The sequence below is a fragment of the Helianthus annuus genome, chromosome 16, assembly GCF_002127325.2.
Source record: "Helianthus annuus cultivar XRQ/B chromosome 16, HanXRQr2.0-SUNRISE, whole genome shotgun sequence".
In the NCBI taxonomy this organism is placed as follows: domain Eukaryota; kingdom Viridiplantae; phylum Streptophyta; class Magnoliopsida; order Asterales; family Asteraceae; genus Helianthus; species Helianthus annuus.
In genome coordinates this window covers 115,487,934-115,560,022 of record NC_035448.2, presented here as the reverse complement: position 1 = coordinate 115,560,022, position 72,089 = coordinate 115,487,934, and the positions used below count along the sequence as shown (strand labels likewise).

Below are 72,089 nucleotides of genomic sequence, written 5' to 3'. Positions count from 1 at the left end.
TCTCAACTAGGTGTTTTTATGGCGTTTTAACTAGGTATTTTCATGGCGTTTTTCCGAACTGAGTGTTTTATGGCGTTTTAAACTGAGTTTTTTCATGGCATTTTTCTAAACTAGGTGTTTTATGGCGTTTTTAACTGGGTATTTTCATAGCGTTTTTCTAAATTGGGTGTTTTATGGCATTTTATTTGAATACCCACTTCATGTGAGTGGGTATTTTAACAATATTACCCCTTAGTGTAATTTATTATCAATGCCACATGTCACCACCAAAATTGTTCTAACTGTTCTCATACTTTTCACTGTTCTATCTAAATCCTGACCCTATATATATATATATATATATATATATATATATATATATATATATATAGCACCCAAAAGTGTAAAAACGAAAAAGGGGGTAATGTATAATCACGGTTTGCGTAGAGATTTCCACGTAAATGAGTTGGAAGAGTTCTTGAGTTTGGAACACCAAAGTTACCCTAAGAGGAAAACGAAGGTGTGTGCGTTTAACGGTTTTGTTTACCAAGTTTTAAAAATTGGGAAAACCCATAAACCACACACTTCCGGAAAGTGTACCAGTCGTAAGTAGTAATAGAAATAAGTCCGAGTATCGAACCATGGACACAATCTAGCGACTCTTAATATTAAACCTCTATTGAGCCCTAGCCTAATAATTTGGTTTTTGAGAGAATGGTTTTTAAACTAAATACTAAATTAAGCAAATAAATTAACTCAAATAAAACAGAGCAGAGAACTCAGGGAACTAGAGAGGAACTCCTGGAGAAAACAACTACCTAGGTCTCGTATCCTACCTGTAACTCACAACCCTCTAAATTGGACAATGGAATGGCTACCGGGTTCCTAAAAATACGCCTAACTCAAGACAATCCCAAAGACTACTAGATCACCTCTCGGTCTCACTAACACCTCTCGGACAATCCTAAGGTGGACGTGTAAATCACCAGTTACTAGTTCGGATCACCTCCCGGTCTCACCTCACCAGGGAATGCTAAGGTACCCAAATGACTCGCTCACCTCTCGGTCTAGCTAATCACAACATACCCTAAAGTATGAAGGAGTTATATAAGGTTGTTGATAATAACCCGAGTTTGCTAGGAAAACTAAGGCAACTAAGCAAGGATCTCCTCCCGGTCTCACCTTTACCCAAAACTTAAGAACTAGATAACCCGACACTCTATCTCCTCCCGATCTCAAGAGTGACAAAACACTAATTTCAATGACTCACAAGGTTGCCTATAGGGTTATCTAAGACAAGATACCTCAAGATTATACCACTAACACAAAGTCAATGAAAGATCACGTGAAACCCTAAATTTGAAACTACAAAAGTAACAAACTTAGAGAAAACTCAAAGCGAAAATCATGCAAACTAATTACTAAAAGCATTCATAAGCATCATCATTAGCAACACAAAGATATTTTACCAAAACTTGAGCCAAAACTTATATTTTCCAAATTATCCAAAAACCGAAAATTATAAGTCACAAAAAATTCATTAAAACGACCCAGGTAGCATAAGAATTTGGCCAATAATCATGTTTATAAAAACTAAAACAATATCAATTCAGTTCATGGCATGAGACTATATTAAAAACGAATTAAAGAGTTAATCCTAAACAATTGACGTGATGAAATGTGAACCAAATCCACCTTTTTTTCTACTTCTCGATCACAGCCAATTGCTTTCTTTTTTTCTTGCATGCGATCTCCCAAATTCTTCCGTCACCACCTCTTTTTTTGTGCTTCTGATATCCCTCGAATGATTCTTTTTTTTAACGTCCAACATAAGAATCGCCAGGTACTCCGTACGCGGCACCCATTGGCTGAAAGGTAGCCCGCGGCAGCCCAACCTGCACGCACGGAGACCTTAGCCCACCATGCCACCAGTTCCGGGGAAAACCCGACCCTGCACCCGCCCGAGGGCATGACAATGCAAAGCCGGTAAAACCTGGGCGGATCAGGAATCGAACTCGAGACCTTTCAGTCAGGAGTCTTCCTTCATTTCCATAACCATAACCACTGAGCCAAAGCCCAGGGTTTCCCTCGAATGATACTATAGTTGGTATCCAATATCATCGTTTCATGACCTGGGCCTACTAGGAGTAGCGTTAAAATCATGTGGGCCTGCCATGCGATTCATCTAGAGCTGTTCATCTGCCGAGCCGAGCTAGGGCAAGCTCGGGCTCGGCTCGATTATAAACCGAGCTGGCTCGGCTTGGCTCGGATTTGAAACCGAGTTGAAAATCTAAGCTTGGGCTTGGCTTGGTTTGACTCGATTTTAAGATTAAAAATTAATACATAGCTCTCAAAATTCAGTATTCTAAAATATCATTCAATACTTCAAAAGAACATATTCAAAATAAGTTCAGCCTAATACATTACAAGCCAAAATCACATTCAACAACACAAAATAAGTTTTATATTTCAAGTAAATATAATATTTGTTCATTAGCACGACGATCAACCTTTAAATATGTCCTAGATATCAAAATACAAGCCTAAATACATGTAAATAATAATCACGTTTTTGTAATATATTATATATATATATATATAATATTATAAATAAAATAATCGAGCTAAGCCGAGTCGAGCTACCAAGCGAGACAAACCGAGCCAATTTGGCTTGTCATGAGCCGATACGAGCTAGGCTCACTTTCTAACCGAGCCGAGCCGTCTCGGCTCACTTTCAAACCGAGCCATATCGAGCGAGCTTTTTCCGAGCTAAATTCGAGCGAGCTTTAAGAGAGCTCCGAGCCACGAGCTTTTTGGACAGCCCTAGATTTATCCAGAAGCCCAAATAAAACTTTTGCGGTCAACACAAAATAAACTCGGTCAACAGAAGAACCGAAGTGGTGCATGTGCCTCATCGTGTGGGACCCAACTTCATTTCTTTTTTTCTTTTTTTTTTTTGAAAGGTAAAATTTTATAAACAAACCAAACCGTCCCGGAACAAAAAACACCCGGAACCAAACCCTTGATTACAGCATATACATCGGACTTTTACACCATTTACTCCAATCTAAGTTACAATGAGAGGACCTGTTTTTGAGCCAAAAAAACCGAGGGACCTAACCTCCCTGAATATGTCCTGGAAATTCCCTCTCCCGTTCGAGAAAATCATGTCGTTCCTTGCCTTCCAAATACACCAGCACGCAACATAGACGAGCCCCCGAATAATCTCTTTATATCTCTTATCACCTGGGAAACCTTTATGGCATTCCAACAAATCACCAAAAGAAAAAGCAAAGATGTGCGGAGTGTTCGCCCAAGCACTTAACTGGTTCCACATCTTAATGGCGGCCTCACATGCTGTAAACAAGTGCTCAACCGATTCAACCGCTTCCCCATAGAAAACGCACATGTCCGAATCGATCCGAATATTTCTCCTAACTATCGCTTGTCTAGACGGAATTCGGTCGAGCAACAATCTCCAAATGAAAATATTACACTTTGCGGGCACCCAAGCACACTTACGGAACGGAGCCGCACCATCGACAACTAGGTCTTTCACTGCCGCCTTCTTAACCGATCCTGTGGTGAATTTCCCCGAAGCCTCCTGCGTCCACAACCAGCTGTCCCTGACTTCTGAAACCGTGACATTTGAAAGAAGACTAGCCGCTTCTTCTAACTCAGCCAAAGCTTCATTACCAAACGGTTGAACAGCCCACATCCAATGCAGGGAGACGGAACCGTTCTCCACCCGAATCCTATCGCAAATCCGACAGTCTTTCTACACTTCAAAAGCAAAAAGAGAAGGCCATTTCGACATTAACAGAGTTTCCCCATACCAACTCGATCCAAAAACGAATGCACCTCCCATTTCCCAAAACGCCCTTAATATAACTATGAATTCTTTTGCCGTTAACTAAGAATTTAGCTTCCATACTTGCAATATTCTTCCAAACTCCCGTGATGATACCTTTGGTCGGCAAAATCAACCACCTTCTATTGTTACCATGGCAGGCTAAAATAACTCTTCTCCATAGACCCTCCTCTTCCGTCCTATACCTCCAAACCCACTTAGATAAAAGCGCTTCATTTACCAACTTTAGCTTCCAAATACCAAGCCCTCCAAAATTTTTTGGAAGATACACTTTATCCCAAGCCACCCAATGCATTTTTTTAACCTCATCCGAACCCCCCAAAGAAAGTTCCTCATCATAGCTTCCAACTTCTTCACCACTTTACCTGACACTTTAAAAATTGAAAAAAAGTAGATAGGGAGGCTTTCAAGAACGGCTTTAATGAGCACCACCCGACCACCAATAGCCAAAGATTTCGACTTCCAAGAAGCCAACCTATTCTGGAATAAGGATACCACCGGATCCCAACTAGTGACTCTATTCATATTCGCCCCTAACGGAATTCCCAAATATCTGGAAGGCGCGGTACCTCTACGACACCCCAACAAAGAAGCCATATTGTCAATCTCTTCCTGCTCAACTCCCACACCAACTAAATTGGATTTATGGAAATTTATTTTTAGCCCCGAGCACCGGTAGAACACCCGAAGAATCCTTGCAACCACCTTGATGTTATCTTCAGACCACTCACCCACAATTAGAGCGTCGTCCGCGTAAAGCAGATGAGATATAACCGGGCCCCATGGAAATTTCTTTTTTTCTGTTTTCCTTTTGTAATGTATCAGCCCATCGTTGTAACTTCTATTCCTGTATTGACAAAAATCCACCACCATTGAATTAGTTGGATTATTAATGACAATTAGAATCCTTTTACATTGACCATAACTTTTTGTCATGTTGAACTTGACATCTCTAAGTCACGTTGAATTAAAAGAATTCATTTAAGACTTACTAAATTTTGCAATTAATGTCATTTTCATCATTGTTTATTAGAAGTATTAAAAGGTGTTGATTATTATTAAAATTAATGTTCTTTTAAGACTAATACATCGTTTTAAGCTCCATTTTTAACTGTTTTAAACTCTGTTAGCATACTTAGGGCTGTAAACGAACTGAACGTTCAACGAACAGTTTGTGAACCGTTCGGCGGGAAGTTCCTTTATGTTCGTTCGATTAGCGTAACGAACGAACACGAACAAAAAAATTTGTTCGGTTAGCTTAGCGAACGAACACGAACACAGGTCTCGTTCATTCGACTGCATTCGTGAACGTTCGGTAATATGTTCGGTTACGTTAGTTCATGTTCGTCCGTTTACGTTAGTTTGATTATATTAAAAAATAATAAGTAATAAACCTTTTATCTAAACATGTTGAAAACTTGAAACTCTATCTTTTCTAAGTTAGCTAAAATTTGGACATTCTAAGACATTTTTTTTGGATAATTATGTCTAAGTTAGTTAAACTTGATTCATCGTTTGGTGGTTGTAGTAGACTTCTTGTGTTTTGTTTATCATTTGATGGTTGTATTTAACTACTTATTTCCAATGTTTAAGGATAACAATGTTTTTATTTATTATTTTCAATTAAATGTTTGTTTATGTTCGTTTTTATTTGTTTGTGTTCGTTTGTGTTTGAGACCGATGTTCACGAACTGTTCGTGAACAATTGAATTTTCTTAACGAACGAACACGAACATACACTTATGTTCGGTATGCGTTTGTGAACAGTTCACAAACATTTTAATTTCCTTAACGAACGAACACGAACATGGCCTTGTTCGTGTTCGTTCGGTTCGTTTACAGCCCTAAGCATACTTCTACCTAGAAAACACAACTTAATAAAATACAAGCCTATCAGGGCCGGCTCTGGGCCCGGCAAACCCGTGCTGACGCCCGAGGCCCAAAATTTCAAAGGGCCCGAAAAGTCTTTATAAGCTTGTATATATTTATTAAATTATATATTTAGCATATTTATCCGTTTATTATGCAAGAAAGTATTAGTGGTGTAGTGGCAAAAACCATATCAAGGTAATGTAAAGGTCTCAAGTTCGAGTCTTTACTCCATCACTAAGTTTTTATTTTTGTAATTCATTTACCCTTAACCATAAATTTGGGCCCAATTGTTTTTGTCGCCCGAGGCTGATGTGTGTAAAATGCAACATATAAATGACATCAATTAAGGCATAAAACTAACCCTTTTTAAGTACTAATGTTGGAAAAAGAGTGTTTTTGTCTTCCTTTTGTATTTTCAGGATGAAATGAGCTCAAATTCACAAAAGAAGCAAAAAGACAGCTAATTCTAACATAAATACAAGAAAAGGAATAAAAGTAGACTGCCCGAACCCTCAACGGCATCTCCCCAAGCAAATAAGAGAAAACAGAAGCCTGAACACGCCCCGTGCTCAGCCAGCACAGGGCCGTGCCCAAGAAGCAGCAGAAAAGACAAACCTGTAGAAGCTTCTATTGCCCACCACGGGGCCGTGTCCAGTGAGCACGGGGGCGTGGTGAAAGTACAGCAGGCGCATTAATTGTAATTGCGAATTACAATTAATGAAGAAAAATAGTGTCAGACGGGCACGGGGGCGTGTCCAGCGGACACGGGGCCGTGCCCAGCCTTCTGTTCAGCCTATAAATAGGAGTGCTTGGTTTCATTCCAACTCATCCCTTGGCACACCACCTCTCTCACACTTCATCCACCACCCACCACCACCATAACACCATCATCCACCACCATCATCCATTGTCCATCGTAGAGTGTGTGAGTCGTCTCGGGATCCAAGATTGATCGTAAGAGTTCTTGACAATCAAGGCCATGTTTGCCTAAGTCTCTTACATCACTTGGTGAAGACAAGTGTTTAGTATAATACTTTTTATTTTTAATCTTTTGCACTTTTTATTTGGTTTTGTATTAATGACTTTAATAACTAGTTGCTTATGTTGAAGGTGATCTTTCCTTATCGTTTGTCCGTGGTGTCTTGGCATTATTTTACTGTCTATATAAAATAAAAGATTTTCACCATTCATATCTCCACGGTCTATATGGAGGTATGTTGGCTACCTGGTCGGGGGTTAAGGGAACGGTTTGGTAAGGGTCTTGCCCTTGTTCAGCGTTTAGAGGTCCTGCAAGGGACCTGGGTCAAATTTAGTAGTATCTCCTTCAATGCCCATAGGTATTGGATGGCGGGGATCCAAACTCTTTGACCCCCTCATAAGTTAACTACTATTAATACTATAACCCGGCTATTTAGGACTGTATCCCTGCTGACTCAGACTACTTAGCCGAGGGTAACGTCACCGCCAAAAGCGGGGCCTACCATAATTTGCATTAATAACTTAATTCATTATCTTCCAATAATCCAACCCTTTAGGATTGTATCCTTGCTGACTCAAACTACTGGGTTGAGGGTAACGTCGCCTTCAAAAGAGGGGCCTACTATAATAACTAAGATAATCTCTTAAACAAGTGCAAAAGTGCGAAAATAATCAAAGGTTATACTAATACACGAGTCGGAACCAAGTGATTCATCTTGTCTATCTGTTTTTATTTTATTTTTATTTTTCAGCATTTACTTAGTTTTTATTTTCTTAGTTTAAAAAAACATTTTTCTAACTTTTTGATTTGATTAGACGTTGAGGATAAACCGGTACTAAAAGCTCTTGTGTTCTTGGACGACCTCGGTATCTTACCAACACTATACTACGTCCACGATGGGTGCACTTGCCCATATGTGTGTTTAGTGTTAGTGAATATCGTGTTTTATAAATTTAAAACTTGGCTAAAGGTGTAAAAAGGGCTTAATTATATATCTAAATTATATTACACTACACACGCATCAGAGGCCTAAATTTTTTCAAGAGTTTTCGAGGACGGCTCTGAAGCCTATAATGACTAAGAAACAAATCAAAATCTATCTAAAAAGTATACAAAATATATGGATAGATGATGGTATTTTGCAACACATTAAGCATGTATATTGGATTCGATTGTATGAATAAGGTATATGCATATAAGTGTTTGTGTGAGTTTTTATATGATATATATATATATATATATATATATATATATATATATATATATATATATATATAGGGGAAGGTTCGTTTGAGAAGAAATTTAATGTGAGAAGAAAAAGAAGAAAGGGCATATTAGTAAAATGTTATTTCATTTATAACTTATATCATTAATTTTTCTCTCTTTAATTAATTAGTTAACTAATCATTAATTATCCTACATATAATCTACAAAACCTACACATATCAAATTTTTCCTACATATACCCTACACATCATAGAATTTTATCCTACACAGTCGAAATTTATCTACTTACCTCGAAATATATCCTACACAACTCGTTATTTATCCTACACAACTAGTAATTTATTCTACACTTCGAATTAAGTTGTTTTTTTTATTTGGAAAAGGTATATATTTTGAAAAGGAGTTACAAACTTAATTAGCTAGTTATTAAAGGGGAAGAATACAAATTAATGATTTGTGTAAGTTTACCAATATACCCTTATATTAAAATTAAATAAAAATATTAAATGAAGCATTCTTATTGGTTGAAACTTCTTCTTTTTTCTTCTTACAAAAAATTATTCTCATTTGAACTCTCCACTATATATATATACATATATATATATATATATATATATATATATATATATATATATATAGGAGACGGATCCGTTAGGAACCACCCTTTATTGTGAGAACCGCGAGAACCAACGTGAACACAACCAAAAATACCTAAAAAAGCTAAAAAAAACCAAAAATATTTTTTTTTTGGGAAAAATCGCTATATTTCGTCAATAATAAAAAAAATAAAAAAAATCGAGTAACAGTTATCCATGTACATGTGCATATGTATCATTTATTTGACAAATTCCATAATTCATTACAAATATCAAACAATTGCATTTTCATTTACACTACCATTCATAATACACTACTTTTTACATTAACAATAATAGAAATGCACATGTGCATCTATATGTATGAACTTGTTATAATGTTAACAACACTAGAAATGCACATGTGCATCTATATATATGAACATGTTATAATGTGTTTTAGTACACCACTTTGAATACACAATCCCTTTCATCTATCATACCATCCATAATACACTACCATTACCTCCTACCATCCGTAATACAATACCATTGCTTTTTACCATCCATAATACAATACTATTACCAATATTTCACTTTATTATATGTACATCAACACCCTTTATACCATCCAAACAACATATTACATCATAAAGTGACAAATATAATCAGACCATCAACCACTAGATATAACTAACCAAAACACATGTATATGGGTCTACTTCATCATTTAAAATCACAAACTTTTTGTATCAAAACACCTTATTTCATGTTGATACATATAGATGCACATGTGTATTTCTAATATTGGTAATGTAAAAAGTAGTGTATGACATATGGTAGGGTAAATGAAAGTGCATTTTTCTACTGCTGGTAATATATTACGGAATTTGTCCAAGAAATGATACATATGCGCATGTGCATCCATAACCATTACTCGAAAAAAAGTTTTTTTTGGTAACGAAATATAGCGATTTTTATTAAAAAATATTAAAAAAAAATTTGTGGGTTTTTTGGATTTTTTAGGTATTTTTTTGTGTTCACATTGGTTCTCGTGGTTCTCAAATGAACCTTACCCTATATATATATATATATATATATATATATATATAGGGTCGGGATTTAGAGAAAACGGTAGAAAGTGTGAGAACGGTGAGAACGCTTATCAATCGTCCGATCGAAACAATTTATGGACTAGATTGGCGCGGTGGCATTTTCGTAAATAACATCAATTTTATTACGTGGACGCGCTTCAATAAGGGTAAAAGCGTCTTTTGACTACTTCAAACAAAACGCCATCTCATGAAAATAGAATGCCAAAACAAAAATCACACAGCATTCTGCTAAAAAGCCATTAGATATAAAACGCCAAACTTAATTATAGTAAAATCCGACTAATAAACGCCAGAAAACCCAAAAAAATCCTATATATAAAACAACTCATACCTTCAATTAAAAAACACAAACAAAAACCCCAAACGCCATATTTAATATATACCATTCGACTAATAAACGCCAGAAAACCCAAAAATCAAATATATTGTTGTCAATAAAGTGTAGTTGTATGGTGTAGACAACATTGTCAGTTATCTTTCTTAAATGAGGATTAACAATGTTATCCAACACCATACATCCACACTTTATTGATTTTAGCATGATCAAAATTTACAGTTTTAAGATGGTTTATTTTGAGCGTTCTTTTTCTCGGTAAAACGCCAAAAAAGATAACATTTTGGCTGAAAGGGTGTAAACTCAATAACATTTTGCTGCATGAGATGAACAAAAATTATAGAAAAAGAGGCTGATTTCATACGAAAGTCGAAACAGCCAGTGAAGATGCTTCAAAAGAAGAAAGAGATTGGTGACAGTGAAGATTTGAAGATCAATATTTTTTTGTTTAATTTTCTTTTTTAGTTGATTGTTATTTAATTAACAACGCCAAAAAGGCAAATGTCTTGCACATTTGGCGTTTATCAAACCATCATAAATTTACTTTGGACAAGTATTATAAAGAAACTTTTTTTATGTATTCTTCTTTTTTATTTTTCTTTTCAATGGATTGTTGTATAATAAAAACACCAAAACAACCAAAATGCTTGTTTAAACGATATCATCCCATTAAACTCCCCCCAAAACTCCAAAACTATAATAAAATTAGTTTGAAAAAGTATTATAAAAAACGTTAAAAAATAATAAAAAATAAAAAAATAAAAAACAAACTTTAAAATGTAACTAGAAACAGTAACTATAAACCAGAAAAACTGAAGATAGGGAAAATTTATTATATTAGAATCTAAAACGCCAAACTTGAAAGATGGGACGTGTTACAGACTTCAGATATAAAAGCCGGTCAAAAACAATAATTACAAACAGTAATTGAAAAGACGAATACTTTATTATAATAACACACCGCCTAACTTAGGCGCCAAAAAGAGATCCTATAAAATGATACATCTCAGCAACTTCCATTTGATTAAACCAAAAAAAAAAATAAATAAATAAAAAAAATAAACAAACGCCAATACTACTAAATACCACTCACTGTAAAACGCCAAAAAAAATCAAAGATGGCTAACATGCTTTCTTGGATATTCAGTATTGATATTCGTCAAGTTTCACTGAATGAATTGTTAGCGGAGGCGAGTAACTCAGAAAAATTTTGCTGCATGAGATGGACAAAAATCAAAGAAAAAGATACTAATGCCAGTCATATGGCATTTTGTATTTTTTGTTCTTGAAAAAGGCTTGGATGAGGAGAAGAGATCAATGACACTAAAGAGTGGGATGATGATAAAGATGAAGATCAACATGAAGAAAAAGCGAAAAACCCACCCACACGTCATAGATCTATGTCCCCAAACATCCACAAAAAAGCAACTTCAACAAACGAGCATGCAAAAAAATCAAACCGATGGGTTTGTTAAGTTTTATATGAAACGCCATATTTTGGTGTCAGTTCTTGTACTATTAAAGAACAAAGAGACTGATGACAGTAAATATAGTGAAGAGAGATCAGATTAGGATTTTTAATTTATTTTCTTTGCTTGTATTTTTTTTTTCTACTGTGGCTGGTATATAATCCAACAATTGTAAAACGCCAAGATAACCCAAACGCCAAAATGTTTATAAGAAATAATAGAACAATGGGCCACCTTATTTATAAAGCCTTGAAAAACGTCATTCAAATAGATTTCCTGATCCCTGGGTTACAATGGCAAATGATTTGAATAAACGCCATAAACACCAAAATGTTAATAAGATGAAACCATTAAACGCCATTAAATATTGAATTTGTTTAACGCCAAAAATCTTAAAAACTAACAATATTGGGAAAAGCGGAACTGGAAAAGTAGAAGATGAAAGGACAAAAAAGCCCCTCCACCCTTTTCTAAGCGGCGTGACATGTGTTAGGCCAGGAAGCGTTCTCACCGTTCTCACACTTTTGAGCTTTTCTCCTGATCCCGTTTCTATATATATATATATATAGGACAAAGATCCGTTAGGAACCACCCTTTATTGCGAGAACCGCGAGAACCAGTGTGAACACAAACAGTAATACCTAAAAAAATCTAAAAAACACCCAAAATTTTTTTTTATTTTTTTACTATTTTTTATATAAAAATCGCTACTTTTAGTATCCAAAAAAAAAAATTTTTTTTTAAAAAAAAAAAAAATGTTTTTTTTTGGCTACTAAAAGTAGCGATTTGAACATAAAAAATAGTAAAAAAATAAAAAAAAATTTTAGATTTTTTTTTAGATTTTTTTAGGTTTTTTGGGGGTTTAGTTTTTAGCATTTTAGCTTGGGGGGGGGGGGGTGGGGGGGTTTAGGTTTTTGGGGGGTGGGGGAGGGGGGTTTAGGTTTTTTTGGGGGGGGGGGGGGTGGGGTCGGGGGGGGTTAGGTTTTTTTTAGGTTTTTTGAGGGTTTTAGTTTTTAGCATTTAGCTTTGGGGGGGGGGGGGGTTAGGTTTTTTTTTGGGGGGGGGGGGGGGGGTGGGGGGGTTTAGGTTTTTGGGGGGTGGGGGTTAGGTTTTTTTAGCTATTTTAGCTTGTGTTCACATTGGTTCTCGCGGTTCTCGCAATAAAGGTGGTTCTCGCATGAACCTTACCCTATATATATATATATATATATATATATATATATATATATATATATATATATATATATATATATATATATATATATATATATATATATATATATATATATATATATATATATATAAATTGCACCCAAAAGTGTAAAAACGAAAAAGGGGGTCATGTATACTCACGGTTTGTGTAGAGATTTCCACGTAGTGAGTTGGAAGAGTTCTTGAGTTTGGAACACCAAAGTTACCCTATGTCACACCCCAACCAATGGCGGAAACATCGGGATGAGACGAAGTGTGAAGATTGTAAGAGACATCATAACACTATGTGACAATATAATTTAAATCCAATTTCATAAATGACTAAAATTTGAATTACATAGTTTCAAATAAGACAAATCGCGACAACATTGTTTATTATCGAACGAGTATCTAAGTCCATCCTAACTTGATTTCTTCATCGTCTGGTCTAACAACCTGCAACATGTATTAAAATAGAGTTTCAATGCAAAAGCAAAGAGTGAGTATACAAGTTTGATACATCCATAGTAAAAGATAAGTTTTAAACGATTCCTCATAGCAAGCATGTGATTCAAGATAAACATTTAAATATGGTATGTGTCTAACATATCAAACCAAGGAAACACAATATGCTCATGACATAACCGAGATAAAGGGGCGGGTCGTTAATCCTATAGCGCTACATATGTCACGGTTTGGCTCGTACGAAGTTAATGATAAATTCAACACATAAGATTAATCCAAGTTTAAAGCATCAAGCCATCACGTATACAAGCATGTCATAGGAATGTTCATGTGTTTAAGCAAAATGTTCATGTGTAAGTTTGTTGAAAGATAAACATGTTACACCCCAAAAGTGGTAAAAGTAAAAAGGGGGAAATACGAGTATACTCACATAATTGCCAAGTCTTCCGATTATCCAAGTGTTGACGAGTGTAAGAGATTAGGAGGATGGAACACCGAGGTAACTCTATATGGGCAAACGATGGTGCATGAATAAACGGAATTATGACGGAGGGTTTGAAGTGAAGTTTTAAAGTATAACTAGTTGATATAAATGTGTATATATTCATATATATTTTATATAGTTTATATAAAAATTATAAATCAAGTCTATCAAGAGTATTGCTGAAATGATGTCAGAATAAATATACGCTTATATCTATCTTATAAAACTTAATCGAATTTGATAGGTTTCGTTTTGTAAAATAAACACGTTTCGTTTTACGGGATTTTACGAAAAACGGGCAGAGTTTCCTCTGTTTTTGGAAGATCCCGACACCACAAGTTGTCGATATATTGTCAAAACTCAACCATTAGTCATAAAGCAAACAATATATATAAGTATTCTCGTTAAATACAAGAATTTACTAATCGTAACAATTCGATGTTTAAAGTAATGATTATGTACAAAATAAAGACAAAATTAGTGTTGTTTAAAATGTACCGAATCTCGAACGAGTCACTGACCTGTTAATTGACCGGTTAACTTGTGTTGGCTGAACCGAAACTGACTCGAACCATAACGAACTTGAACCACCCAAATCTGACTATGTGTGACGTTTGACCAGTTTGACCGGGTTTGACCTGGTGTTGACCCGAAACAAGATCTGAGATTTGACGCGAGCCCGAGCTAACCCAAACCGAGTTGACTCGTGCGAAGCCGAACCCGACCCAAGCACCACCACTGTTGAACAGAACCAAACTTGAATCTGAGAACGAAATCCAATCTGAATTAAAATGAATGAACATAACTCGCGCCAACCACGTCCGGCACCACCACTGTACCGAGTCTGTGCGAATAGAACAAAAAAGTGACTGAGTCGAAGTTAACCAGAAATTGAATCTAATAAATCAAAACAAAAGCTGAATCAACTAACCCGAATCTCAGGAACCGGAACCGAACATGGACTGAAAACAAACAAAGTCCGACTTGAGTCAAAACCCACACTGAACTGAATAAACGGAAAACGTTACCTGAATCGAGACTCGAAACGGAACCTGATGCCGGCGCTAGAGAAACGTGACCCAACTGAATCAAACCGCCGCCGCTCACGGCGGCGCTGCCGTTGCCGCCGTCAATGTTATGTTGCTGCCGCTGTTATGTCACCACCGCCACAGGGAGGTGGTTGGTCGATCTTTCTCTCCACCGCGCTCTCTCTCATCGCACCTTCTCTCTCTCTCTCTCCGTGTCGATCTCCGATGTTCGCCGCCATGTGTCGCCACCATAGGTGCATTTGGCCGTTCGTTTTGAGAGGGGGAGCAGGTGACTGAGGGTGCTTGTCGAGGGGAGGGGGTGTCTGGTCGGAGAAACAAGACAGCGGACAGCCGGAATCGGCACTGTCACCGGAATCCGGTGACCAGAGTTGCAGAGAGAGAACAGGGGAGCGGCTGCCTTCTTCTAATCTTTAGGGTTTGGTTCCATTTATACTTTCAAGTAATTACACCAATAGTCCCTTAACTTTAAAGAGTTAAATGAATAGTTAGATTAGCTTGGCTAACATTTCCTATAACTAACTAGGTTATCTACTAACTTTAAAAATCTAACGAGACTAACTAGGTTATTATAAAAAAATAAACTTTTAAATGGTGTAATTAATTAATTTAATTAATTTAAAATAATGAATAAATAACCATAATTATAATGAATTAAATTAAAGATAGCAGATTTTTTTTTGACGATTATAACGAAACGATGAATACAAGGATACAAAAGTTCTAAAAATGGGAGTACCCACTGAGGTTTATAAATATGGAAAGTTATGAAAAAATGCGGAGCGTTACAGTCTCCCCTCCTTTAGGAAATTTCGTCCCGAAATTTATTCAAAAGGAAGACTTGATAGGGTTTTGGCAAACAGAAGAGAATTGATTAAAATTTAGGCTTGCCTGAAGGGCAGTGGAGAATAACGGAGATATGTGGGTGAACGATCGATCTAATAGACGATTACAAGTGGCGTACGTATCGGATCGACAAAAGTAATATGTTAAGAATGAGTCTCGTCATGGATAATCGGATATAATGCGTTGTGAGTTGTTTAAAGTTTGCACAAGGTCCAAAAAGGTCTGTAAAACACTGAATTTCTCGTGGCACGTTTTATGAAAGTTCGGTAACATGGTGAAAACACTTATGTATAGGAAGTACCAGCGGCGTATCCACCATGTCTTGACCACATTACGTTCGTTTCATATTCGGTGTCATGTTACGTTATATGTTTTACCATACACAGTAGTACACTCTATTGTTCTCTGTAACACCTTGAAAATTTGTGTCCAATAAAGTATAAACACGTGTCATAAGCTCTGAACGTGAGAAAGAATACTTTGGAGGGACTAAAGTTGACAAACAGGGAAACTATGTGAATATAAGGGTCCAAAGTGTCAACAATGGATAAATATATTCTAAAATAGCCCTACATAATGTTTATACCATCCAACGAATAAATCATGGATCATACGAAGCGAAACATAAAGGAAAGTGAGAAATTACAAACTACAGGGGCTAAAAGTGTCAACATGTGCAAAGTATACCTCTGAGTGACCTTTTGGTAGACCCGAAGCTTTGTAATGATAAAATATACTCACTAGAATATGTGGTTAAAATTTCATAAAGTTTCGTTATCGTATGAGAAAGTTATGATCAAATTCGTGTTCGAGGGGTTAAAAGCATCAACATTGAATTATATGGCCTTATGAGTGGTTACAAGGTTAGTCAAGGACTTAACCAAGTTAGTAAATGTCCCAAGGCCCTTAAAAATCAAGTTTGGAGGCTGAAATGGCAATTTAGAAGCTCAAAACCACGTTACAAAGGACCAGGGACCAAAAGTGCAAACTTTGAAAATTTGTTGACTGATCAGACAGGTCAGGCGGCCCGCGTTAGAATTCCCTATATCCTCAGGCGGGCCGCGTCAGGGTGCCAGCGACAGAAAACACCTGCAGGTGTCTGTCCAGCCTGTTTAACCGACTTTGTGGCCTATGAAATGATACCAGGGGCTGTGCAAATTATTTTTCATGCACTAGGGACAGTTGTGATGATCAGGGAGCATGCATAGGGTCTTGTGGCATCATCTTGTAAGATCAAAGAGGCTATATAAAGGCCTCATGTTGTAACCATTTGAACACCCACTTCCAAGAAGTTCACAACTCTTTTCCTGGAGCTCTCTGGACAGCAAGCAAGCCTCTTAGTGGTCCCTAAGCATAATTAGGACTCTAGTAAGTGCCCTTAACCCTTCCTAATTCGTTTTAGCTTAGTTAATTAGCTAAAAGTCAAACCGTCGTAATTAAGGTTTGACTTCGTGATTAATTAAAATGTGCTCTGTCAAATCACGAATTAAAAGTACCTTTAAGTAGGTAATTATATGGGTAACAAACCCTTAAAAGGGTATTTCCAGTTTCCCACTCTAACTATGTTAATTGTCGAGTCAAAGCTTGTTATAAAAAGTCAACAGAAAGGTTAATTGCGAATTAATACATAATTAGCAATGTAGGATCCATGCAACCTGTTTAAACATTAAAATAACTTGGTAATTAATGTAAGAACATGTTCCAACATGTTCAACTCGACAATTTTCAGTTTAGGCTCGGTTTGGAACCGAAAGTCGCAAAGTTTGACTTCTGCTTTGACTTTCAGTTCTGACCCGTTTAAGCCAAGATTAGGATTTCCTTAGAGCTTCTTTTGAACCTATTTACATGTTAGTATAACTCTCTGAGATTATACAACTTGGTTCATTAGATATCCTATTCACATGCATGTTTCCGTTAATCGCTTATATGTTGACCATTATACCCATTTGACCTTAAAACGGGATTTTTGAAAATGTAAAAGGGTAAGAACCTTAGCTACTGATTTATAAACTTGCGCCCAAAATTTGAAGTCAGTTTGAGGTCTAGATTAAGAGTTATGCTCAATAGCGTAATTAAGGGCTTCTTTGATAATTAATTAGCGTAAATTATGTATAGCCCATCAAAACCCAAATTTTTATACCAAACTTTATACCTACTGTTATAAGATAATATTTTGGGATTTTTGAAAATTTTTATTTATTTTTAGGCTGAGCATAACTTAGTGTTCTAAGATTAATTCGGTTTATGCCGGTTTTGCCCTTTTTAGCCATAAATTGAGTTTTACAAATCCTTTTGACCTCAAACCAATTTTTACTGATTTGTTATGATAAATAAACTATTTTGAGCCTTCTGGAATATTAAAAATATCAGCTTTTTACAGAAAACCCGGAAATGGCTCCAAATCGCCTTTTTAGGCATTTTTAACACATAAGTGTGCACTAGAACCTTATTAAGCACAAAGGTTGATACCTACTGATATGTTTAGTAAATTTTTATACTTTAAACAGTAGGCAAATGTTTTGAACTCAGAATTCCAGAATTGACCTTTTAGGCACATGTGAAATTACCAAAATGCCCCTACGGTGCATAGTAAGGTTAAAGATAATAAATTTCATATAAATTTGATACCCTACTGTTATAACTTAGTAAAGTAAGTATATTTACTAATTTAATCAGACCTGTAACTCAGGTTATCATTTTAACCCTTTTTACACCTTATAAAATGACCAAAACGCCCTTATGAGGCATAGTTTTGGTTTATAATCATTTGGGGCATAATGGAAGGTATCATTCTGATATCACAACATATTTTAAGCATATTGACTTCAGAAACTTGTATTTGACTCTTATGGTTACTCGTTACGCATTATACGCGTTCGGATCGGCTTATGTGGCTAGTTTGGCCATTTTAGCCGAAACGGGTCAAACCATATCCTTTCGGTCTCAAAATTCAGAATGTGATTATATTACCCATATTAAACAAGTGTCCAAGCTTGTTGGGTCAAAACCACATTCTTAAACGGTCTTCGCCTTATTGTGCGTTTAAAACCGTAATCTTTATATAAAACTAACCGGTCTAAACTTAAGACCCGTTAGGATTCTAATAGGTTATTAAAACCTTAATTTCCAGATCTAGGAGCCCAGTAAAAGCTACTTACACTCGTTATATTTGGTCTGTACTTGCTCAGGTAAATACGTTTAACTTATTTTCCCTATACGGGCTTGGGGTACGGTATATAAAATACCGCTTGGTCGGGAAATTGACCATAACCGGTCTTGGTTATGTGTAGTCAAATGAACCCGTTTGAAAATGCTGTTTTGTTTGTTTAACGCCTTTGGGGGCTTAATGACCATGTCCCGGATATCCTTGGCATCATTCAAAGAATGGCCACGACCTTAGCACTCGGGTGTAGGCGTACACCCGTAGCGCTGTATAACATATATAATCGTCGGTACGAGAGAAGTCTCGCGGCGGAATTATATTAAGTGGTGTGTCTATTAATCCTTAACCCGGAACGAACCCGGGCTACTGAACGCAGAATGAACATGTAATTCTTTTACAAGATTATTAAGCAAATAATTATCCCAAGTTATAAAAAGTTTTATGCCACGTGCATTTAAATCAATTTTAAACGTTTTCAAAATGAGTCAGTTAAATTGTATTTACCAGTGTAAACTGACGTATTTTCCAAAAAGACTAAGTGCAGGTACTACGCGTAATAGGCTGGTCACTCCTTAAGCATCCATAGAAGTCTCGCAAGCTTAGGATGCATGGAGTCTGTTGAAATGAAGTTTCCTGTTTATTTGATTCTGCCTGTGGATCTTATTTCGACATTTTGTGATACTTGGATATTACAATAATTTTAAGTTGAAATAAATCTTTCTTTGCTTCCGCTGTGCATTATAATTTGTGTTGTTTGACTATGATGATATCAACTACGTCACGGCAATCCCCCACCGGGCCCACCGGTGACACGTGGAAAATAGGGGTGTGACATTCTCATGAGCCAATCACTATAATCCCGTGTGCACCCGCGATTATTTTGATCGTCGCATGATTTGCATAGCTTGTACTAGTTGTGTATGAATCAGGGTATACATAAAAAGAATGAGAATGTGTACGTATAAGAATATAGTATGTAAGCAATTCCATGCTTAAGTATGTATGGGACCCACGCAAGCGAATCCCTCGGATTACGCTCGCGTATAGGTACGAATGTATGAATCATGAGTATAAGCAAAATTATGAGCATAAGTATAAGTTTAAGTATGAATATACACGTAAGTATGGGTATCAAACATATGAGTAGTATGAGTATACATGTAAGCATGAAACGTATAAATATAATTATAAGCATAAAACGCATGAGTACAAGTATGAATACGATTATAAGTATAAGCATAAAATGTGTTGTTATGAATATGAGTGAGAGTGTGAGTACAAATACTAATGATTACGTATATAGTATTAATTGAAACATAACAAAGTTACGTATGTAAGAGTGCTCAAAAGGTTGAGCATGTAAATACGAACGATATAAGTGAAATTGTCGTGATGAAGCGACAAAAACGTGTATGATGATATGCATGTATAGTTGTTTAAACGAAACGTTGAGTTTATTGAATCAAATTTAGATTGAGCTTGGTTTAAAAGGTAGAATATAGTTTGCATATGTAAGAGGATATAAAGTACTTATTGGTCATGCATATCGTATTTTGTAATGAATGGAAATGCTATTTTTGTTTTGAAAGGGTTTACGTAATCCGAAGATGGTCGGTCCTCATGAAGTCTTCTTGCCCACGCGTTTTGTAAATTGGTGTAGGAAAAAGGTTTTTTTTATTTTTTTTTTATTTTTTTTATAAAAGTAGGTTCGTTTCATCAAACAAGAAATTATGAATTTAGGAGGTTCTTGTGAAAACGAGGATCTTTAGAAAGGAAATTTAGCAAAAGGGCGTAGTGATTGTTAAAAGTTTTATCAAATGATTCATTGATGTTGAAAAGAGTATTTAGTAAAACGACCATATAACATCTATGAGATCTTATGAGTAATTGGGGAAAAGGTTAGTTTGATTTCGATTAAGAGTGGAAGTCTCTAGTATGATGATATAATGTGTACGTGTTTTAGTGATTAAGTTGAACATGAAGTTCATGGGCAAGAGATCCATTTGACCGATTAAGTTGATAGGTAGCATTTCGTAAGGTTTGGAAATTTGTGTAGTAAAACGTTTAAGACATGATTAAGAATCTCGAGTATATGGTTTATGTGAAATATATAATTGAATAAGGTATACGTTTGATAAAATGATAAATTTTGAAAATCGCATAAGTGGTGATTTGGTTAATGATAAGCAATTTGGGTATAAAATATGATCGAGTTTACAAAATAAGACATTTTAAAAGAACGTTTTGGTAACGATCACCTAGGTAAGGGAATCACCCCTAACTCGTTGGTGAGGTCGTTTTAAGGAAAAGGGAGTGGAGTTAATCGTCAAGGTAAGGAAATCACTCCTATCTCGATGTTATGTCTCCACTTGTCGTTACAAGAATTATGAATTTAAATTATATGAAATCATGCATATATATAAATGTATGGAAAAGATTCAATATGTTGTGTGTGTAAAAAGAGAATATCGAAAGTAAACTCAAATTTGAAAGATTGCATCGTATAAAACAAATAGTAAAACACATGTTTGATTAAAATTTAGGATGGTTCCAAAACGGAACTTTGACTAACCAAAGTGGTCGAAAAGTCTTTCGAGTTTGAGGAGCATGCTTTGGCCTAATAGGTGAAATACTCTGGCCGATAAGTCGGTTAACGGTATTTACCCTTACGGTTACTACATGTCACAAATCGATCGAAATCTCGAGACTTGGCGGGATTTATTTAAAAAAAAAATCGAGGAGTGGATCTAGTCGACAAGGTGCGGGTTTCACCCCTAACTTGACGATTTCGTATCCTAAGTGTGGTTGGTACTCGTCGGGTCAAAATTTAATTTCAACACTATGACGAGGATCCACTAGAATTTGAAAATTGAATTTCTCCATCAAGGTGAGGATTTCACTCCTATCTTGATCGCGAATTTCATGTAAAAAAAAGAAATTTAGATGGATTGAGAGTTGTTCACCAAATTGTGGGTTTCACGCCTATTTTGGTGAAGCCGTCTCGTTTGTGTATTATGAGTGTTTTCGGATTTAGAAATATCGAGTAAAATGCGTGAGGGAAAGAGTATGTTAAAGGAATAAACAAACAAATATAAACACACAATGAAGCATATCAAGAATAACACATAACGAGTGGGACAATAAAACATGTATTAGCACATAATAAAGCAAGTATAACATGTTAAGTGTTAACACATAAGGGACATATATGCTTAAAAGATCAAGAGAGAACAAATAAAAGCAAATAAGGTAGCATGCAAGTAGTTTCAAGTAAAACATAAGAATAAAGCTCTAAAACTATAGACTAGGTTAAAGCATTCCTACTTTTCCTAATTCCCTATAGTTATGGCTCTGATACCAATCTGTCACACCCCAACCAATGGCGGAAACATCGGGATGAGACGAAGTGTGAAGATTGTAAGAGACATCATAACACTATGTGACAATATAATTTAAATCCAATTTCATAAATGACTAAAATTTGAATTACATAGTTTCAAATAAGACAAATTGCGACAACATTGTTTATTATCGAACGAGTATCTAAGTCCATCCTAACTTGATTTCTTCATCGTCTGGTCTAACAACCTGCAACATGTATTAAAATAGAGTTTCAATGCAAAAGTAAAGAGCGAGTATACAAGTTTGATACATCCATAGTAAAAGATAAGTTTTAAACGATTCCTCATAGCAAGCATGTGATTCAAGATAAACATTTAAATATGGTATGTGTCTAACATATCAAACCAAGGAAACACAATATGCTCATGACATAACCGAGATAAAGGGGCGGGTCGTTAATCCTATAGCGCTACATATGTCACGGTTTGGCTCGTACGAAGTTAATGATAAATTCAACACATAAGATTAATCCAAGTTTAAAGCATCAAGCCATCACGTATACAAGCATGTCATAGGAATGTTCATGTGTTTAAGCAAAATGTTCATGTGTAAGTTTGTTGAAAGATAAACATGTTACACCCCAAAAGTGGTAAAAGTAAAAAGGGGGAAATACGAGTATACTCACATAATTGCCAAGTCTTCCGATTATCCAAGTGTTGACGAGTGTAAGAGATTAGGAGGATGGAACACCGAGGTAACTCTATATGGGCAAACGATGGTGCATGAATAAACGGAATTATGACAGAGGGTTTGAAGTGAAGTTTTAAAGTATAACTAGTTGATATAAATGTGTATATATTCATATATATTTTATATAGTTTATATAAAAATTATAAATCAAGTCTATCAAGAGTATTGCTGAAATGATGTCAGAATAAATATACGCTTATATCTATCTTATAAAACTTAATCGAATTTGATAGGTTTCGTTTTGTAAAATAAACACGTTTCGTTTTACGGGATTTTACGAAAAACGGGCAGAGTTTCCTCTGTTTTTGGACGATCCCGACAACACAAGTTGTCGATATATTGTCAAAACTCAACCATTAGTCATAAAGCAAACAATATATATAAGTATTCTCGTTAAATACAAGAATTTACTAATCGTAACAATTCGATGTTTAAAGTAATGATTATGTACAAAATAAAGACAAAATTAGTGTTGTTTAAAATGTACCGAATCTCGAACGAGTCGCTGACCCGTTAATTGACCGGTTGACTTGTGTTGGCTGAACCGAAACTGACTCGAACCATAACGAACTTGAACCACCCAAATCTGACTACGTGTGACGTTTGACCAGTTTGACCGGGTTTGACCTGGTGTTGACCCGAAACAAGATCTGAGATTTGACGCGAGCCCGAGCTAACCCAAACCGAGTTGACTCGTGCGAAGCCGAACCCGACCCAAGCACCACTACTGTTGAACAGAACCAAACTTGAATCTGAGAACGAAATCCAATCTGAATTAAAATGAATGAACATAACTCGCGCCAACCACGTCCGGCACCACCACTGTACCGAGTCTGTGCGAATAGAACAAAAAAGTGACTGAGTCGAAGTTAACCAGAAATTGAATCTAATAAATCAAAACAAAAGCTGAATCAACTAACCTGAATCTCAGGAACCGGAACCGAACATGGACTGAAAACAAACAAAGTCCGACTTGAGTCAAAACCCACACTGAACTGAATAAACGGAAAATGTTACCTGAATCGAGACTCGAAACGGAACCTGATGCCGGCACTAGAGAAACGTGACCCAACTGAATCAAACCGCCGCCGCTCACGGCGGCGCTGCCGTTGCCGCCGTCAATGTTATGTTGCTGCCGCTGTTATGTCACCACCGCCACAGGGAGGTGGTTGGTCGATCTTTCTCTCCACCGCGCTCTCTCTCATCGCACCTTCTCTCTCTCTCTCCGTGTCGATCTCCGATGTTCGCCACCATGTGTCGCCACCATAGGTGCATTTGGCCGTTCGTTTTGAGAGGGGGAGCAGGTGACTGAGGGTGCTTGTCGAGGGGAGGGGGTGTCTGGTCGGAGAAACAAGACAGCGGACAGCCGGAATCGGCACTGTCACCGGAATCCGGTGACCGGAGTTGCAGAGAGAGAACAGGGGAGCGGCTGCCTTCTTCTAATCTTTAGGGTTTGGTTCCATTTATACTTTCAAGTAATTACACCAATAGTCCCTTAACTTTAAAGAGTTAAATGAATAGTTAGATTAGCTTGGCTAACATTTCCTATAACTAACTAGGTTATCTACTAACTTTAAAAATCTAACGAGACTAACTAGGTTATTATAAAAAAATAAACTTTTAAATGGTGTAATTAATTAATTCAATTAATTTAAAATAATGAATAAATAACCATAATTATAATGAATTAAATTAAAGATAACAGATTTTTTTTGACGATTATAACGAAACGATGAATACAAGGATACAAAATTTCTAAAAATGGGAGTACCCACTGAGGTTTATAAATATGGAAAGTTATGAAAAAATGCGGAGCGTTACACCCTAAGATGGAAACGAATGTGTGTGAGTTGCAGTTTTTATTTAACGGATAGGATTCAAAACTTAAAACTTAACGTAATAGGAATGTAAATTGGAGTATCATGAGAATGGTCATGCAAGGAGGTATGATTAATTTCATCTATTTAACATCATTATCTGATTCACCAAAGCACAAAATCATTAATTTTGTTGATGATTTCGGTTGGTCATGAATATGAACTAAAAAGGAAAATTACATAAACTACTAAATCTTTAAAACCAAGTGAGTAAGCTAGATGCGTGCATCTCAAACATAGAGAGTGTTTGGGGACGTGATATAGCCTTGTCCTTTTGTTGGAAATTGCTTTGAGATTTAATGTAGGAATCTAAGCTAAAGTTTTAAACAAGTGAAGTAGTGGAACAAGGTTTAGAGTGCCAAAGCTTCTATGGTTCACACATTCACCAAATCATAAGTCTTTCAACATTGAAGGTTGAAAGCTTGGATGCTTCCAACACTTTTAAAGTCACTTGTGACTTTTAGGGCATATTTTTATGAAGGTTTCGAGTCTTGTTTCTTGTGGAAATCAACCACAACACAAACGCACAACTATGAGCTTAGTTGGGAGCATGGTGGGTGATATGCACAAAATGCAACATATAAATCATATCAAATAATGTATAAAAAAAACCTTTTTTTAGTACTAATGTTGAAAAAAAGTGTGTTTCTTTGTTTACTTTTGATTTTCAGGATTAAAAGAGCTTAAACGAAAAAAGGAACAAATTAACGGCGAAAACCAACATAAATACGAAGGAAGGAAGTTGACACACCATACTGACCCTCCAAGCTTCACCCCAAAGACAAAAACAACAAACTAGAGGCCAAGCACGAGGCTGTTCCAGCCGGGCATGGGACCATGCCTCAGTCAAGATTCCCAGAAGATAAAGATAAACAGAAAACGACAAAGGACACGGGGCCGTGTCTCTTAAGCACGTGCCATGGTCAACTCTCAGATTTGCATATCTGGGTTCGTACAACAAGTACAGAAGACACGAGGTCGTGCCGTTGACACACGGGGTCGTGTGTGCAGATAGGCTGACAACAACATTAAATGAAGACCTGCGCTTCCGTCCTCCGCGCGACCCTTGGGGAGAACCCATGTAGCCGGTGCAAGGTCCAGGAAGTGAGAGCTTTTATCCAGGAAGCTAAGTGTGAAATCTGGTCTTGTCTTTGTTTGGACCTCGCGCGCGACCTAGGTTTCACCTGATTAGTCGGCGCGAGGTTGAGAAAGTTGCCAGATTAGTATAATAGGAGTATGGTCTCGCGCGCGACCTGATTGGTCGGCGTGGGTTTTTGGGACCATACCCCTTCAACAGCAGAAGAATATTAAAAGGGATATGGTCATGGCTCGTGGAAAAAAAGACGCCCATTATACATGGTCAGTGTTTCATCAAAAGGATGTGATGTTTCAGTTCTGAAGACAAACAAAGTCGAGTTCACAGAATGTCGAGGACATAAAAGGGTTTGTTTTGAATGAGAGAAACCTAGAGTCACAGGGAATATTTAGGATGAGCGAACTCAGAAGGTCATACCAGTTGGAGGAAATCATGACTACGGGAGTACAGGGTGTGTTTCAGTTATAATTCCAGTTCACCAGTGGGTTAAAAAGACCAATATTCCAGCTGGAAAAGTCTCTCCAGAGAATCTCTTGCTAGTATTGGAAAGCATGTGTTCTCATGATTTCTTAGAATCTGGCGGCAGTATGTTTATGTAGAAATCGTCAGGGACAAAGAACGAGTCACGGATTGACTGATTTGTTGAAGCTCAGTAGGAGCTTTAACGTGCCTTCAGGTTAACTGTCAAGAAGGTTGTTGCAACTAGTATAAAGGAAGATTACAAGATGTACAAATTTTGAAGACTATGAAGCATTGTTTGAGCCTCCAAGTGGGACATTTTTAAGAGATTTGGTGTGGAGGACCGACCAAGGGAGGGCAGTCGACCCTAGCCTTGGGTCAGCTCACACAGTTTATAATTAGTAGTAAATTAGTATGTTAATATAGGTGGCCCTAATGATCTCTATGCGGGCTTAGAGATTAAGTTTCCTAAACCCTAGATTACTGTCTATATAATGATAACATTGTACTTGTAATTTCTTGTAGCACCCAAATAATAAAAGAAATCTTAGTTGCAACACAATGGATGTAGGTCAACTGACCAAACCATCTTGAATCATCGTGTTCATTCATTGCTTTCGTCTGCATTTGTTCGGTTTCGTGTGTGTTCAACCCTGACAATTATTGCTTAAAAAATGTGATGAGAGAGATGAAGGAGAGATGAGACAAGGAAATAAAAAGTATTATGTTCATTTCTTTTCTTTTTATTTATATACATTATACTATATATTAATCTACATCATTATATTAGTTATAGTAAATAAAAAGTCATTACTTTTAGGTTTAATTACCAAAATGTCATTATAATATAATGTTCATTTACACCTTCTAATTTTTTAATAAGTTTATCATACAGCTTCTCTACTTTAGTAATAACATATTTAGGCCCTTGTATTATGAAAAGTGATTGTAGGTGGTTGAAAGTGGTTGTGAGCAGATGAGAGAGAAAATGTTATTGTTCATTTTTAAATTTAAGAGGACACTATTCATCTTCTATAATTTTTTAATATATTTTGAAAGTGGTTGTGTGTAGAGAAGAGAGAAAAAGTAATGATAAAAGTATAAAAAAATATTATTTAATTGAAAGGACTGAGAAAGTGTAGTTGTTTTTAGTGAAATTATAGAGTAAAAATAATGGAAGAGAAGTGAATGCTCTTACACTTTATTACAATCACTATTTAACCCCTAACTTTAGTTTTTCTCTTTACATTTTATTGTAATTACTATTTAGACCCTAAACTTTTAGTTTTTATCCTTTTACTTATTTATTGTTATTTCTTTTTAGTTTTTTCTCGAGGTAAAGTATTTCTAACTTTCTATGTACCGTCGTAAGTAGGTTATTTTATTCATGTTTTGGACCTGTCGCAAGTATTCTTTTTTATGGTTATAACGAATGTCGATACCATCACAAACTGAACCCATAACTTTTTGTGACATTCGAATACACTGTCGTGACGTGGTTTTTTACCTTTACGTAAAATGTCTATTCGCAATTGCTTTTTTTTATCTATAGTTTAAACACGCCGTGAAGCGGGTGGTAACCCACTAGTTATACACTATATTAAAAATGAGAATTATATTATATTATATTACATTACATTACATTATATTATATTATATTATAATATAATATATTATAATATATTATATTATATTATATTATATTATATTATATTATATTATATTATATTATATTATATTATATTATATTATATTATATTATATTATATTATATTATATTATATTATATTATATTATATTATATTATATTATATTATATTATATTATATTATATTATATTATATTATATTATATTATATTATATTATATTATATTATATTATATTATATTATATTATATTTATATTTATATTTATATTTATATTTATATTTTATATTTTATTAAATTAAAGGGAACTTGGATAGTAGACTATGTTTATTGGTTTATGTGGGTTCATTCTATTGGCCTACTTTTTTTTTTTTTAATATTTTGCATAAAAATACTACCAACTACAACACAATTACTAACCACTCGCTCACAAATTTATTTATTTATTTACATTTTAGTTTTTCTGTTTTATTTTTTATTAGATTTTATTTACATATTTTTGTATTGGTAATATAATTAACAAAATTAAATGGATTCAAAATAAATAGTTTTATAATTGGTTGCTCTATTAGTTTAGTTTTTTTACCTAACCAGACCAAGACTCTTGCGTTACCATCGTACGTTTTAGCACAACAAACGTTGCCAGCCTTACTAAGCATCTCTGCAATAACACCTTTTTGCAAAACAAACGCTGCCCACAGAGAAGCACGGGTTACTACAACTCTAGTTATATTAATAAAGGTACCAATGATAAAAGCTTTTTTGCATTAAATGTTCATTTGTTCTCGTAGAATTATTTTGTTTCAAGTTAAACATTCTAACACCATCTACAATATCAGGCTTCAAATCGACACCAAGTAACCATTTACCACTCTATCAAGCTTTGCCCTGCTTAAAGCCAAAATCGGCTCCAAAAAACACAACCTCTCTCTTTCCTTCACTCACAAGTCACAAACTCTATTCTAGGGCGTTTTTAAATAGAAATCTTTATTTTGTCTTCTTTATTCCATATCATGTTCTATCTCCTTAAAAACGTCACAAACACGACTATTGTGAATGCTCTAGCACACATGAAACCACTATAATTTATTAAAAAGATTAAAATTCTCAAACTAATAATGTTCAAGATTCCCTTAAATGGACTGTTAAGAGCAAAGAAGAGGTAATTAAGGTACTTTGTCTTTCTTGGTAAAATATGTAGAACAACCAAACATATTATATTTTAATAATAATAATAATAACAATAATAATGTTGAAAGTCAAAAAGACTTTCTTTCTTTCTACGCATGCGTGTGTGTAACTTCTTGCAATCTTCCTGGTAACAATCCATGCATCAGGTACGCGTTTATTCTCTCCTACACACTCTTCCTATACGCCAATTACCGTTTATTCTCCCTAGATTATATTTTTTTTTATGGCAAAACGATTGTCGTGTAATAGAGCTAGAAATTTGCACTTAATATACGCATTTTGTGTTTAATTTTGGTGATTGCTGTGGACTTACTTAATCTGTGATGGGATTATAGGATTAAATTGAAATGACATGTATGTATGTATGTATAATGGCTAAAGTTTTGGTACAAAACGGTGTGTATAATTCAGCATGACTTTCAGTAAATTGATGACAAGTCGTGTAACTGCTTAAAAAGTCTCGAAATTGGCTTGTTTCTAAATGAGCCGAGCTTGAGCCAAGGTAAGCTTGGCTCCTTGACTTTCTTCGTTTAGCTCCTTAAAATTTAAGCCCAAATTTTAATATATAAAACCGGAAAGTATAACAAAATATTAATACGTAAAATTATTAAGTCTTTTGTTTATTAGTCTGCAATTATGTGTATGTCACTATGTTGATAATATTTTTTTAACATAGATATTGATATGTGTAAATATATACAATTAATTTTTCTAAAATAAACGATCTAACTCGCGCTTTTTTACAAGCCGAGCTCCAGCCCAGTTTTTCGGCTCGTTTATAACCCTATCTCTGTAGAGACAGAGAGGACTTTTCTAAAACAGAAATAAGAAAAAGGTAGGAGTATAACGGTATTCTATTCGAACAACCCTTACGTTACTAATCAACCCCTTCTAGTGATGTGATTTGATGGAATACAAGCGTATAGGGTTTATTATATGTTAGCCTGCCCGTGGTGGGCGTTAACCATTTTCCACCTCATCAATTAAGAGGGGCCGCCAAACACCAAAACCTGGCCGCCAAAAGGGGGTGCCAAGGCTTTAACAGGTGTGAGGGCATAGAGTGTGAGAGTGATTTTATTAGCCAATCACATCAACTGACATCACCTATTTTTTTAATTAAACCACTACACCCTTGTGAAGGTGTAGTTTAGTTAAAGCCCCAGTGCATTACATTACGTGGCACAAACTTTTGCACTTTTTTTAATTAACCCACTACACATAGTCTTAGTGTCCAGGCGTATTAGGGCAGTGAATGTGACTGTATAGGGAAACAGATGTGATGGATGGTATAGGTCCATATATGGCCGTATACATATGCTATACGCCCATATAGCATATGCTTGATGGATTGATGTGATGGCCCGGGTGTGCGCATGCACTAAATGCCTTGAAAAGGGATGTTTGTTTAGCAGCACCCAATAGTTATGGCGTTAGATCCAACATTTTTTAATAATATGACAAACCCACACACTCATGTGGTGTCAGGTGCAAATATTCTTGGAAGTTTCATATGTGCTTCCACTCGCGTCTCCTATAAAATATTCGTCAGTTTATAGTTACATTGCTTCGGTTCCTAATTTAGTTGTTATTCATTGGTATTTGATGGGACCAAAACGATTGTATGGTAATGATGATCATGATGAGGATGAGAAAATGGATGGCTCTGGACCTTCTAATCAAGAACGAGAGGAAAATGGATCTTCAAAGTGAGTGATTCGGATTTTGTACAACTGCCAGTAACTTTATGAGTTCTGTGAATGTTTTTAATGTGTGTGTTCTTTCCTTTTCAGCGATATTAGAAATGTGAGGCTACGGTTTTCACCTCAAGAGCTAACAAATGTGTTGGAACCGTTAATTCGCGGACTGGTACTATCATGTCCTCCTTGCTTTTATATCATGTTCTCCTTGCTTTTATATTGGTAAAACTAGCTAATATATATTTTCGTTCGTTTAGTTTTTGGTTGAAAGATCATCTTATGTTAAAATTTGTTAAAGTCATGTGACTGCTGTCACCATTTGATTTCTTTAACGATATGTTTGCTTACATTTTTATCTGTTAGGTGCGAGAGGAGGTGCGGCACGTATTGGAAACGTTCTATGGCAAATTACCAAGGTTGTATCTCGGTCTCTCCATCTCATTTCACATGGCATAAACTTTGTTATCTCCCTTTATTTTATGTGTTTCCCTTTTCATAGATCTCCTTCTGACGCACATGAATCGCGTGGCACAACGCGGTTGCAGCTTTGTTTTCAGACTAAGCTGCTTCCCACATGTTTCACTAACAGTAGGATAGAATCCGAGGACAATACTGCTATCAAACTAGTGTTATTTGATACTAGTTATAATACAATTGTGTCATATGGGCCCTTATCTTCGACTAAGATAGTAATTGTTCCTCTTGATGATGATTTTTCTGCTGATGATCATGAAAATTGGTCTGAGAGTGATTTTGATGCAAAAGTTGTATATGCAAGAGATGGCAAAAGGCCGTTGCTGATGGGGGATCTGATACTGAATCTGAAAGAAGGCGTTGCGGAGTTAAATGATGTTGTTTTTACTGACAACTCGAGCTGGAGAAGGAGTAGGAAGTTTAGGTTAGGGGCGAAAGCCCAAAATGTAACGGGTGGAGTAAGAATTAGAGAAGCGAGAAGCGAAGGGTTTGTGGTAAAAGATCAAAGAGGAGAGTGTAAGTTCCCCTTTCTTTGTTTTCAACATATCTTCTACTTAGGGATGCAAACGAACCAAACGAACATGAATAAGGCCTTGTTCGTGTTCGTTTGTTAAGGAAATACATGTGTTCATGAACACTTGCCGAATGAGATTTTATGTATGTGTTCGTTCATTAAGGAAATGAACTTGTTCGTGTTTGTTTGTGTTCGTTCATTAATTTTAGGTACCGAACGCAAACGAACATTCATGAACACACACGAACACAAACGAGCATTCATGAACACACACGAACACAAACGAGCATTCATGAACACAAGCGAACACAAACAAGCGTGTTCATGAACATAAACGAACACCAACAAACATACATTAACACAAACAAACGTTAATGAACATAAACGAATATATGTTAAATTCCGAATAAAATCAGCATCACAGACATTAAATGGATTCACCCACAAACGGACATATATAACTAAAAATTAAAAACCCCACACACAAACGAACACAACAATCTCCCCTTCGAACAGTTCATGAACTGTTCGCTGAAAGTTCGGTTCGTTTACAGCCCTACTTTTACTGTCTTTATGCTGTATACAATTATGTGATACTAGATAGTTTAAATCGGCTAATGGGTTGTAGGAGATTATGTTTGGCCTAATTCTACTAGATATTTTACTCTAATTATTTTTATTTAGCATACAAGAAGCATTATCCTCCATCCTTAGGTGACGAGGTATGGCGCTTGGAAAAGATTGCAAATGATGGCGTTTTGCACAGACGATTAAAATCACACAAAATATACACCTTGAATGATTTTCTACAAGTCTATACGACTAATGAGTCCTGGCTATGCACGGTAAAAGATTCATCTTTTTATATGTTTTGAATTTTATGAGCTTGTTATGGATGAATTAATAATAATCATAATATAGCTACTTGGCGGTCCCAGTAACGTATGGAAGACGATTGTCAAGCACGCCAAAACTTGTATCTTAGATGACAAGGTATACTTGTACAGATGTGTTGCAGATGGGATTGGGATCTTGTTCAATTCGATATTTGAAGTTGTGGGTGCAACCTTTGATGGTGTAAGTCATCTCTCCATGAATGAACTCGATGAATTTCAGAAGGTTTGTTTTTCATACCGCAAGTCTTTGTTTGGTTTTTAATTCTTTGCCTTTTAGCAAACTAGTAATTTTTTTTATTATGGTTTTTAGTCTATGGTGGAAGCATTAAAGCAACAAGTTTATAAAGATTTGGATGGGATGATACCCACTGATCTATTGTCGGTTGCAACCCCCGTGCTAGCAGCGAACCTTCATGGTGACCGTCTTAGAACTGCTAGTTTAGGTATGCAGGAAGCTAATATCCCATTTCCGCACCAAGGTACGTAAACCTTTCGTGGTATCATATGCAAGTATTTCATGTACAAGTTAGTTAACAATATAACTTTATATTCCCATATGTCGCATAAATTGTTTTTTTCTCCTTCTCGGCTCCTTATAATTTCAAAGTGAACTTTCAAGATGTCACCAACAAGTAACATACATTATACTCTTTAACAGTGGTGGTAAATGGGCAGGTTGGTTAATGGGTCAAAACAAACTTTTGGTATGGGGGATCACTTCCTGTCCAAAATTTTCTTTCTTTTTTTTTTTTTTTTTTTATAAATAACTAGTTTGTCAAATGCGAAATACAAAAGTTGTACTAGGTTAGTAATAGCTTACTTGTCGAATAAAATGATTAAGGAGGTTCCATGCATTTGATCCGTTTCCTTCTAGGGAGTTTTGTTTTGATATTACTCGCTTGACTTATTAGAGATAAACATAACACAAGTCAACACATTCATAAGTAGACCGTAGACGGATCAAAGTTACCACATTTACTTTTTTATTATGGCGATCCAATGACCCCATGCTGTAACAGATCAATTGGAAATGAAGATATCGGATCCATATAGTAGTGGAGCGAATGATAGCAGTCAATTGGGAATTGCTGTGCCTTATGATCTTCATGATGAGACATCATCATGGCAAGCAAACGGACCAAACAATCAAACTGCGGATTTTGATATATAAGGAGTGGATCTCCCAGGGGAAGGTGGTGCAAGATTCGGGCTGCCATGATGTGGGTTTCAGTGTGGAAAGACGTTGCTGCCAAAAGAATGTCAGAATTCGATCCGTTTTATAATCACCCAGCTTAAAGCTGTTGGTATATATGCTTTCTTTCTTTTAAGCACTTGTGTAATTAATTAATATGTATTATGTTGAATATAAACTTCACTAATGTTTATAGATAAGTTTCTCCAATGTGTTATAGTTTGTGGCTGGCCATAACTTCTTTGTTGCCCTGTGTCTAATTATGATGTTTAAAGTGTATCATATAATTTAATTTTGGTTCTTTTGTGTGAATTCTCATAGCGGTGCAATAGTAGTTGGCGTGTGCTCACAAAAATCCAACATTTAATAATAAAAATGTTAATGAGAGAAGTTTAACATCAGCAAGAGTTTAATGATAGAAAGGCAAAAGGCTTGTGCTTATTTTGTTATGAAAAGTTCCAACTTGGTCATAAAGGTGTCCAAAAACCGCTAAATGTCCAGTCTATTAGTATAAATAGTTTCCTAGTTTCCTAAATGTCCAAAAACCGTATCACCTCCAAAGTAATAAAAGTAAACCCTAGTTGCAGTCGTGAACGTAGGTCAATTTAGATTGAATCACATAAAATCCCTCGTGTTGTTTTTTCATCTATTTTCAGTGTCTGTGTGTGCTGCCGATCATTAGCAGCTCCGGTGATTAGAAACATAGCGTATTAGATCAGCTTTTGATTAAATCACCACTAGTCAGACTTGCCGGTCAACTGCTGCTCAACGCTGATCAAACCTGGTCAAATGCAGTCAAACAGCAGTAGGCTGCTGTGTTTGAGATCAGTTTTCGGATCTGTTACGCACAGTGATACCCTACCATATAATTCAAGAATTGCAGCATGATCCAACTTCTCATCCTCAGTACAAGTGGTCAACAGGTATTTAGAAAACTATTTGAGGCGCGTGTACTTTGACAAACTTAAGTATTGGCTTATTGGTTACTGTTAGCTGAGTTTTGGTATAATACATCCAATCAAAATGCAGTCCTTTGAAGTCGTATATTGGCAGCCACCACCACTTCATGTGCTATATTTGCCTGTGATAGCAATGTTTTGGCGGTGAATACTAAATAGAGCTTAACGGCTCAAGTCCCAATCGATTAATTAAACACACGAGTTTTAGGAATTAGCTCTCCTTTATTCAGAAAATTGGCTCAAAACTGAATATCACTCATAACCACAATAATCCCAGATGGATTGGTTATATAGTGGTAGAAATCCTAATTGAAACATAATCCTAATTCTAGTTAAACATAAACATCCTTTTCTATATCTAACTAAAATAAGGAATTAGATAATTATCTCTAACTCTTATAATTATCTTCAATTAAGATTAACATTAAACACCCCTGCTCCTTTAGAGACGTTCACGTTTGGCCCGACCCATTAGCTCGGGTTCGGGTATTATGCGATACGGTCCAACAATCACCCCCCTAATATCCGAACCGGGCTAGGGAAGCCTTCGACTCCAAGTAACTCTCGCATTTCAGTAAATTTGATCCTCCCGAGTGCTTTAGTTAAAATATCGGCCCTTGCTCTTCTCCGCTTACATACTCGATCTCCACCAGATCATCTTCAACACATTCACGAATGAAATGGTAGCGCGTATCAATATGTTTGCTCCGACCATGAAAAACAGGATTTTTCATCAATGCTATGGCCGATTTATTATCCACCGGAATAACTATCTTTTGCATATCTCCACCAACGACTTCATCGTATAAGCTCCGAAGCCAAATTGCTTGACAAGCCGCTGAAGTTGCTGCCATAAACTCCGCTTCACAAGATGATAAAGCAACCGTATTTTGTTTCTTTGTTTCTGAGAACACCAAGAAACGGGTGTTTCACCAAAATAAAATACGTGCCCCGTAGTGCTCTTTCCATCGTCCGTTCTAGTATTATGGCTACTAACATTGTAACCTACAATCTTGTAACTTCCACCCCGCTTATACCGTAACCCATAACTCGTAGTAGCGGCAATATAACGAAGAATTTGTTTAACTGCAACTAAGTGAGATACCATAGGAGTTTGCATGTACCTGCTCGCAATCCCCACTGCAAAAGATAAATCCGGTCTTGTATGTAATAAATAATGGAGACATCCGACTAATGTTCGATAATTTGTTGGATCAACCGGTTCGCCTTTCTCGTCTTTTGTAAGTTTTAATCCCGGATCCATAGGATACTTTGCTGGATTACACCCTAACAAACCTGTTTCCTTTAAAATTTTCTTCGCGTATCCCTCTTGCTTGGTCGTTATTCCCTTCTCAGTTTGCATCACTTCAATACCAAGATAATAAGAAAGTAACCCGAGATCGCTCATCTCGAATTTTTGCTCCATTTGTTTCTTGAATTCTTCGATCTTCTTAGCACTCGAACTTGTAACAATTAAATCATCTACATAAACACCCGTAATAATTAAATCATTCCCCTCGCGTTTCGTGTAGATTGCTTGTTCTTTAGAGCACCGCCTAAAACCGATAATTTTTAATGTACCGTCAAGCTTGAGATTCCAAGCTCGTGGTGCTTGACGAAGCCCATACAACGCCTTGGTTAACCGGTAGACTTTATCCTCATGTCCCTTTTTTATAAAACCTTCCGGTTGACTGACATATACTTCCTCCTTCAAATCTCCATTCAAAAATGCTGATTTGACGTCTAAGTGATGAACTTGCCATCCTTTGCAAGCCGCATGTGCAAGTAATAAGCGTACCGACTCCATCCGTGCAACTGGTGCGAGCACTTCATCAAAATCAATTCCAAACTAAAACTATTGAACGTACCCTTTTGCAACGAGTCTCGCCTTATATTTAATAATCTTCCCGGACGCGTCTCGCTTGACTTTAAAAACCCACTTCAACCCACTTGGTTTAACTTTATCTGGTAGTTTCGTTAAAGTCCATGTTTTATTTTTTTCAATGGACTCTAACTCTACACGCATTGCTTTTTCCCAAAACACGTTCCCTTTGGCCTGAGAATAACAATTCGGCTCATCTTCCGCTGCGAGTAACAATTCTTCCGGTTCTTCTCGATTAATTCCATCTTGAATAATAAAATCATTAAATTTTACTGGAACGCGTTTCTGTCTCGTTAAACGCCTTAAGGGAGTTTCAGTTTCAAAGTTAGCATCGAACTCGGGCATATGCTCACCCGGGTCAACTTCTCCCGAACCTGAAATATTTGCTGACACGGCCGAAGCTGCTGGTGACGTTGCGGTAGGGTCCTCCGTTGCTGAGTGTGATTGCTGATGACATGCGGTCGCACCCCCCGGATGCTGTGGGGTGTGCACCGGTTCGTTTTCTGAGTTGCCGGTTGTCTCGGTCACAATCTCGTCCTGACCCGAGTGAAAAACAACCGTGAAAAATTCTGGTTCAATTCTATTTTTCTTCCATTGCCAGCCACGCTTCTCGTCACACTTTACTGTTCTGCGAACACAAATCTTGTTCTGAACTGGGTCGTACATACGGAAACATTTTGACCCAGGTTCTGAACCGAAATAAACCATTGGAATTCCCCTATCATCAAGTTTATGTAGGTTAACTTTCGGTTCTGTAGCATAACCCACACAACCGAATACCCGTAAATATTCCAAATCTGGTTTTTCTTTCAGCAGTGCCTCGTATGGTGTTTTTGAATCGACCGCTCTCGTTGGACTTCGATTTAGAACATAAACTGCATGCTTTGCGGCCTCGCCCCAAAATCTCTGTGGAACATTTGTTTGTTTTAGCATACACCTTACCATACCTACTACTGTTCGGTTTCTTCTCTCAACGACCCCGTTTTGTTGTGGTGAATATGGAGCAGTAAGATGTCTTCGGATAGCTTGAACTTCACACCAATCATTGAACTCGGTTGATGTGAATTCACCTCCGCGATCTGTTCTGAAAGTTCCAACCTTTTCTTTTAAATCCTTCTCGACCAAAGCTTTAAAACGCTTGAATACTTCGAACGCTTGATCCTTGGACTTCAAAAGATAACACCACATATAACGTGAGAAATCGTCTAAAATTAAGAACATGTACCTGTAGCCTCCCGGAGTAGCTGGTGTGATAGGACCACATAGATCGCCATGTAGTAGCTCGAGCGGTCTTGTGGCTCTAAAAGTGCTTTCTTTGGGTACGGCTTCTCGGTTTGTTTTCCAATCAAGCAACAGTCACATATGTTTGATGGATGATTAATCACGGGCATCCTATGAACCATATTTTTCGAACTCAGTCTCTTCAAAGAATCGAAATTTAAGTGCCCTAGACGGGCATGCCAAAGCCAAGATTCGTCATCAAGCTTAGAAAGTAAACATACTGGGGAACCAACCGTCAACTTGATCTTGTACAATCGGTTACTGGCGCGAAATACCTTTATTGACAGGTTTCTTACTTTGTCATAAACGAGCAAGACATCATCTTCCATCACAACCTTGCAACCCGTCTCCGTAAATTACCGGAGACTAATTATGTTGGAACGCAAGCTCGGTATATAATAAACTTCCGTTAATATTTTATGTTCGCAAGTTTTGCTTGTGAACAAAATCGATCCTTTTTCCTGCAATTTCAACACAAGAATCATCACCGAAACGTACCTTACCGTTTACTCGCTCGTTTAGCTCTGAAAAGATTAATTTGTTCCCCGTCATGTGGTTTGAAGCTCCATTATCTAAATACCACAAGTTCTCCTCCATATGCTTGGATTCAAACTTCTTGGGAATCACCTTATCTTCATTTAAGTAAACCGTCTCACTTGTACATTCTAGCATAAAAAGACTTGGATCCAACTTTTCGGTTTTTGCTAAGTTAGCCTCTTGATTCTTCCTTCTTTCTGGACAGCTAGACGCGAAGTGATCCATCTGATCACATCTGAAACATTGAATTTCAGATTTATCTTTCTTTGGTCTCTGTCGGTTGTCAGTGTTCTTTTGACCCGAGCCCTTTGCACCACGGTTCTGCCCATTATCTCGGTTCCGACTCGTATCTCGCCCTTGACCCGAACCACGTCCACGACCCCGACTCCTATTATTAGAACCTCCTCGCCCACGCCCCCTTGAGTTATTATAGGATTTGTGACTAGAGGAACTTTCACCACCAGCGAACATCAATTTGCTCTGATTTTCGCCTGCAAATTCAATATTTTTAATTTTGTCTTCAAAAGTATTTACCCTCCCTATAGCTTCCTGAAACGTCATGGCTTTCAAATCTGCGAACTGCTCAATTGATGCGACAATTGGAACATATTTTGCTGGAATAGAGCCTAATAACTTTCTGGTTAGCTTTTTGTCTTCGTAGGTGGTTCCCAAACTGGCTGCCTTGGTAACCCACTGACTTATTCTGCCCACGAAAGAATCAACTGTCTCTGTTTCTTTCATCTTCAATGATTCGAACTCATTTTCCAGTTGCTCAATCTTTGCCTCTCGAACCCGTTCAACCCCAACATACCATGTCTTCAATGCTTCCCAGATTTCCTTTGCTTTCTGAAACTGAGCCACCTGAAACACGAGCTCTTCGGGTATTGCTTGAAGAAGTAGTGCTACCGCCATGTCATCCTTTTTGGCTTCTACCTCTTCTTCACCTGGTTCTAAAGCTTGCAATATTCCATTTACTCGAAAAACCGCCTTGATCCTAATTGCCCAGATGTTGTAATTAGTTGAAGTCAACATCGGACATTGTAAGCTTGTAGGAGCCGGATCCCTTGCTGCAACCGGTGGTGGTATCGAACCTTCGCCTCCAACCATGTTTCTCCTCCTAGTTCGTTTATACGTAAGTGGTGTAACCGGGTCTTGATCCAGTCCTTCGGATTAAACAGATTTGTTGGTTCCGAATAATGCTCTCAGAACCGAACTAGCCCGATAAAATTAAAACTGCTACTGCTTGTTCCAATAACTTCCAAAAAAGAAAAGCCACTGAATTACTAAAAAACCCACGTGACCTGCTTCTTAAACACAAGCCTTGTTTGTGAAAAGTTTTACGACCTACGATGAGAATTCTCTTTCAGGCAGATCTTCTCTTCCAAGAACAACTCTGCTGCAATAAACTTTCACGCTCCAATCGTTCAATTAAAGCCTTCGATGTCTACTGCCGCTGTTGCTTCCGATACCTTCTGCCACCGCTAGAGTTCCCTTGTCGGTACCTTCGACGCCAGAAAACCCTAATTAACAGTGTCGCCGGTTGCTACCTCTTGCCGCCGCCGGTGTTCTTCCCGTCGGTTCCTTTAACGATGAAAAACAGGTTTGTTTTCCTCCGATTCAGTTGATGTCGAAGGTACAAACACATTCGTTGGGATGTTGAACTGGCTCTGATACCAATTCAAGTCCCAATCGATTAATTAAACACACGAGTTTTAGGAATTAGCTCTCCTTTATTCAGAAAATTGGCTCAAAACTGAATATCGCTCATAACCACAATAATCCCAGATGGATTGGTTATATAGTGGTAGAAATCCTAATTAAAACATAATCCTAATTCTAGTTAAACATAAACATCCTTTTCTATATCTAACTAAAATAAGGAATTAGATAATTATCTCCAACTCTTATAATTATCTTCAATTAAGATTAACATTAAACACCCCTGCTCCTTTAGAGACGTTCACGTTTGGCCCGACCCATTAGCTCGGGTTCGGGTATTATGCGATACGGTCCAACAACGGCTAGAGAGGAGGTGATTGCGCTTTGTAAGAAACTGACTTTACATGTTAACATACACAAACGAGTGTTTAGTTCCAAACACTAACCAAAGCCCAAAGGAGAATAGGAGACCAATGGGGTGAAAATCCAATTGGGTATATAAAGAAGTTTATGAGGTTACATCTTTCTCATTTCTCTCTAAAGGTATATAAAGAAGTTTATAAGATTACATCTTTATCATTTCTAAATTTACAATATACACTATATTAGAGAAGAAATCTAATGGATACAACTAAATACCACTTAGGCACTTGCACACTTGCATATCCTATGGGTAGCGGACCCATAGCCTACCCATAGGGGAAGCTGCCCAGCAAAAAAATTAGTGTTATATACGTATTGTTGAATCTTTAAAAGAATATATGATTGCAAAAGTCAAAATATGTTATTTTGATCAAGAATAAAATAAACTAGGATTACCACCCGCCGCATTGTCGCAATGCGGCGGGTGATTCATTAGTTATATATCATATTACATGAAATGCAATGTTTTTTACACGACCACAAGCGTGTGTGTAACAAATCGATCGCTGACCCGCGCGTTGCGACATACCTATCAAAGGAAAAAATAGATGCGTTGCGATAGGTCTGTCTAACGGGAAAAGTATATGAAAAAATTTTGAACCCCACACGCACGTTGCGGCGTGTTAACTCGGAAAATTTGCGAAAGATGTAAAGTACAAGGGATCAAAATTGAAAGTAAAAAGTGTTGAGGTTAAATTGTAAAAGATGAAAAACTTTGGGTTAAAAGCAAAATAATCAAGGGGTTAAATTGCAAAAGGTGAAAACTTTTGAATTAGAAGTGAAAACTCAAATTAATCAAAGGGGTTAAATTACTAAAGATTGAACTTTAGACTTCAACTAGAAATTAGAACCCGCGCGCGTTGCGGCGCGGGCAACGAATGTCGAAACATCGCCAACACGCGCTATAGCATATGACATCAAGCGAAGTTTTTAACTTCATGGTTGCTTTGTTGTTTTGACGCATTGCTGCTACTTAACTTTTGCAGACAACTTAGGAACTTGAGCTAGTGGAAGTTCAAGAACATTATCCTCTCCTGCAGCAACGTAGTTAATCCTACAATTACAATTGTTTTGTAATAATTAAACATGCTATCATCAAGTACCATTATTTGAGTTCATTAAAAGTAAACCATAATTTGCTCAACCTTAAATTGTATATTTATATGCACTGTACAGTGAGATACAATGCAGAATAAACAGACCTAAAACTAAGACCCAATTCGATAATGACTATTACGGGTCAAACATAACTATACAATAGGATAACCTATAAAGCCTATCTACATAATTTAATATGCTATTAAAGAAGGATACCTATTTATGATCTCCACTTTTATACATAAGCAACTTTCATGGAATGATATTTCTTTTCTTTTCTTCTCCCATTTGATATAATCACCCTCAAACATCAAGCTTTATGATAACGTAGGCGGCATCCTTCCTACACACCATGGTTGAATCGTGATATGAAAAGTAATCCCAAAAATTCCCTACATTTTTCCACAAACAACATTTTAATACATTTTATTCTCGACTCATGTATATGTATATGGATATAATCAACATACAAAAGACATATAATACTAAACTAAAAACAAATAGACTAACTAAACAAATGGCTAATGTGTACCAAATTTCATTTTTCAATACTGAAATTTGAAATCTCCTTGCGTCATCATTCCACATCGGAAGCTTGAATCTTCAATGAGGCTTAGCTAATTATCTATTTAATATAATGTTTAACTAAAAAGAATTAGATTAAATAACTGGCTAATTCATTCAAATTGAAAAATTTAAAACGAACATATATTTAAGAATTCTAAATAGCTATTTTGTAAGTCTAATTAAATGGATACCTTCGTGAATCATGTGTAGCCGCATGAGTCGCCCGGAGCCTTTCTTGGGTCTTGGTTGAATTTCCAAACCTAGAATCTCGAAATTAGCCACCACCCAAAATTTATTTTCACACGTGTATGAAATGTATAACAACTAAAAAAGGTAGTAAAGTACAATACAACATCAGTCTTCCCACATAGGAGGCTTACACCTCATAATGCTAACGGAAAGTGCGTCGAGGCTCGTTTCCGTTCTTTAAACCTTGTGTAAAAGTGATTTGTTTTCTAGATTTTGGGTTTTTGAAAACTTCAACCAACTTAAATAAAGAGCGAAGGCGTAGTCATGTACCTTATCAAAGTGGCACCAACACAAAAGAACAATAGATTCCTTTAGCTTATTAGAACTACATGAACCCAAATTATAAGAATATATTCTCAGAACAACATTTTTGAAGAACAACATTTGGCTAGTGTGACATAAGAGTTTGATCATAAAAAAATAAGACAATTTTTGTATCTTATTTTTTATTCGTAGCATTTTATTATACAAAGTCAAATTTAATACCAAGTCTAACTTAATTTCATATAAAAAGAAGAACAATGCCAACATCAGCACATCGTTTGCCTGCTGTTGATGAATTAAAAGGTCCTCTTAGGAAATACAAATTTGAAACACTGAGTGATAATTTCATGACTTATTTTCTTTTTAAAAAAATGAGCATTTTAACGCTCTAATAATTTAAGCACAAAAGATCAAGAGACGTGGATTCAGACCTAGTGTATTTGTCCAATGTTAACATGACAAACGGCTCCTAAAACTTTATTGCTCCTTATTGGTTCTGGCCAGAACTGGAACAGGGCATAAAAATCACTATAATCCCCTTTTAAAACTCAAAAATATGAAATGAACACAAATTTTACCTACCGCCTAAACAATCTACAACCAAAATTTGCTCCTGCAACCCATTTTGTTTCACCATAAAGTTTATTTACGTCTTTTAATCACCTAAAAATGTATGAGTATTAAGAATCATCTTGATGAAACGGTTTGTATATCACATGTTTTGTTTCTGGATAAAAACTGATTTAGCACACGACAAGACAAACAATATCGAGTGAAAACAAAGCAAAAAGAATAGTTACTATAAAAGGTACTCTATACTTACCAATTGCTGATGAAATTGGAAGTGGGCGCTGCCTCAAAAGCTATGGAGGAAACAACCCAAGTGAAATCAGGTTGGAAAATGCTATTCAACATGCAACAAACCAAAATCAAGAAATTAAAGCCAATAGAAAACCCTAACAAACTGCAAACGTATGAATAGAGATACCTGCCACCTTTCTTTCTTCTGCGCCTTTCAATGGCAGATCGGTGGCAGGCAAGCATTCTGATCTGCCATCCTTCTCTCTCTATTCCGGAGCCGCAACACTGTTCTCTCTCTTTGAATAGTTTTGAAGAAGGTCGGGGAGGAGGCGGAACCCTAAACCCCACCGCCTGTCTCTCTCCTTCTGTACACCATAAGGTCTTTCCTCTATTAGTCTCTTACTCTTTGCGTATGAAGACTCTAACATGAGGTTTGTGGTTTCCGATCTACTGTGCCGAAACGGAGCTTAAATGGTGATCACCGGTGGCAGAACCACCATCACGAAACAACGTCTCTACATCTTCGGCTAAACCCACCGCCATCAAACAACCGCATAATCGATTCCCCCCCCCCCCCCCCTGCAATTTTTCTATCTAATCTGATAGAATGATGAAGGATTTGATGTTTGATGGTATTCCCCTAAAACCATTGGTTTCTTATCTGACAACCAAGAGGTACACCACAAATATGCAGGGAATACCACAACAGCAGGATGTACAACCCTTATTGCATACAAATGTTATAAATTAGATGTTATAAATTAGAGTATATATAAATTGTCAAGGATTGAAACATTAAAGTTAGAAATGAAAATTTCTTTTTTAAAAAAAAAAACTCCCAAAGCCAACAATACAACTACCTTATGCATAAACATGTTGGTTATTTATAGTTTTGTAATTATGAAATTCATATCCTCTCAAGATAGTGAATCTTGAACACTAACATAAGATCTATTTGAAGACATAAAAGCTATCTTGAAGAAGTATAAAATTTGTTTAAGGCCAAAACCCTGTTGAAGGTTAAAGCACTGATGAAGAATACTAAACATCTTTTGGGGCCTGAACAGATATTTAGAATCAATAAAATGAGGTTTAAAGAACAAATGTTACCAATAGAACATTGTCTATAAATCAGTGTTTTTGAGTCTTAGAACAATTGTTAAGATTCATCAGATGTTCCTGAGGAATCTTTTCTGTTAGGAACATTAGATGTCGCTATCAGGGTGATGTCAGCCCTGATTGCTTACAGATGTTTGTACTTAGTATTAATAGATTTTTCATGTTTAAATCTATTTTATCTGTCACACCCCCAAAATCCCACACGCGGAGTACCACCGCTTGGGAGCGTGACGTGACCAGGATCAAACCATCAATCATATCAAACATAGCATTTAATAATATTAAAAGTCATTAAAGTAGTTCATCATGACATGATCGATGTTTCAAAACCAAGCATTGTTTAAGTAGCGGAAGCATTGTTATAAACCTAATTTAAGTATACTGAAATGTCATAAGTGTCCAACAAAGTATTACGATCCTTGTCCACAACGACCGGCTCCTCCTTGTGCAAGCTCCATGTACCTAACGATCTGCAAGGCATGTAACAGAATGATCAACAAACTAGTTGAGCGAGTTCACAATAAGTAAGTGCGTACAGTAAGTAACGGGTGGCACTACTGGGCCGATAGTAAGTTATATAGGTGGGGGCTTCCCATGTTATGTGACCACTAGACTATTCGTATTAACTACTCGTATCATCCCTGTTCTTCTTCCGAGAACAGTAGCGCGTATGGGGTGTACGTAGGTTTTACGTACGTATCCTTCATAACCGAGGATAGGAGACGCGGGGGTGTACGTGGGTTTCACGTACGTATCCTTTGTACCGAGGATAGAAGTAAGTAATGCGTACACGTAGGTTTTACGTGCGTGCCTGACATCCGAGGCAGTAATTGGCATATGACCACGTAGGTGTTATCCTAACCTACGGAACCGTCCTGACATCCGAGGACCATGGTAGGTGATAGTCTAGGAAAGCATATGTACGTTCTTAGTCAATTGTAACCTTTATCCCATTCCCACGACCCGGGAATCCCATGCCTTAGTAGGAGTGTGAACTCATCTGGGTTTGCTCGGCAGACAGTATAATGCTCAAGTATACAAGTAAGGAATCAACCACGTCCTATCATGGTTACTATGCAAGTTAGGTTCGTATGTAGCACGTTTGTATCACGTATGGTATCAAGTATGATCATGGCAAATCACATAACCGTAACAGCAGTTCATATCAAGTAATGAGTCCAAGTAGTCGGCCCAATCAACATAAGCAGTCCAATTAGCAATTATGTAAACAAGTCCAATAACATAACAGTTATAAGGTTGGGCCCGTGACAGCGTAGGCCCAAAACAGTGTACGTGCAAAGGAGGTCTCGAGTCGCAACCAGCGATCTCGAGTCGCAACCGGTGGTCTCGGTTCATCATGGCCCGGTTACGAGTCACAGCCGGAGGTTACGAGTCGCAACAGGAGGTTGCGAGTCGCAACTGGTGATCTCGACTCATCATGGTCTGGTTACGAGTCGCAACGGGACTCGCAACCATGGTCTCGGCTTGTGCTGTTGTGGTCTCGAGTGGGGTTCCGACTCGCAATCTGAGTCGCAACCGTGTGTAACAGTTTTCCATAATTTCTGCATTGACTTATCCGTGATTCTAGCAAACAACTTAGGCAGTTTCACAATTCAGATCAAATCAGTTTCAATTCCATAATCAACCAAATTCAAACACATATCATCGATCAAACAGGACTTTTATCATGAATTCCGTAGGAACGTTAATAATCCAAAATCAAGAACATTTATCTAAACACATCAACACATCCGATTCTAGCATTCACGAAGCCAGTCAATGAGCATCAACTGATCCGATTTAGTTAGCCTATTAACCAGTTACAATCTGATTAAATCGCGTATGCATATGGCCGATTACAATCATACAATCACCTATATCCGATTCATGAGCAAGTCAATTATATGAACACCAACTATCATTGATCCAAACTAAAATTATCATGCAAACATAAACACTTCACAACCGGTAATCATACATAAATCAAGCAAACATACTAACCGATTACAAGTGAAGAAGGGTAATCCGAACAAGAGGAGGATCGGATGGTCTTGTGCCGTCGGGTCCTAAGCAAACCGAGAGAGAGGTAGAAAGCAATAGGGTTTGTGTGTGTTATGAAAGTTGTAACAATGAGAGAAACCAAACCCTTACCAAGGTTTTGTGTTTGCGAGTGGGGAGTGGGCCGAGCCCAACTCGGTTACCTCATGGGGTCCGATTTCAAAGTGTGGCCCAAAGGGCTTGTATGACCGGTTATAAGGTGTAATCGGGTTTTAGTGTGTGATTTGGGTTCGTGTACACACAACATACACACATAAGGCACGTAAATATCATAACATTCAATAGCATCAAAGTTTGTAAAATCATAACACGTTCACGTATGTTACACAATGATAGGTCTAAAGTTCGAGTTGTCACATTATCCCCAACTAATTGGAAATTTCGTCCCGAAATTTGGTATGCACTCACTGAGGAAGCTAGGTAAGTTATAGCATTCACTGGTTTTCCTGGGGTGTCACATCCTCCCCCCGTTGATCTGGAATTTCGTCCCGAAATTCCGAAGTAGTAGCTTCATCCTCAGTAGTGGTAGCATTGGTTTCGAATAACTTGGGGTACTTTTCTGTCATCCTGTCCTCGCGTTCCCAGGTGTACTCTGGGCCACGTTTGGAGTTCCAACGAACTCGAACAAGAGGGATTCTCTTGCTTTTGAGGACCTTCACATCCCGGTCCGTGATTTCTACTGGTTCCTCGACGAACTGCAGCCGCTCGTCGATAGTGAGTTCCTTAAAAGGAATGATGAGGTTTTCATCTGATAGGCACTTCTTTAAGTTCGATACGTGAAAGACGTTGTGAACTGCTCCGAGTTCAGCTGGTAGGTTCAACTTGTAGGCTACCTTGCCAATCTTTTCTAAGATTTCGAATGGTCCGACGTACCGCGGATTCAGTTTGCCCCGTTTGCCAAAACGTACCACACCCTTCCAGGGTGAAACTTTCAATAAAACCCGGTCTCCGACCTCAAATTCCAAAGGCTTTCTACGCTTGTCCGCGTAGGCTTTCTGACGGTCGCGTGCTGCCGCCATGCGTTGCCGTATCTGTGCTATCTTTTCTGTGGCGTCCACTACAATCTCTGGACCCGTAATCTGACTATCCCCCACCTCTGCCCAACAGAGAGGTGACCGGCATTTACGTCCGTACAATGCCTCGAATGGAGCGGCTTGAATGCTGGTATGGTAACTGTTATTATACGAGAACTCCACCAAAGGGAGGTGTTTTTCCCAGCCGTTGCCGAAGTCTATAACGCATGCCCTAAGCATGTCTTCAAGAGTTTGGATCGTTCGCTCAGACTGCCCATCCGTCTGAGGATGATATGCTGTGCTCATGTCTAATCGTGAGCCGAAAGATTTATGCATTGCTTGCCAAAGCTCTGACGTGAATCGTGCATCGCGATCCGAAATAATAGAGGTGGGCACTCCGTGCCTCGAAACAACTTCTTTGAGATAGACGTCTGCGAGAGTGGAGAACTTGTCCGTTTCCTTGATCGGCAGGAAGTGTGCAGACTTGGTGAGTCGATCAACTATGACCCATATTGTATCGTTCCCACGCTGAGATCTAGGTAAGCCTGTAACAAAATCCATGGAAATTTCTTCCCATTTCCATTGCGGTATCTTAGGCTGCTGAAGTAGACCAGCTGGTTTCTGATATTCAACCTTGACTCTCGCACAGGTCCAACATTTTCCAACGTACGTAGCGATGTGGGCCTTCATGCTAGGCCACCAATAAGTAGTGCTGATGTCGTGGTACATTTTATCTGACCCTGGATGTACCGAGTAGCGAGACTTGTGAGCTTCATCCATTACAAGTTCGCGTAAACCGCCATAGAGAGGGACCCAAATCCGGCCCGTTACATAGTAGGCGCCGTCTGCCTTCTGTTCCATTTGTTGTCGTGAGCCGCGTAAGGCTTCAGCTTTAACATTTTCGGGCTTCAATGCTTCTACCTGAGCATTTCGTATCTGTGCTGGAAGGCTAGACTGAATCGTAAGCTGTAGCGCTCGCACGCGCTTCGGTAAGGTGTCCTTTCGACTCAGAGCGTCAGCCACAACATTGGCTTTGCCTGGATGGTACTTGATGGCGCATTCGTAGTCGTTAAGTAACTCGACCCATCGTCGTTGACGCATGTTCAAATCCTTCTGCTTAAGGATGTGCTCGAGACTCCTGTGATCGGTGTAAATCGTGCACCTGGTACCGTACAGGTAGTGTCGCCATATCTTAAGCGCGAAAACAACAGCTCCCAGCTCTAAATCGTGCGTCGTGTAGTTGCGTTCATGAACCTTTAGTTGACGAGAAGCGTAGGCTATCACTTTATCACGTTGCATCAACACACATCCAAGACCCTGGATGGATGCGTCACAATATACTACGAAGTCTTCTGCGCCTTCTGGCAATGAAAGAATAGGTGCGCTGCAGAGCCTATTCTTTAGATACTGAAAAGCAGTTTCTTGCGTGTTGCCCCAACGGTAGGTGACACCCTTCTGTGTCAGTAGCGTAAGTGGTTGCGCGATCTTCGAAAAGTCTTTAATAAACCGTCTGTAGTAACCTGCCAGACCCAAGAATTGGCGTATTTCTGTCGGTGTACGCGGTGCAGGCCAATTTCTGATCGAATCTACCTTGGTTGGATCGACGTGAATCCCGTCCTTGTTTACCACATGGCCTAAGAAGTGGACTTCACGAAGCCAGAAGTCGCATTTAGAAAGCTTAGCGTACAACTGTTCCTTTCGAAGGAGTTCCAATATCAGACGAAGATGCTGCTCGTGCTCCTCCTGACTCTTGGAGTAAATCAGGATGTCGTCGATGAAAACAATGACGAACTTGTCGAGATAAGGTTTACACACCCTGTTCATAAGATCCATGAATACCGCAGGCGCGTTCGTAAGTCCGAACGGCATAACCAAGAACTCGTAGTGACCATAGCGAGTTCTGAATGCTGTCTTAGAGACGTCCTCCTCGCGGACTCTCAGTTGATGATAACCTGACCGTAGGTCGATCTTGGAATAGTAACACGACCCTTGCAACTGGTCGAATAAGTCATCTATGCGCGGAAGAGGATAACGGTTCTTCACCGTCACCTTGTTCAGTTCACGATAGTCTATACACATCCTGAACGTACCGTCTTTCTTTTTCACGAATAGCACTGGAGCTCCCCAAGGCGAAGAGCTTGGACGAATGAAGCCTTTTTCCAAGAGCTCTTGTAGCTGCTTTAACAATTCTTCCAATTCTGATGGAGCTAGATGATATGGTGCGCGAGCTATGGGTGCTGCTCCTGGAGCGAGCTCGATCTGAAATTCAACCTGACGATGAGGCGGTAAGCCAGGTAAATCTTCAGGAAACACCTGAGGGTAATCGCGTACAATTGGGATATCCTCCAATTTCTTTTCCTTTACTGATGCATCTGAAACAAGAGCCAAAATGGCTGTGTGACCTTTACGTAAGCACTTCTGAGCCTTCAAGAATGAGATGATGCCTACCACTGCACCACTCTTGTCGCCTTGAACTTCAAGAGGTTCCTGACCAGAACGAGGAATGCGAATAATCTTCTCGCTGCATAGGATTTCTGCCTGGTGTTGGGATAACCAATCCATCCCAATCACGACGTCGAAACTTCCCAAAACTATGGGAATGAGATCAATAGAAAAGGCTTGACCAGCTAGAATAAGGTTACAACCCTGAACTACGTGCGTGGCTTCTAGACTTTTACCGTTAGCTAACTCTACTACATGTTTGGTGGGTAAAAGTGTTGGTGCACGTTTTAGCAGTTGACACATTTTCACAGACATATAGCTTGTATCCGCACCCGAATCAAACAAAACAGTAACGTAAATATTGTCGAGGAGAAACTTACCCATAACAACGTTGGGATCGTTCACTGCGTCGCCACGACCTAGTACGAATGCACGGCCCCTTGCCTCGTTGCCGTTGTTGTTTCCCCCATTGTTGTTGTTGCCATTGCCCTGATTGTTGTTGTTGTTGTTCTGGTTCCTGTTGAGCTGTGGGCAGTGTCTCTTGATGTGGCCTTCAGCACCACAATTGTAGCATCCTTTGTTGCCCTGTTGTTGGTTAGGCTGAGCGTGAGGCTGCTGCTGATTTTGGTTCGCAGGACGAAGGCTTCTACAGTCTTTGGCCTCGTGACCCATCTTGAGGCATCTTTGACAACGACCCTTGTTACACTGACCGTTGTGGTGCTTGTTGCAGTTGTTGCACTTTGGAAGATTTCCGCGATATCCACCCTGCCTGTGGCTGCCTGACGACTGCTGGTTAGGGCTTTGATAGTTGTCAGTCTTTCGCTGCTGATTCTGGGACTGAACCGAAACTGATGCTTTGCTTGAATCCCCCTCCCATTTCCTCTTGTTGTCACTGAGGGTAACGGGAGTAGCTGAAGGAGTGACTGTAGTAGTAGCGCTGGCACGCTTAGGCAGTTTATTCTGTTCCACTGCCTGATCGGTGATGCGATGAGCGAGACGCTGGATTTCCTGGATGTTTTCGAGGTTAGCCGAAGTAACGTGGCTCTGAATTTATGGCGCCAATCCCTTGAGATACAACTCAATGCGCTTGTATGGAGGGTCCACCATAGTTGGACACAGAACGGCCAGCTCGTTCGACCGTTTAGTATACGCTTCGATCTCTGACCCAACCATTTTCAGATTATATAGCTCGTCTTCCAGCTTGTGAATATCTTCACGCGTGCAATACTCACGCTTGATGAGTTCCTTGAAATCGTTCCATGGGGTGGCGTTAGCAGCTGCCAACCCAAGAATCTGCACCTGCGCGTTCCACCAGGTTAGCGCGATTCCTTCCAAGGTGCCAGTAGCAAACTTGACCTTGCGAGCCTCAGGGCACTCGCACATCTCGAATACTGATTCTAGCTTCTCGAACCAGTGGAGGAGTCCAACCGCTCCTTCTGTGCCGCTGAAAGAGTTTGGACGACAGTCCATGAAGTTCTTGAAAGTGCAGACAGGCTGCTGCGCGTGTTGACCTATTGTGTACGAATAGGACGAAGTTAAATACAAGAGTGAATGTAGGATCTAGGGATCATAGTGTGTGCCTATACTGCAGGATATACTACCTGCTTGAGCTGCTGCAACTGCCGCAGCAACTTGGGCTTGAACAAGAGCCTCTAACTGGGCTTGTGTCATGTTAATTCTTCCAGCCATTGATCTTCATGTCAAAGGCGAAATAGGTGAGAAAAGTTCGCGAATAGTGCGATGACAGAAAAGCGTAAGCACGTAAGGGTTCTTAAGCAATAGCAAATAGTGAGCATTGTAGTCTAAGCATACCACGAGCAAAGTTCTAAGTAATTCTAGCAAGTAGGCAATAAACGTAAACCTTATTACCTAAAATGTCGAGTCTTGCACGTGGAGCGAAGCGTCGTTGTGGATCGTTGAGAGCACTGTTCTGGTTATAGTCCGGTTTTAATAAAAACGTTTTCCCATATTAAAACCAAGTTCTCTAAAACCAATGGCTCTGATACCAATCTGTCACACCCCCAAAATCCCACACGCGGAGTACCACCGCTTGGGAGCGTGACGTGACCAGGATCAAACCATCAATCATATCAAACATAGCATTTAATAATATTAAAAGTCATTAAAGTAGTTCATCATGACATGATCGATGTTTCAAAACCAAGCATTGTTTAAGTAGCGGAAGCATTGTTATAAACCCAATTTAAGTATACTGAAATGTCATAAGTGTCCAACAAAGTATTACGATCCTTGTCCACAACGACCGGCTCCTCCTTGTGCAAGCTCCATGTACCTAACGATCTGCAAGGCATGTAACAGAATGATCAACAAACTAGTTGAGCGAGTTCACAATAAGTAAGTGCGTACAGTAAGTAACGGGTGGCACTACTGGGCCGATAGTAAGTTATATAGGTGGGGGCTTCCCATGTTATGTGACCACTAGACTATTCGTATTAACTACTCGTATCATCCATGTTCTTCTTCCGAGAACAGTAGCGCGTATGGGGTGTACGTAGGTTTTACGTACGTATCCTTCATAACCGAGGATAGGAGACGCGGGGGTGTACGTGGGTTTCACGTACATATCCTTTGTACCGAGGATAGAAGTAAGTAATGCGTACACGTAGGTTTTACGTGCGTGCCTGACATCCGAGGCAGTAATTGGCATATGACCACGTAGGTGTTATCCTAACCTACGGAACCGTCCTGACATCCGAGGACCATGGTAGGTGATAGTCTAGGAAAGCATATGTACGTTCTTAGTCAATTGTAACCTTTATCCTATTCCCACGACCCGGGAATCCCATGCCTTAGTAGGAGTGTGAACTCACCTGGGTTTGCTCGGCAGACAGTATAATGCTCAAGTATACAAGTAAGGAATCAACCACGTCCTATCATGGTTACTATGCAAGTTAGGTTCGTATGTAGCACGTTTGTATCACGTATGGTATCAAGTATGATCATGGCAAATCACATAACCGTAACAGCAGTTCATATCAAGTAACGAGTCCAAGTAGTCGGCCCAATCAACATAAGCAGTCCAATTAGCAATTATGTAAACAAGTCCAATAACATAACAGTTATAAGGTTGGGCCCGTGACAGCGTAGGCCCAAAACAGTGTACGTGCAAAGGAGGTCTCGAGTCGCAACCAGCGATCTCGAGTCGCAACCGGTGGTCTCGGTTCATCATGGCCCGGTTACGAGTCACAGCCGGAGGTTACGAGTCGCAACAGGAGGTTGCGAGTCGCAACTGGTGATCTCGACTCATCATGGTCTGGTTACGAGTCGCAACGGGACTCGCAACCATGGTCTCGGCTTGTGCTGTTGTGGTCTCGAGTGGGGTTCCGACTCGCAATCTGAGTCGCAACCGTGTGTAACAGTTTTCCATAATTTCTGCATTGACTTATCCGTGATTCTAGCAAACAACTTAGGCAGTTTCACAATTCAGATCAAATCAGTTTCAATTCCATAATCAACCAAATTCAAACACATATCATCGATCAAACAGGACTTTTATCATGAATTCCGTAGGAACGTTAATAATCCAAAATCAAGAACATTTATCTAAACACATCAACACATCCGATTCTAGCATTCACGAAGCCAGTCAATGAGCATCAACTGATCCGATTTAGTTAGCCTATTAACCAGTTACAATCTGATTAAATCGCGTATGCATATGGCCGATTACAATCATACAATCACCTATATCCGATTCATGAGCAAGTCAATTATATGAACACCAACTATCATTGATCCAAACTAAAATTATCATGCAAACATAAACACTTCACAACCGGTAATCATACATAAATCAAGCAAACATACTAACCGATTACAAGTGAAGAAGGGTAATCCGAACAAGAGGAGGATCGGATGGTCTTGTGCCGTCGGGTCCTAAGCAAACCGAGAGAGAGGTAGAAAGCAATAGGGTTTGTGTGTGTTATGAAAGTTGTAACAATGAGAGAAACCAAACCCTTACCAAGGATTTGTGTTTGCGAGTGGGGAGTGGGCCGAGCCCAACTCGGTTACCTCATGGGGTCCGATTTCAAAGTGTGGCCCAAAGGGCTTGTATGACCGGTTATAAGGTGTAATCGGGTTTTAGTGTGTGATTTGGGTTCGTGTACACACAACATACACACATAAGGCACGTAAATATCATAACATTCAATAGCATCAAAGTTTGTAAAATCATAACACGTTCACGTATGTTACACAATGATAGGTCTAAAGTTCGAGTTGTCACATTATCCCCAACTAATTGGAAATTTCGTCCCGAAATTTGGTATGCACTCACTGAGGAAGCTAGGTAAGTTATAGCATTCACTGGTTTTCCTGGGGTGTCACATTATCACTTGACATTACTTTTGAACGAACAGAATTGAGTGATCAGGCTAAGGGGAAATGTAAATTATACTTGTAATTTTGTAATCTTTTGATTATAATTGGAAAACAATATGACAAATTTCCAAGTTTGTGTTTGTGTTTAATTCTGCTGCATTCGTATTATTTCCATTTATACTTCACATATTCATTGTTTCATTAAAAACACACACAAATTGAAACTCGTATCCTAACAATTGGTATCAGAACTAATGGGGTGGTGGTCCATTGGCAAAGACAATGCTTTTAAACACCTTGGAAGGGGGAAGTCTTTCGTTCAAGTCCTACAGACGACAGGAGTAAAGAAATTTGTGGTTAAAAAAAACAAAAAAAAAAAAAAAAACAATTGGTATCAGAGCTTGGTCACATTAATTTGATTTAACAATCAATTTAATACAAAAAGATCAGCTCATATAATTGATAACCAACTGTTCGTTGAATTGAATTACTGAGTCAAAGTATCAAATTCACAAAGTTTTGGAACGATACTCTGTTTTCCATAAAGATCAAAAGGATGTCACAAAACAATCATGATCCTCACAACACTGGTTATAACCAGCCTCTGATGCTTATCAGATCACAATACAATATATGGCAATGTCAAATGGCACATGCTCTAGCTCAACATAACACTAGATGTTGGATGTCCGTTATATTCGGACCACATGTTCCAATGGTACCTAGTACCGAAGATCCAAGTGTTTAAGAGCCAAAGAAACCAGAAAATTATTCCGAGCAGGATTTCCAAAAGTTTGAGATAGATGCAAAAGCATTCAGTATTGTTGCTATGACTCTACTAAACGAAATCTATGCTGGGCTATTACACTGTAATAGTGCAAAGGAATTATGGGATGCTTCAAAATAACAATTCGGTGGAACAGAGGATGTAATTGAAAACACCCGTGAAATTCTCTACCAACACCTCCAGTCTTGTTAAGGTACAAACCTTAACTCAACATTTTGAGGGATTCATTTGTTTGATAAGTGAACTAAAATTGGTAAACAAAGAAACTTTGAGTAATAGATTTCTTAGATCACTTCCCGAAAAGTAGGGATACAATTGCTATCGTGAAGAGAACCAAATCAGGTTTTAAGGACATGACATTAACTCAACTTCTTGATAAGCTCTTAACCTTTGAAAGAGAGCTTATCCAAAAGAAGAAACTCCTAGAAACTGGAAAAGTGTTTGATGACTATGTCTTTGGCAACATAGCACTTTTGAGTCAAGAAGAATCATCATCTGGAACAGTAAATGATCAGAGTTATGATCATCTCATTGATATATCCACCGGGATTAACTCTGATCAATACTCTCCAAACTTTGCTTTTACAACAAATGGTGATGGTCAAAGCCTTGATAATATGTCATTAATTTTTGATGATTTACAGCATATTGGTCCCACTGATTTAGAGGAAATGGACATTTTGCATCAATTAGCCCTAATCAGTATTAGAACAACCAATTTCTACAAAAGAACTTGTAGGAAATATCCAGGATTACATGGCAGGTCAAGGGTAGGGTTAGATAAATCTAAGATAAAAGTTATAAGTGTAATAGGTTAGGTCAATTTTCTAGGGAGTGTAGAACTCAGTCAAGTAACTCTACACCTATGATAATCTATCCAAATCAAAGACCTCGATCTAACAATCAACAACATTTTTATCAAAATTCCCAAAATATCTATGGACCCAGTGTTCAAAACACTACACATTTTGCACAATCTTTGAACCATGTCTCTGTGCAATATGTTCAAGCCACTGTTCCTCAAGTCCAATATGTTCAAGTACTAGTTTCACAAGTTCAAGCACCTCCAGCTACCCCCGACCCCTGCACCTGTAGAGGTCAAACAACAAAGTTTCTTTACTCAAGGCTTTGTTGACTGGAGTAATTTGCATGAGGATCTAACAGATGACGATTTTGCCCTTATGGCAAAACCTACTGATGAACCTATGAATTTTTGTTTTATGGCACTTGAATCTATTGCAAAAGAAAGTGAACCCAAAGAGTAAATGACTAATGGTGAGGATCAGATTGTTGATGTTGAGAATGCAGTCAATCTAATACAAACACTTGTTTGTGCAAAGGTTGATGAAGAGGGTGTAACAGACCATGATCTGTATAAAGTTACTGAATGTGATGGTGATTGCGCAATAATAGCTACTACTAAGGTATATCCTCAAATTCTCAAAGAAATGTGTTATGATAAATGCATTATTGCATTTGCTAACAATAAAGATGTGAATGAAAACCTTAGAAAAAGGTCCTAGATGGTGAAAATCAACTTGAAAAGATAACAAAAGAATTAAAATCCAAAATATCTGAAAAAAGACCAAGAAATTAGCAGACTCAAACATGAAGCAACCATTACCAAAGACCAGCTCCAAAGCATGATAGAAAAATATTAACCTTGCTAACAGGAGCTTGAGTCTACCCAAATCACTTGTTAAAAATGGGTAGAATCATGTGTTGTGTTTGAGATGCTTCTCAACCAACAAACAAAGAGTAATGTGAAATTTGGAATATGATTCTCAGAACTAGATAACAAATATTCCAAAGAGAGTGCTCACGTTGACTCTAAAATGATTGAGATCATACCAACAAACTCAGCTGGAAAAGAAGTCAAAATCACTGACACAAATGGTAAAAAGATTATTCTTGAAAAACCATCAGACCCGTCACCAAGTTTTGAAAAAAATGAATTTAAACCAACCTGTTCTAATGAGTGTGAGGTTCTTGAAAATTTCAAACCAGTTGACTTTACAACCACTGATGGGGTAAAAACACCAATGGTAAAGATCATTCCTATTACTGATTCTCAAACAGATGCTCAAACATTTGTTTTAGAAAAGAAAAGAGAGATAAAAGTAAAAAAGAAAGAGAAGATCACCAACCTGTATTATGAGTTTTGTGAAAAGACAAATCATGTGAATAAAGACTGTTTTCTTTTAAAAGTTATATGATATAAATAGGAAGAACATCATTTCTAAATCAAAACCAGAATGTACCATCTGTGGAAAGAAGAATCATTTGACTCAAAATTGCTTTTATCTTAAACCTTGTGATATTTGTAGAAATGGGTTCAAAGTTAAAACATCTGTTAGAGAGGAAGTTGGTCCTACCAAAAGCAAATCACAACCTATTTCTGAAAATTTTGAATCTGTTCAAACCTCTATTACCAAAGCTTTGAACCAAAACCCTATTTATAGGGAAGTTCAAGTCACAGATGCACCTCCCTTAAACAAATTTCCAAGAGGCTATGGGCAGCTAGCTTATGAGTCTAACAAAATGCCTCATAAGCCAATGGTAAATAAATACCCTCATGGTTATCAACTCGTTGGAAATGGTCAAACAACTGTTGGTCCAAGTGTAAACATTCAAGCACTTGCAACAGGCCAACAACAACTAACGAAGATGGTTCAAAAAATAATTCTCACGAAAGACCATTCTCAAAAAGTTGATTATATGAAAGAAACAGTAAAAAAACAAAGCCAATATGGCTTTGGACTCTCTTTCTATTCGATCCATTAATATACAGGAGCTTTTGCATCTGTTGACAGTTTATAATCTACAAATAATGGATGCTCCATCCAAAGAGAGGATGAAAAGTCCTAATTTCAAAATTTTAGTATTCCACAATAAAAACATTAATATGTTGTTTAGAAAATACCAAAATTTTGATTAAAAACATTAAAATGTTATTTTAAAAATCATTAATAACAAAAACTCAATTCAAAAGAGCAAACCCATTGTTCTAGTGGCTCTAAAGTCTGCTTGACCAAAGTCTACTACCCTACACAAGTAACCTCTGTTTATTCTATCATCTGATTCATTCATCAGACATTACATCTCCTATTCTCCATATCTAAACTCTATTGACATCCAACAAAGGTTTCCACCCTTAAAACAGAGGTTTACTAAATGGAACAGACTTTTTGATAATAGATCTTTGAAAAGGATCAACAGATGCATGCCACATCAGTTATTAAAAACAGACTTTTGGCCACTTGAGCATCACTTTTTCAAAACCCTATAAAAACCCTCATCCATCAGCGTTTTCACTCATCGCTTTCAAACTCACAAACTCACACAAACAATTCATCTTCAAATCTCATATACAATCACTCCACACTCATCATCGCACTGATTCTCAAATCTCTACACAACTAACTTCGATATTTGGTCAAACATGACATTAACCCTGAGTTCCATCCCATCATCGACATTCTACAATCATCCAAATACCACACCATATTAACCGTAGATGCACCCATTCACATCGATACACTTCAAAAGTTTTGGGCAAACTCAAGTTTCTTACTTCGGGATAAAAAGCCCGTCACTATCATATCTAAAATCGATGGAGTGGACATCTAAATTACCCCAAATGCTCTCCACCATGTTCAACCTCAACGATGAGTCGGGTATGGAATCTTTCTCTAAAAATGATCTTCACAATGAATTCATAGAAAGAGGACATGATGCACAAATGGTGGGAGCTAGGGATGAGCATGGTACCCGTTCGGTACCGAAATACGAGGAAAATTGGTACCGATACTGAAAAATGAGGAAAATGGGAACCGGTACCGAATATACCCTGTATTGTTCGGTACTGGTACCCGGTACCAAATGCTCATCCCTAGTGGGAGCCACAATTTTTAAGCCACGCTTCCCACCAGCAATGTAGTTTTTCTTCCATACCTTGTTGATATGTCTCTCAGCAAAAATCACTTCCTTTAATGAAATTCCCTTAAAAACTTAGTACTTGGGATATGTTGTTTTATCAAACTTAAATTACAAGCTATCCAAAATCTTGTTCATGGATTTGGTAAGAAGTGTGAAAGCCATTAAGAAAGGCTCTTCCAAAGCCTTTCTCATGTATCCAAGGCTTCTAAGCTTATATCTACAAAAGATTTTGGTATAAAGTATTTTTGAACAAGGTGAAGCCCTGCAAATGAAAAGCCTTTCAGATGAAACATTTACTTGCATGATGACTACTAAAAGTCAAGAAAATGTTTTAGAAAACGAGGCAACATTTGTTGTCTCAACATATGTTGCTGAGCCCACTGCTCCTGGTGACCACAGTGCTTATCCCACCATTGCGGAACCCACACCAAAAATTCCCACATCATCCACTCCCATTCCAAAAGCCAAACGCACGTAAAGGGTATCTCAAGAGGATGAGATGTCAGAGAGACCTGCTGTAACACATATGCGGCTTGAAACATCTATTGATTCTTCCTCTCAACATATGCAAACATCTCAACCATAAAAACAGTTCCTCTCAACTGCTCGTCATTGAGAATATGCTCCAACAACTGACTAGTTCAAGTCCAGAGTTCATTGCTAACCCACAAGCATAGGAAGGTACACCTCTTGAGCCACAAGTGACTCTTGTAGGTTTTCAAGTGAAGCAGCCACAACAACTATAGGGACAACAGTCTCACAATTGGACATTGGTTACAGCTTTAAGACTTCCTTGAAGGCAACAACTGTTGAGTCCACAATAGTACACTCTCTAACAGTTAGAAGTCCCTAGAACCAAGAACAAGGGGCATTTGGTTCAAAACCAAATACAACAACCTCTGGTGGGAATTCAGATATCCAATTAACTTAGGTGATGGATTAAGATACCAGGAATTGACAGAGAGAGTTACCAAGACATGATCCTCAATTGATGAAATCAAGGAGATGATGAAAACCTTGGTGTAAAACTCAAAAACTCCACCAACAAATGCAGATATTACAAAAGAGATATGGTCTCATGCTCCACTATATCTTCAACTCCAAAAGCAATCTGCAGATGCCACTCACAACATGCATATAGAGCTTATCAGAAACATGGTTGAAGCTAGGTACAAAGATACTCAAGCTGATATAAAAGTCATCAAAGATCATCTTCTTCAAACAACAGGCTCAGCTCCAAACCCTAGGTAGCCTGATGATGCCAAAAAAGGGGAGAATGAAGAGGGTATGAGAAAATTTCCTCCTTGGGTTAAAAAAACTCAAAAGAAGTGTGATCTATCCGCAACCAAAAAGGAAAAGGAGGATGCCTTAGAAAAGGAGAAGATAAAAGATACAAAAAGAGGCCAAAGATGCCCAAGTAGTGCAAGAGATACTTGAAAAGCAGAGAATTGAACAAAACTTGGGTACTTCAACAGAGGCACCTGCAAGACAAGTCAAAGCTTCTCAAAGCACTGCTACAACTACCACTACTCACTCAACCACTACTACTTTCATTCAAACCACTGTTGGCACTACAAAAGTGCAAATAGATGTTACAACCTTAACAAAACTTGTCACCATTCCAGAACCTGTCAAACCCATTTCACAAAGGGCTCCTAAAGGTATTCTAAAAAGAAAACCACCATCTCACACTCCCTCTCCTCCATCAAAAGCACCCACTCCATATACTAGAGGAAGGAGACATAAATTCATTATCCTAGAAGATGATGAAGAAACTCCTCAAGACTCACCCATCACAAATGTAACGCTCTGCATATTTGTATTTTCCCAATTTAGTAAGTATTGTCGTGCATTCTACTTTTAGACATTTGTACTCTTGTCGTATTCTATCTCGTTTCATTTTGTACTCTGAGACAATTGATCATAATGAAAACGTAAGTATTTTATTCATATTCATGTTATTTATGTTAAACTCGTGTGCACAATTATACTCACAATCGACATTTTAAACACTATAGTATACATGTTTCGTAATTGCACAATACACATTTATGCTCGTTACATGTAAAACCAGTTAAAACATACAAGTTAATAGAACTTGAACCTCAAAGGAAAAGGGAAGCCCCCTCTCGTACGAAGTGCCCTTTCGTACAAAGTGGGCACATTCGTCCCAATCCGCACACTCGGCCGAACTTGTCGGAAACCCTAAATTCACCCTACACATATAAATAGGTGTACTACTTCACTCTTTTCTTTACTCGCTTCACTCAAACCCTTCCAAACGCTCTGAAACTCCTTGCTCGCAATCAGAAGCATTTCGTATGAATTCTTTCATCTCTTTCATTGCTTTAACATAATTCTTACATCATTGTTTGATTTCTTAAAACACTTTTGCAAAACCCTCTTGATCCAACACATCTCAGAGACGGTTTCCACTAGTTTGCTTGGGCAAACTGCTGTTGGAGCATTACATACACGAGATTCGAATCAAGAATCATAAACTTTAAACATTTTTACAACTTGTTCATAACTTTCATTTTATTATTGTACGATATTGATGGAATCTAGAGCCCATCAGACCCTCAAATCATTCTATAGTTAAGGGTTTGCAATAGGGTTAATTTCCATCAAGAAATGATCCGTTTTGGACAGATCTAACATACGTTTTCGACAAAACAACATTCACAGCCGTCCGAGAGAGCATACCCATTCGTACGAAAGGGCATGTCCCATTCGTACGAAAGAGGGCATTTTACGTATATTCTGTTTTTGATTTCGTTCTGTTTTACATCAGTTCATCAGTGATGAACCCCAAACAGTTTGCTAGTCACAAAGTGAGTTAACCCCGTTCAGCCTCCGACACTTAGCTCACGCTTTCCATATCGTGTTGGCACACCTGACATATTGGACATTGTTTACATGACATTATACATATGGTTTGAGTAAATACTTTTTACTTGCCATACAAGACATTTGATTATACAAGACATGGTTTACACTTGAGATTGGACATTGTTTACATATAACATTTTGACATTTGGTTAACAAGACATTTTAGTGGTTATTTTGTAAGTGATTTAAATATTGAGACGTGTGTAATATGATAAAAGCATGGTGGATACGCCGCTGGTACTTCCTATATATAAGTGCTTTTATGATATTACATATCGTAGCGTTATCTAAACCACTTCGACAAAGACAAGGACATGAAACATTTTATACAAAGAAATGACAAGACATTGTTTTACAAGTGACATATTTTATACAAATTCATTTTCACTTGGTTATTCACTTAACCATACATCTTTCTTTTATATCATCTTATTTTCATATCGATTTTCATATGTATAAAAGAAAACATTTTTATAAGGTTCATTAGGGATGAGCAAATTGGACCCGGGAACCGGTACCGTATTTACCGAACCGGGTACATTTTCGGTACCGATTCGGCACCGACTTTTGACATTTTCGGTACGGGTTCGGTACCGGTTTTTACCCTCAAATAACGGTACCGAACTGTACCGTACCGGGTATATTCAGTACCGGTACCGGTACCCACTTTTGGGGATTTTCGATACTGGTACTTTCGTTCCGGTACCGGTCGGTACCGAGCTCATCCCTAAGGTTCATGACTATTTTTGTTGTAAAACATTTCTTTTAACTTACAAGTCATGCACCCTCCATAACAAAACCTATGTATCTCACAGGCATTTTATGCTGACGTACCTATTTTCACATGTGTTTCAGGAGATAATATTTGATGAGGATCGTGATACACTTAGGGGACTCGGGCTTTAGTGACTTAAAATGAAGCAAGAACAGTTTAATTTATGTTATGTTTTCTTAAATTCCAAGACAATGTAAACACTTTAATAAATCAAACTAAACTTTAAATACCATGTGTTGTGAAACAATAATTCTGTTACTCGACTCCCCAACGTTTCCGTAGCGGTTTGTTATTTTACGCGGTCGGGGTATGACAATAGCCGTAAGACAAGGGGGTACATGCACTAATCGGTGTTTGTCTCAATTGCTGAGTGTTATGTGCCTTATGTCCAAGGCTTGATGCAAAACTACTATCGAGTCGGGGGTCTCATTTGAAGCAGCCTCTCTATTCGTATGGGGTATAGGTAAGGCTGTCTACATCTCACCCTCCTCAGACCATATCTTCGCTTTTGCTATTGGCGGGATATACTGAGTATGATGATGATGATGATGTTTCATTACCTAGAAAAATCCATTTAACTTAAATATCTTCAAATCATATTTATAATTATTGAAATGCCAGATAATCTATTAAAATTATTGAACAAAAGCTAACCAAAAAACTGTCTATTTAGAGTATCTGTCTACAACACATATTCAGTTGATTTACTAAAATAAAATGAGCCAAAAAATAATGAAATCAACATTTTTTTAGAAAAAAATTGAAAAAACATCTGAGCTAATTGTGACACCTGTGTCACCGCGACCATCAAACAAATACCAAGCCGATGAAATATTGTATTTCATACTTGAGATCTTCTATAAATATGTGTATCTTTTGCACATATCAATCCTTGTTCAATTTCAAACTCTACAACGCTTTCTAGAGAATTATACGCAAACTGGTGCGTAAACGTACTCAGTTTAATGCGACAAATACTTCGGAACATCAACATATACTCAACATACCTTAAATAACCTTTACATAACTTAGAAATAAGTGTTGAAGGCTTTGGTATGGCAAAAACAAATTAATTCGCTTACAGGGACTAAACTTGACAAACGGCGAAAGTATGTCAATTTGAACTGTAACAAACATTCTGGAACATGTCCATAAGTTAAACATACCATAAATATCCTTTACATAGCTTAGGAATAGGCTTTGAGGGGTTTGGTATGTTAAAACAAACTTTTGGAACATTCAGGGACTAAAAGTGTCAAAAAGTGCACAAGTTTGCACTTTCGCGCATAACTTACGTTCTGAATACATCCGGACATCAAAAAAATTTATGTAATCATCCTAATATTATGCCTTAGTGTTTGGCATAAGGAAAATCCATTCGTCGCGTCATTTGGATCGTCTTTCACGCTTATGCGCATTCCGTCGTAATTAAGCGAACATCGGGATCGTACGGCCAAACGAACCAACATCCGGAACATTTTTGAGCATGTTTCATGTCCACAATGTTTAGGCATCATTTTAGGGCCTTAAAGTTGGCTTTACGGGCCTTAGAAGTGTCGGAAATGGCTTAAATACGCAACAGGGACCAAAACTGCCATTTTTGAAAGTATGTGCAGATCAGAAGCTTCAGGCGGCCCGCGTGAGTTTTGCCTAAATGTTGAGGCGGGCCGCGTGAGACTGTCAGACAGATTCAATGTATGCAATTAATGCAGTTGGCCTTTCGTTCGATCAAGGGGCGATGCCCTTTCACCTAATCAAGAGCCGAGGGGCATTTTCTGACTTACCACAACATTTCGACAAGGGGCGATGCCCTTTCACCCATCGCTTATACTTTCGAACCCGACCCATTTGGTCGATCATTAGGATCCGACCAAACACATTAGGTGACCATAGCTATAACCTTCCGAGGTTATACCTTGTGGTCGCGATGTTAGGCGTTCCGAACGCGTTCTACGCGAACGACGCGTTAGGGTAGCATAAGCTACCTAAACGGGTCATGATGGGCCGTAAGCACTTAGGTTAGGTTTCATTTTAGTATGTAGGCTTTGTTAAACCATAATACACGAGTCTCCATACTCGTTTGGTTTACAAACCCGCGTACTATCCGATCCTTCCGATTTGATCCGGTATATTAACATAGCTACCTGTTAGGTGCCGTTTGATATCCCGTGATCTTTAGCATTATCTGGTTATTATACAAGAACTCCAAAGCAATCTCAGGTGAGTACATTGAACCCCTCTTTTACTGTTTTCCAAACTGTTTTGGGGTGAAACACATGTGCCTATCTGATACTTTCATGCTTTCCTGTTTTCACATCATATACTTGCTATGTTCGATAGTACATATATAGTACATGATTTCATTGTGTTTATGCTATGTATGCCCATTGTGTGCGTACTTAGTACATCGCTTTACATTTCATGCTATGTATGCCCATTGTGTGCGTACTTAGTACATTGTTTTACATTACATGCTATGTATGCCCATTGTGTGCGTACTTAGTACATCGCTTTACATTTCATGCTATGTATGCCCATTATGTGCGTACTTAGTACATCGTCTTACATTACATGCTATGTATGCCCATTGTGTGCGTACTTAGTACATTGTTTTACATTACATGCTATGTATGCCCATTGTGTGCGTACTTAGTACATTGTTTTACATTGCATTTCTGTTGCATATGCTCATCCAGCATATGAACATATTATGCTACATTTTGAACCGTTGTGACCATTTGACTATGTGAACCGTCTAAACCCGTTTGATTATATGAACCGGTTGTAACCATTGAACCGTGTGAACCAGTTGTATCCGTTGACATGATTTACATTTGACAATAGACGTTTGACTATACATAAACATTTCTACCGTTGTTAAATCATTTCATTCTGATGGTTTGGTTTGAGTAAGTGATTAAGTAACGAGGCGTGTGTAATATGATACAAGCATGGTGGATACGCCGCTGGTACTTCCTATATATAAGTGTTTGTATGGTATTACATATCGTAGCGTCATTTGAATCATTTCAATTTGAGACATATGACATTTTATACAAATAACACACTTTTCATGAGACATTGTTTTACAAACGACTTATCTTATACAAACTCATTTTACATGGTTATCCGTTTAACCATACAGTGTTCTCTTATTTATACATATCATTTGATCTTACCGTTTTTCAAATCATTTACAAGACAAAGCAAATTACAAGGTTCATGACTAAACATTTTCTCAAACATAAGTCATGAATTCCGTTTTCACAAAACCAATGTATCTCACAGGCATTTTTATGCTGACGTACCTATTTTCACATGTGTTTTCAGGAGATGATGCATAGGACTTATCAAGACATACTTAGGCGGACCTGTGCCTTAGTGACTTAAAACGAGACAAGAACTAGTTAATTTATGTTATGTACACTTTGATTCTTGTTTAGACAATGTAAACTTTCATGTTTGATTTATAAAACAAAACTTCATTTGCCATGGATTTGAAACAATTGATTCTGTTACAACACTCCCCGACGTTTCTGCCACGTTTTGTATGTTCTACGTGGTCGGGGTGTGACAGAAAAGATGGTATCAGAGCCAATGGTTATAGGGAATTAGGTTTTTAGTAATGCTTTGACCTAGTCTATAACCTTCCTAGGACCCTAACGCGAGTTTACTTGCGTTTAGTCATAAAACAATACCGTCACCTATCCTTAGGCGACGACCACAACAAGAACATAAATTTCAAACCCGCCTTGAAAACTAATCATCTGTTCTAGGATGATTGATTACTAGGTTTTGAACCCTCTATTATAAGGTTTTGAACCCTTTGTTATAAGGTTTTGAACCCCTTTGAATTTTCAAAACTCTCGTCAAAGTTTTGGGTCCTAAATAGTGTGAACACGTGCGAACTGGAAGAGTGAATGCCTGTACCCTGGGGTTTCTGTCTAAGGTTAGAGTGTTCGTTCAAATCCACATAATCGGACCAGTCACTCTTACCTGGGAACTCTTGGGGTGAGTGTCCACTTATAGGTGAGCATGTCTTCGCGATACACTATGAGGATCTATTTGCTTTGATTCAGCCTTGGTGTTGTTTGTTTGCTTCATGATTCAAACAAATAACCATCAACCGTGATTATGGTCGATGATTGTAACATCCTATTCTTACCCAATACCATTTTATTTGTTTCTTTTCATGTTTTCCTCTTTTAGAATGCCTCCTCGACGCGAACACCAGATAGCAACTGCCGAGCTGGCAGAAATTATTGCGCAGCAGATGGCTGCTCAATTCCCAAATCTCTTTGCTCAATGGAACCAAGCCAACAACAACAATGGTACATGCAATTTCAAGAACTTTAACTCGGCTAAACCACTCAAGTTTAGTGGTTCTGAGGGAGCAACTGGGCTTCTCCAATGGTTCGAGAGCATCGAGAATACCTTTCGCCACGTGCAGTGTCCGGAAAATCGCAAGGTCGAGTTTTCTTCGAGTGTGTTTCAGAAGAGGGCTCTTACATGGTGGAACGGGGTAATGAGAGACCGTGGTGCAGATGTTGCTCTAGCACAAACATGGGCTGAACTGAGAGCTCTTATGATGAGAGAGTTTTGTCCTCGTCATGAACAACGAGCGTTGGAGAAGGAGTTTGATGATTTGAAACAAGATAGTGGCGAACACAGGGCATATACTGATAGGTTTGAGGAGTTGAGTCTACTTTGCCCGACTATGGTCGCCCCACTCGACAAGGCTATCGAAAGGTACATCGACGGCCTACCTGACTCGGTACAAGACATTGTCACTGGTAGCAACCCTACCACACTCCGTCAGGCCATTGAGCTATCTGCAACCTTGACTGAATCGCAGATCAGAAAGCATAAACTTTTTCGAAAGGGTGACAAGAAACCAATCGAGGAATCAAAGACCATGGATGAACAGACTGAATCTCCTAAGGAGTCAAAGAAGCGAAAGGCTTCTCAGAACTTCGCCATGGTCGCTCACAATGGTCAAGCCGTCCCCAACCAACCAGCTTAACCCCCTGCTAGAAAACCATACAATGGAACTGCACCCTTGTGCAACCAATGTAGCCTCCATCATCACGCCAATGTACAATGCCGCAAATGCCAAACTTGTGGACTTCTAGGCCACACAGCAAGAGTCTGCCCAGCTGCAGCTGCGCCAAACCAAGCTGGCAACAATCCTGCTCAAGGTCGTTTTCTACCAGGCTCTTGTTTCAACTGTGGCGAGATGGGTCATTTCCGAAGAAATTGCCCAAAGCTTGCTAATGCAAATCCAGCACAGGGATAAGCATCTGATTGACTAGAAGACAACATCGTTTAGAAATAATCACGTCTTATGTATTATTTTCTTTTGTTGTCAAGGTCCAAGAAACCGTTGTTATCATTGTTTATAAATAAATCTTTTATTTGCATTGCAATGTATTTCTGTGGTTGCATGTATAAACGACATATCCCTTACAATACCGACAATCAAGGGACCGTATTCCTTAAAGAACAAACTACCCCCAAAATTCTCCCATTCTATAATCGCTTGCGTCTTCTACAAAATTCCTAAGTACCCGTTTGTTCTAAGGAAACGAAGTACAAAGCGCAGGTTACAACACAAGACGAATACCGAAAGTACCACTATAAATCCTTAATAGGGTACCTAAGGACTTCCCGTAAGTCTTTAATTGTTGTATACCTTAATTCGAATGTGGTGATTCCTTGTAATCAAAAATCGAATTTGGGAGATCTTTCTATCTTCTCAGATAGATCCTAGTGAACATTGAGACCCGTCGATTGGTTTCCATATCCGTATTCAATCAATAACAAGTTAATAACAAATTATAATCAAGTTAAACAATTATGTGACTTTGTGCTTATGTGTTCCCTTATGTGTTGTTGTGAGATCCAAATTATGTTATCCAAATCCTCGTAGAATCTTACATATCCTTGTACAAGAGATTCATAGTAGGATACCCAAAGGTATTACTTAAAATCCTCAATGGACTTCTATGTTATAGTTAAGTCATTTGGATTATAAAGTACTACTTCATAAATTGACCCCTTGAGTGGTCTAGATAAACAGATTGATCCAAAAAAAAAATCTGGCTAGGGATATCATGTGATGATATAGCTGAAAGGACTCCTTGGTGGCCTAACTAAGAAGATCCCCTGTCGATCTAATTAAAAAGGAACCGATGGAAGTCTAGTCACCCTCATCACAAGTTTGATATCCTTCCCCGAAACATTACAAAACAAACTGTGCGGACTGTGCAAGGGATTACGTAATTATGGATGCATACATAATTATGGAATTTAGTGCACATAAATCACAGCAAGTTCTGTCATGTGTCTAGAGTTAACCCTATTCATTTCCAACTCTGATGAAGCAACCGTTGAAAATGACTCCGTTGGTTCATTTTCGTTTCTAACGATTTATCCGTTGGGGAAATGAATATCCGTTGTGTAACCCTTCATTTCCAACTCTGAGGAAGCAACCGTTGAAAATGACTCTGTCCGTTCATTTCCGTTTCTAAAGATTTATCCGTTGAGGAAATGAACATCCGTTGTGTAATCTTTCATTTCCAACTCTGAGGAAGCAACCGTTGAAGATGACTCCGTCTGTTCATTTTTCGTTTCTGAAGATTTGACCGTTAAGGAAATGACAGGATATTACCTTGCATATCGCTGATGGTTATTTGGCAGAATCACAAATTGACTCCTACAAATAAACTTCGGGACGAAATTTCCTAAAGTAGGGGAGACTGTGACACCTGTGTCACCGCGACCATCAAACAAATACCAAGCCGATGAAATATTGTATTTCATACTTGGGATCTTGTATAAATATGTGTAGCTTTTGCACATATCAATCCTTGTTCAATTTCAAACTCTACAACGCTTTCTAGAGAATTATACGCAAACTGGTGCGTAAACGTACTCAGTTTAATGCGACAAATACTCCGGAACATCAACATATACTCAACATACCTTAAATAACCTTTACATAACTTAGAAATAAGTGTTGAAGGCTTTGGTATGGCAAAAACAAGTTAATTCGCTTACAGGGACTAAACTTGACAAACGGCGAAAGTATGTCAATTTGAACTGTAACAAACATTCTGGAACATGTCCATAAGTTAAACATACCATAAATATCCTTTACATAGCTTAGGAATAGGCTTTGAGGGGTTTGGTATGTTAAAACAAACTTTTGGAACATTCAGGGACTAAAAGTGTCAAAAAGTGCACAAGTTTGCACTTTCGCGCATAACTTACGTTCTGAATACATCCGGACATCAAAAAAATTTATGTAATCATCCTAATATTATGCCTTAGTGTTTGGCATAAGAAAAATCCATTCGTCGCGTCATTTGGATCGTCTTTCACGCTTATGCGCATTCCGTCGTAATTAAGCGAACATCGGGATCGTACGGCCAAACGAACCAACATCCAGAACATTTTTGAGCATGTTTCATGTCCACAATGTTTAGGCATCGTTTTAGAGCCTTAAAGTTGGCTTTACGGGCCTTAGAAGTGTCGGAAATAGCTTAAATACGCAACAGGGACCAAAACTGCCATTTTTGAAAGTATGTGCAGATCAGAAGCTTCAGGCGGCCCGCGTGAGTTTTGCCTAAATGTTGAGGCAGGCCGCGTGAGACTGTCAGACAGATTCAATGTATGCAATTAATGCAGTTGGCCTTTCGTTCGATCAAGGGGCGATGCCCTTTCACCCAATCAAGAGCCAAGGGGCATTTTCTGACTTACCACAACATTTCGACAAGTGTACGCACGAGATCGCGGCACGACATTCGATAAACGATCCTAACAGTTCCACTTTTCCTATAAATACCCCCCCCCTTTTGTGTAAAAATCACAAGAATCAGATCTAAAAGCTCTAAGTTGAAGTATTGCTTCATACATGAGTTTCTCTGATCTAGATTAGCATTCGGGGACCCTCCGTAAGTATTCTTTCGTTGTTTTATCGCTTTTCGAGTCCGAAAGTCAACGTTTTGTTGACTTTCTGCATTGACCAGCTTATGGTCGATGCGAAGTTCATGGAACTTCATAACGTGAGCGTGATCACGATGGTTATAGTCCGTAGTGGCTATACCTACTGGTCACCACGTTATCTAGGCTCAGTGACGAGTCGTAGTTTCGGCCAAAATGCGCATTCTTGCGTATTTTGTAACCAAACTACTCGTGAGCATCAAAGCCGTTTGATTTGATGCCAAACCTGTTTTCTAAACTTAGTTAAGCATGTTCTAACATGCTTAGCTCGTCACTTTTAGTTTAGTGCTTATATAGGGTCGTAAGGTAAGCGATCTAAACCATTGCTTATACTTTCGAACCCGACCCATTTGGTCGATCATTAGGATCCGACCAAACACATTAGGTGACCATAGCTATAACCTTCCGAGGTTATACCTTGTGGTCGCGATGTTAGGCGTTCCGAACGCGTTCTACGCGAACGACGCGTTAGGGTAGCATAAGCTACCTAAACGGGTCATGATGGGCCGTAAGCACTTAGGTTAGGTTTCATTTTAGTATGTAGGCTTTGTTAAACCATAATACACGAGTCTCCATACTCGTTTGGTTTACGAACCCGCGTACTATCCGATCCTTCCGATTTGATCCGGTATATTAACATAGCTACCTATTAGGTGCCGTTTGATATCCCGTGATCTTTAGCATTATCTGGTTATTATACAAGAACTCCAAAGCAATCTCAGGTGAGTACATTGAACCCCTCTTTTACTGTTTTCCAAACTGTTTTGGGGTGAAACACATGTGCCTATCTGTTACTTTCATGCTTTCCTGTTTTCACATCATATACTTGCTATGTTCGATAGTACATATATAGTACATGATTTCATTGTGTTTATGCTATGTATGCCCATTGTGTGCGTACTTAGTACATCGCTTTACATTTCATGCTATGTATGCCCATTGTGTGCGTACTTAGTACATCGTTTTACATTACATGCTATGTATGCCCATTGTGTGCGTACTTAGTACATCGCTTTACATTTCATGCTATGTATGCCCATTGTGTGCGTACTTAGTACATCGTCTTACATTACATGCTATGTATGCCCATTGTGTGCGTACTTAGTACATTGTTTTACATTACATGCTATGTATGCCCATTGTGTGCGTACTTAGTACATTGTTTTACATTGCATTTCTGTTGCATATGCTCATCCAGCATATGAACACATTATGCTACATTTTGAACCGTTGTGACCATTTGACTAT

General features: G+C 38.1%; 1 protein-coding gene across 1 annotated transcript; it reads left to right on the top strand.

Moving 5' to 3' along the window:
* The first annotated feature begins 31,154 nt into the window (after positions 1-31,154).
* On the top strand, positions 31,155-33,953 carry LOC110919502 (calmodulin-binding protein 60 B). The gene is made up of 5 exons (XM_022163769.2): positions 31,155-31,665; positions 32,348-32,508; positions 32,585-32,782; positions 32,870-33,038; positions 33,579-33,953. Exons 1-5 carry the CDS (start codon positions 31,155-31,157, stop codon positions 33,728-33,730), a joined length of 1,191 nt encoding a protein of 396 aa, XP_022019461.2. The 3' UTR covers positions 33,731-33,953.
* Positions 33,954-72,089: the final 38,136 nt, after the last annotated feature.

Bases quoted from the DNA above. Each gene is read 5' to 3' on its own strand.
- LOC110919502 (XM_022163769.2), top strand. From the start codon at position 31,155: ATGTGTTTCCCTTTTCATAGATCTCCTTCTGACGCACATGAATCGCGT. The intron at 31,666-32,347 runs GTAAGTTCCCCT...ATTTTTATTTAG, and splicing joins AAAAGATCAAAGAGGAGAGT to CATACAAGAAGCATTATCCT. The intron at 32,783-32,869 runs GTTTGTTTTTCA...TATGGTTTTTAG, and splicing joins AACTCGATGAATTTCAGAAG to TCTATGGTGGAAGCATTAAA.